The sequence below is a fragment of the Pelobates fuscus genome, chromosome 4, assembly GCF_036172605.1.
Source record: "Pelobates fuscus isolate aPelFus1 chromosome 4, aPelFus1.pri, whole genome shotgun sequence".
Classification (NCBI taxonomy): Eukaryota; Metazoa; Chordata; class Amphibia; order Anura; family Pelobatidae; genus Pelobates; species Pelobates fuscus.
This window is the reverse complement of record NC_086320.1, coordinates 352,442,492-352,514,580: the sequence shown is the minus strand read 5'-3', so window position 1 is coordinate 352,514,580 and position 72,089 is coordinate 352,442,492. Positions and strand designations below refer to the sequence as shown.

The 72,089-nt window shown below is 43.4% G+C and overlaps 1 pseudogene; it reads left to right on the top strand.

The window, feature by feature from the left end:
- The first annotated feature begins 22,735 nt into the window (after window positions 1-22,735).
- On the top strand, window positions 22,736-63,118 carry LOC134609487 (patched domain-containing protein 3-like; annotated as a pseudogene).
- The last annotated feature ends 8,971 nt before the right edge of the window (window positions 63,119-72,089 follow it).

Sequence of the window (72,089 nt, the reverse complement as noted above, 5' to 3'; positions counted from 1 at the left end):
AGGACATTAGGTCTCCCCCCTTATTAGTATTTAGGGCCCCCACCTACAGCTCAGGGGTGGGGGCCGGGGGGAGGACAATAGGTCATCATTTTACTTTAGGGACCCCACCCGCTGCTCAGGGGTGGGGGCCGGGGGTGGGCAATAGGTGTCCCCCCATTATTTTTCATTTGGGCCCCCACCCACCGCTCAGGGGTGGGGGCAGGGGCTCAGGAGGGGGGACTTCTTTTTTTTTTTTTTTTTAAACAGTGAGCAGTCACAGGCTGCTCACTGTTTACTAGACATGCCCCTACACGCGATATAGCGAGTAGGGGCAAAATGTACTAATACTAAGTAATTTTTACTTAGTATTAGTAAATTTGGCTGAAAGACCAATTTAGGTGTTTCAGCCTTTTGGTAGATAACTAATACCGTGGGAATTAGGGAGTTATCTACTAAGCGGCTGCAATAGAACTCCCGAAGTGCCAAAGTCCCGAAATTCCAAAATGCCGAAGTTCCGAAATTCCGAAGTTCCGAAGTGCCGAAGTTGCCGAATTTCCGAAGTGCCGAAGTTCCAAAGTGCTGAAATGCCGAAGTTCCGAAGTTGCCGAATTCCCAAAGTGTCGAAGTGCTGAAGTTCCCGAAGTGTTGAAGTGCCGAATTGCCGAAGTCCCAAATTGCGAATATCCAGAATTTCGGAATGCCGAACCGAACCGAAACTTTTCCCCATGCACATGCCTAGTTTCCATGAGACCAGGGGGAAAAAAAACTAGTTAATGACAATTAAAAACTGTAAACATTAAAACATCTTTGTTATTGCAGCTATAATACACCAAGCTGTGTACCACAAAAATGTATGGCTTACCTAGGTTTATTTATATAATGACATTACCAGGCAAGCCTCACTTTTATGCTTTTGGTTACAGGTTATGGTAACATTTCCCATATACCAACATCTACCAAGTTAAACCTTCTCTCCACTCTCCCACACACAAGAGATTGGAAGATTGGAGGCCATTAGCCAGTCCTCCACTGAGACTACACACTTTATTGTTAATATTTTATATTACTATAGAATTAATGTGTTCAATCTTCCACAAAATTCATCTAGCAATAGTTATGGATATTCCCCACCATTTTTTTTTGGTGAGGGGATGGAGGGGGGGAGATTGGGGCTAATCCTTTACTACCACTTAGATGTGTGTTCTCTACAAATATTGATTAATCATACAAAGCAACATCAAATATTCCTGATCATATATTTATTTGGTTATTTCAGATTAGCCATTTTTTCAGCTCATCTGAAAACTAACAACAGTAAAGCTTAACTGAAGGTTTTTTTTTTTTGTCAATCTTTCTTTTATTGAGGCAGGGTTTAAATGGGATACAGAATGAAAAGAAGGAGACGCATAGCAGTGGTACATAGTGGGAGCATTGTGACACAATAGTACATCTCCTACGATTGGGAGCCTCATTTTTTAATTATTAAGTACGTTTTCCAAAGATGTAGGATCATGCAAATAGCAGTATTTATAAAGTTAGCTTCGAACCATACGGTGATACCGTCAGCAATAGAGTAAAGATAACCAGAGTAAAACTAATGAGTATCATCTGACGTACAGTCTATGCTTAACTTGGCAGGAAAATAACATAGAAATAAACAGGCTATGGGACACGCAACCTGGTCAACAGTTATTCTGAGCTAGATTCAGGCTAATCTGGCTTAGGACGTTGCTACACAATTTACATACATTGACGTTGTAGTAGAAGAGGCCTAGACCTTCAAGCTGGGCAAGTAGAGAACATTTAACAGAGGGAGCGGGCTAAATGCTAAAAGTATCATTGACATACGAATCTAGGTAAACTCAACCCCCCAAGGACCAAACCTCTGGAATAAAAGGGAATCATGACATGTCACACATGTCATGTGTCCCCAAGGGGCTAAAAGGTACACAATACGGTATGTATGATATACATGGTTTGGCAGCGTAGATTTCTAGCAATAACAGGCGATTAATTGTTTCGCTGGGACATGAGTTTAAGCAAGCTGAGAGTTTGCGCCAGGCTCAATAACAGGCATTTCTCGAGGATCAACAATAGGATAGTTACCCGAGCCCAAGTGTGTTATATGTTAAGAGACTGCAGAGTAACATGCATAGAGACAACAGTAATGGCAGTACCCTAGGCACTTATTATGAAGCAGCAGAATTAGTCAGGCTAGCTAGTATAGTATGAGGATCAGGTCAGACATCATGCTGTGTGTGTTACTGAGATTCAAAGAGGTTACCAATAGGTTAAACCTGCTTGTCTACCCCTGAGTCTGCTGAGTGAGGATAGTTAGGCTGATAGAGTTAAGTTGGGGTATATTTGCTAAGCTAGGTGTATATCACAGATGGTCTGCTACTCAGGTTAGTCCTTAAATTGTCCAGCAACAGGGGGCCAAGTCTGGGCCCAAAGTCCCGCTTGCATCCGGTACCTTTAGACCAGGATCTCAGTAGTGGCTATGCAGCTTCCGACAGCTGCTCGTCTTCTGCCTGAGGCCTTGATGGGCACTCGCGCCCATGTGCCATTGGACCCATCATCAGGAACGTGGGCCCAGGGTTCCGCCGGGCCCTAGCTTCTCCCTGGGTATATGGCAGGCTGTGGGGGGGGTACCTCCCGGTGAGCGCCCAGCTCAGATGAAGCGTGTGCGGGCCTCTCGGAAATGCAGTACCTTGAGCAGTGATTGTTGAGCTCCATGTGATGGGAGTATCTCCGGGTGTCCGGGCCCATAACTGGTGGTGTCCCATGTGCCAGAGCGGATGGTGGTTGCAGGTCGTCTTGCGTCCGAGGGTGCAGGCCTTGTGCTCGTGGGCTCCGCCATCTTGGGTGCGGGTCTCGGGCTGTGTGTCGATGCCCGTGCAGAGAGCTGGTAAGCGTGGCTTGAGTGGACCGGGATCACCCCCCCGGTCCATAGGGGGGGGGGGAACAGGGCCGGGTCCGCAGGTTTTCCCCACTTGTAGGGCTCCATCAGGCAGGATAGTGCTGCGGCGGCCGTCCGCATCACTCACCGCCAGTATAGGTCCGCCTGTTGCAGCGGGTCCCATCCTCCGAGGGACTAAAACTGTCGAGAGCAAGCCTCTCCTCGGCTCAGGCAGCCCTTTGCCAACGGGGGTCGCAGATGTCGTCGAAAAACTCTCCTTAAAGCACGGTTAGTGGGCTATTTGTGGCTCCATTTGCAGGAGCTGAGCTGGCCTGCGACCGCTCAGCTCGGCGGCCCGGCCCCGCCCCCAAGGTTTTTTTTTATATAATGCCACCTTATTTCACAGCACTTTACAATATAATAAATGATATCCTGCCATATCATTGACTATAAGGTTAGTTTATTTGACAATAGACTGTTTTACAATTCTTTTTATGGTTATTTCATAACAAAAGAATATGCCACCAATTGCTTGACTTTGTCTTCTTCAGTTACTTTATGAGTTTAAGTCAGACATTTACTTTTCTAACTTTTTCTTTTGCTGTTGGTAGTCTGACTAGCATTGCATAGCTAATGGATGGTACACCAGCACGCTACAACTGGGCCCAACACGACATAGCAACCAAGAACACAACGTAGTTTCCCATGGAGTGGTTTTATTCTAGTAGGAAGCTTTTTTTATGTTGGATGCTTTTTAAATACCTATTACTAAATATCAAAGTGAAATACCCCTCCCCCCCGCTTAAAAAAACAAACAGACAAACAAAAACAATAGTGTCACTCACTATAAATTCCCCTGACATGGTTGACAACGTCAATAGTAACCTTGAAGTCTTGTTTCATAAAATGGACATTATTTACTGACCAATATTTTGAAGATTTACCTCTGCAGCTACCACTGGTTACCCCACCTTTTCAAATCCCCCCCCTTGCATCATGCCTATCTATGCAGCCTATGAACAGAGATGGTAGATCCAGATGCCATTTTGGACCCAAGGTGTCCTTTTATCCCCTGAGAACATACAGTACTGTGTGCACTAAATTATGGTGGTGATTGGGCTTGACTTCTCATTACCTTAGAGAGACAGACATAATAAGGTAACTGTATCCATCACCTTGAGGAAATAAGCACCCCTAGTTTGATGATGTAATGGAGGATCCTATAGTGCTGCTGTATGCTTTTTCGCAGCCTCGTCACTTCTGCCTCTCCCACTGGTCCACTATGAATTATAGATATGTTTTGGGCATACAACTTAATACATATGAGCATGGCACTAGGCTTCTCATTATTGTGAGTATATGCAAATGACTCAGAGACCTCCAACTACCGTATTTCTCATTAAGTCCAGATAATCTCCCTATCTTGTCTACCTTTAGATGTGTGTTCCCCTATACTGGCATACACATTCTTGTACACTCTTGGTAGCTCCCTAGCTATTACCATTAACGGGTACCTGTCATGACAAATACAACTTAATCTTAAATGATCCAGAATCATATTCCATGTACATATTATGTAGCAGAATTGCTAGCAAATGTCTAGATTTCTCTAAAATCAGGGACATTATATTCACCCATTAATTACAAATAATTTCAACCTGAACTAGGTGGTAAAATAAGAGGAATAAAAGATCTAGAATCTAGGAAAAGGGGCAAGGTGAGACTTATGGGAAAGAAGAGTGACAAGGGCAAAGAGAGAAAGACAAAAAAAAAACCTAAAATAAACAAATAAAAAACATTAAATAAAAAAAAATTAAATTAAAAAAATAGGAATAAAAATTTTGAAATAGTAAAAAGTGAATATGGAGGCGTTGGTTAAACACAACTTTTTAGCATGTTGACCCAATATGACAAACAGGTGGCAGTCAAATGGGGGCCTGCACAGTATGTCATGTATAGCTCTAATTTAATATTTTTGGATAAGCATGTTAAGGTTTTCATTATTGATTTTCTATTATGTGTATTTTCTAGGTGTCAGTATATATAATGCAGTTACTTATCAAAACCTGATCTTTTACATCAAATCAAACATTAGAATAGCAATATTAAATGTAAAAAAAAAACGAAACCCAAATCTTATAACTAATGATATTAAATAAATAATAATTATATTATATTCCTATATATTCTTAAAATACTTTTTAGATAAAGAAAACTTAATAGTGACATTCTAGAATCCAACGTAACCCAGATGTACTAAAACATATTTAAGCTTAATGTTTCTAAATCACAATTGCAATAAAAAAAATTTAATACATGTTAACATTTTAGCAATTTTCTCATATTCATGCTAAAATATTTAAAACTATAAAATATATGTCTAAAAATATTACTTATGGCATTTTAAAGTAAATTCTATAGCAGTATGGTGTCTACCTGTTTCGTTGATGTCTTTGAACAAAATATTCTACTCCTACATTGTCATTGTATTTTATAGATCATTGGATTATATAATTATGTTAAAGATTAAAGCAATCAAGTCATGATATGAGGTCAATTCATTTGGATCAAGATCAAAAGGCCATTAACTTCAGAAATTGGCAATAAAAATGTACTACTCCTTTACAGCTTAAATATGTAATAAAAACAAGTCCTTAACTATTCTTGTAACTCCCTTTCACAAAGTGACAACAAATAATGCATCACTATAGCAAAAAGCACTGCTATTTGTTTATATGGGTGAGATTTCTGGCGCTTGTCTGGTACAAGTATGGCAACTTGAACTTCCCAATCCAGTCTCTTCTTCCTGTTTGTGGGTAGATACAATATGGAACAAGGGGGTGTAGGGAAGCAGCACTTTTAACCCCTTAAGGACCAAACTTCTGGAATAAAAGGGAATCATGACGTGTCACACACGTCATGTGTCCTTAAGGGGTTAAGGGGTTAAAGTATCCTTAAACCTAAATAGGAATGCAGTAATATGAAAAATACCAATTACCAGTGAGTTAGCTAAGAGAAATTACAATCGTCTCCAGATATGTGCGCTTGGATGGTACAATCCTCGCCTATGGATATGCTCCAAGGCCAGAAGATAGAATGTGTTCCAAAGCCAGAAGATAGCTTTTGGTGCTAAGTGTTGGGAGTGTTCTTCTCTAGTGCACAGTATAGTCGCAGTAGGAGTTCACCGGTATATGGATTAGAAATTAAACTGAATTCAGTGCTCTCTTTATTAGTGCAAAAAAAAAAAGGATAAGAAAAGGAGGTAAACTCACAAACTCAAAAAAATTAAACTCAAGGTAAACTCAAAAAAAATGTGAACCCTCCAGATAAAAACTTCAGAAATAAAATCAGGAAGATCTAAATAGAATTAAAAAATAATAATAAAACCAAAAATATAGTATAAAACACCAATAAAACACTTGTTTATGTGTTTTATGCTATAGGTTTTGCTTTATTATTTGTTTTCAATAAAACTAGCTTTTTTATCCAGTTTGGTTTATCCAGGGTTTATGTAAGAGCCTGTGGTCATGCCTGCTACTTTTTGTGTTACTTTTTTAAGCATTTGTTCTTATTTCTGCATCTTGTTATTTTCTTCTCATCTATCCAGTATTTGTCTATTAATGCTTACCTGGACTTTATTATGATGTGTCTTTGGGTTCCTAACGGCATGCACATGACAATTGTTTGAGAATCGTTAATTAGCTCAATGCAGTAACATTCTAAAGAGTCAAGCACCCCCCTCCTGCACTGCCACTACCTGTAGCACAACAGAGTGGACTACAACAGACAATGATGCCTTACCTGCTCCTCTGCCTTGTATCGAATTAGAGCTCCAAGTGGCAAAGTCTTAAGAGGCTTAAAGTGAACAGATTACAAAGGACAAAAATTATTCCAAGTGCAGTTTTTTCAGCAGCTGTATATAGACATCATAAAGAAATAAATATATATATATTGCAATATACCCTGTATATTGACAACTAAACATTGTGATCTATGGGATTGGAACAGGTTGGTGTTTGCCTGGCAACATCCATAAAGAGCAGGCCCATCTGTAAATAGGTGCCCACTCACTAAAGGGGAATGTCAGTTGGGTGTCAAGGCACACTAGACTGACTGACAGCCTCAGTTCTGGCCCCCCACGCAGCATTGTGTTGTGTTAGATTATTATTATTTATTATTTACCGTCTATCAAACAAGGCTACCACTGGTTGCAATCATGTACCCACATGATAAATCTGATGAGTTACAAGGTAAAGAAATAATTATTGACTTGTGCAAAACTTTTGTTCATATGAATCAATTTGTACAATAAAAAAATCCAAAAACAAAAACATTCAGATATGTTCCACATTCAGTCAACATTCACTAATTTTAGTGTTCAGTAACTTTTGAGCATGTGGTTGTAAATGTTAAGCATTCAGTCCAACTGATCCCTGGTTTGTATATTATTTATGTGTTTTTTTTGTTTGTTTGTTTTTTGTCAATCTTTGTTTTATTGGATGGTTGATGACATACAAATAATAGTAAAACACCAGAAATATGCATTTAGTACAGTGAAGTGTTACACAGTTAAAGTTATAAGCAATTCTGGGTGATAGAGCCATCTCTTTTTTCTTTTTTTTTAAGTGAGAAAGGTAGCCCAAGAGAAATAACAGGCCAAACATGCAGGCATAGGTTGGACTAGGATTACGACCATACGAATGAATAAGAAAAAAAGTGCCAGGCTAGAGAATTACTAAGAGATTGAACATGAGATATCAAATTATACTATTCAGGATACTGAAAAACCCCTGGAACAAAGAGAAAAGAAACATCTAGCATCTCAGCTGTACATATATAAAAGAAGAGGTAATGATACTGCCTAGGTTGCTCAGGCTATGCCTATAGTGAGCCAAGCTAGAGAGGCAGTTTCGGTGCTGGGGGAAAGATACGTTCACCCAATGCCACGTATGGGCCACATGTCCAGCTTCTTGTCACGGGCCGGACCCTCTGCTGTAGATCGCACAGCGAGTTGAGCTCTCCGCCAGATTTGCTGCCCCCTTGCGTAGTCATCAGATGGGCTATACTAAGCTGAAATCCCAGCTGGCAAGTCGGCTGGAAATCACATTTCATCGGGTTCACACAACTTTGGCCACAGGCCCTGATGGGAGCTGCTACTTTAAGTCTATAGAACCTGAATGCCTTCTGTGGCTTTGAGTCCACCATGGGTGCATGGACTGTGGCATGGAGTTATTTCCAAATGGGCCTCCGGCCCGGGTGAAGAACCGGTGGCTGAGTAGACATTGTGGGTGGGTCATACAGCAGAATGGGTAAGTGCTGGTCTGCTTTGGATGCGGCTCCAAAATGCTTGGCAGATTGCTACAAGCCTTGCTTCAAAGGCCTACTTCCAATGCTGGATCTCTGGGCTTAACAAGCTTTGTGGGGATCTTGGTTGCACCACGTGGTGTAAGATTCTGCTGCTTAGTGTGTTAGCTTCGTGGGGATATCCCCCGCAGTTCCAAAGGGGTGGGGTTAATGGAGCCTCGAGTGTTTCGCACCGGGTTAACGAGTTAACGCTTGGTGTCAGGAAATCGTCCGCCTTTCCTAACTGTCTGCATTTATAACTTGGTAGGCTGCAGTCACGGATGTCAGGAGGCCACAATAATAAACATGGTTTTACTCTGTCGGTGCACCCAGAAACAGGCTGAATGTGGTACGGCAGTAAGTGGGGATTGTTGAGTTGTTCCAGCAAGTATTTGTGTAGTTTTAGCCCCTGTACAGCTCATTTAGCAAGAGCTAAAGAGAAGCACGTCCGGCCATCTTAGGTGCCTGACCCCGCCACCCTATTTATTTATTTGATTTAGTGGCTGTCCCCTAAACATTAATCAAACCAGCACATCCATTGTCCAGTCTAATTGCTTTGTATTTCTATCAAGTTACGGCAAGTTGGATTTACGGAATTCAGACGACCCTACCAATCGGTCGAATTTCGGACGAATTGCAGTTCATTTGAAAAAAATGTCTTCTGAATACCATGCAAAATGGTGTGTCCAGCATGAATGGAAATATTTCTGTGAATCTCTGGAAGGACATAGTATATATGAATTCACAGACGTAGAATATCTACATATTTTTATTCTCTATTATCTAGAATACTGTTCAGTTTACATTTTTCTTTATATTTTTAATTTCGTGTAATTGTTTTTAATATTCACTTGTACAGGGTGGGTCAAAATTCAGAGTAGGATTTCACAGGTAAATAACAGAATAATCTGTTAGTAATTCAATATTTTATACACCCAGGTTATAAAGAATGTATCATTACAGATTAAAATAATGCAACCTGTTAACAACGCAGATTATAAAATGAGACTGGAGTCTTTAACCAGATATGAATATCTAAGAGATAAACAGCAACTGCATATGGTGTAATACAGTTCAAGCTTATAAAGAAAGAGGTAGTGAGTGGGAAAGCACTCACAACGTGGGAATTATATTATAACTGAGTCTTGGGAGATTCATCATGGCTAATTTCATGAAGGAACAATAAATTAGCAAGAGAAAACATTGAATTTATTCATCAACTCATCATGTCTGATGAAGATTATTTTCCTTTAAATGGCTTTATAAACAAGCAAAACTGTTGTTTCTGTGCTCCAGAATATCCAAGGATTAATCATCAGCGCCAATTGCACCCTACCAAATGCACCGTCTGGTGCGGGTGACCTCGCAGGATGTTATCGGCAGAAATTTGAGTGCTAGAGCTTCAAACATTAACTAATGTTATCAACATTGCAGTCAAAAGAGCTCAACTTGCAAAGGTGACACATGGAGTTCATTTAAAGATTTCATCTTCTGTACCTAGTCAAACAAATATTTAAAGGTTAAAGGGATTGTAACGGATCGCCTGGCACCCCGACTGGGTACCTCCGTTAAAGGATGCTCCTAGCGCTCCTGAGGACTTCAAGCACTGCAGCAGACACCACATTCACTGAATCTGAGAAGCATATGAATCCTCTCAAGCCTCTGAATGCTGTAGACAGTTGAATAGGAACCATACGAATAGGTTTTCAATCCTAGCAGTCAAACTGGAACAGCATACAATAAATCCTCCCCCAATAATGAGACGACACTTCACTTTGAGGGTTAAACAGGAACTCTGGACTGGCACATCCAGCCTGGCTTTTATTACAAGTGTACACATACAGGCCACACCCAGGGGGAGGCATAAAATAACCAATAGTATCACGGGTGCAACCCACACATCCCCTCCCCTTAGTGTGACACATAATCCCATTATTCATACAGTTTAAAATATACTTTTTACACAATATTTGTAACTTCTAAAATATACATGTCACAAACATAAAACATAAATTTTCTTACTCAGCATACTTCAATTAGGAACACTCTCAAAAATCATCCCAATCCCTCCAGTAGATAGTTAGCTGGAGGTCCCTTTATGACCGACCGCAAGCACATTTTCCTGCCCAAAACAGTTCCATGGATTTGGGCTGTGCGGTCGGTCAATTTCTGGCATAAAAACGGCTAAGTCCCGTTCGAAGTGCCACCGGTACTTCGACTTTAGTCGAAGTGGAGTCGATGGTAAGGGTCGGCGGTGTTCGACGTTAAAATGGCCGCCGCCACGTGGTCCTTTGTCCGATGCCGGCCACTTCGACGACTTCGACAACTTCGGTTACTTCGGTAACTTCGGCACTTTGACAACTTCGACAGCTTTGACAGCTTCGAAGTGCTCATTTAAAGTACCAATCTTTCCCCAAAGTATTTAAAGGGCTAGGAACAGTATTATACCATTCACATGCCCAAAAGTAGTTCTTAAAGGGTCAGTACATTATGGTAGCAGTCCATAAGCCCCAATTCAGTCCCTTAAAGGGCAATATCTCCCAGGGACCATAATCACTGGGCAGGAGGCTAGCAACCAGGCTTCTCCAGTTCTCAGTGGCGAGGTTGGTTCCGCCACAGGGATTCTATAGTGTAAGGAATGCAAATCTGTATTCCTTACACTATAATTCCCTCTAGCTCCCTCCCCCACCCCCCCTCCCTCGCACCACTGCTGCAATGCTTAACTATGTGGATTTAACGGACGCTGGATTTCCTCATGCAGAGCGTGAGGACGTCCAATGTCAGTTAAGCAACCAAAAGTCACCTAGCAAGCCTGATTGACAGGCACTAGAGGCAGTCTTAGATCTGCAAATTAATCACTGCCGTTTATCAAAAACTGCAATTATTTACATTGCAGGACTAAGTGGGACTAGAACACTGCACCCACACCACTACAATGAGCTTAAGTGGTCTGGGTGCCTATAGTGTCCCTTTAAGCATTCATTGTATGGAATATCATTGAAATTGGTTAATTGATCAAAAAAACGCATGGACTCCTGCAAGCCTACTCTGAATTGTGGCCCACTGACCGAGTACATCCCCCAAGTCTGCTTCCTAGCTGCCACAGGGGACTCAGGAGTGCTTCAACGCCAGTTGCCGAAGTTTGACTGGGGTATCTCTTGAACTCTTCCACCCAACTTCTTTCAGACAGGTATTGTTCCCCTCTGCCTATTCTTCCGCAGCTCCCTTCTTCCAGGCAGGTATCCACCTCTACCTGCACTGTAAAAGCTTTTGTCTTTATAAAGACATTTGTGGCCCCAAGGCTTAGCTCTCTTTTTTATTTGCCTCTGGCCTAGCGGGATCGTGCAGCCAACATTCTGTTACTAGGAACCCTAAAAACCCACACAGGACACACAGTTAAAAAATGAACTAACATTCAAAACTTTAGTTTAAATCAAGACTATCCCATTTGCACATGACATTTACTCAATAAAAATGCAAATAATCAAATCATATGTGGAAACACACAGAAACTCACAATAACACCATAACATATTTATTAATGGGTAGGCGCGCCTCTTAATGGATGACACAAAATATTTCTCCTGCCTGCAGAAACCATAATATGCTAATCTACCTGAATATGTAAACTAGCAAGACTTGCTATTCAGGTAGTGCATATAGCTGTTGCTACCAAGAGATGGCATAACACAGGCTCTATACCCAAATCCCCCTAATGAGATGCATGGTGGGGCTGGAAGGGGATGCACAGCGACATAGAGGGGCTGGGGGAGAAAGAGACAAGGTGCTGGAGGGAAAAGACCCACAAATGGGGCTATGGAGAGAAAGAGACACACAGAGGGACTGGGAAAAGGAGGCAAAGAGCCAAAGAGGGGCTGGGGAAGGGGCAAAAGAGACAGACATGGACTTTGGGGGGATACACCCAGTGGGGCTGGGACACACACAAAGAGATACAGAGAGGCTTTAACTAAACCCCATTTGATTTTAGTCGTGTGGAGATTTAATCAACTAAAATCTACTGGAGATTTAGTGGACTAAAATTAGACTAAAACTAAAACAATTCAGATGACTAAAATACGACTAAAACTAAAATGTTTTTTAGTCAAAAGACCTTGACTAAAACTAATTTGAAACTTGCTGCCAAAATTAACACTGGGGTCTTGTGTCCAACATAAGGAGTGTTCACGGTTTATCCTTCTTTACCACTTCACATTAATTTGCCATTTTTGCCAAACTCATAAATTTCTGATTTTTGAAGACTGATTATTTTCTAGACATGTGCAATTCGTTTCGGTCTGAATATGTATTCGGACGAATTTCGGACAATTCGGACATTCGGGTACTTCCGAATGTCCGAATTGCCGAATTGCCGAGGTCCCGAAGTTCCGAAATTACCGAATTTTCAAAGTGCCGAAGTGCTGAAGTGATGAAGTTGCCGAAGTTCCGAAGTGTCAAAGTGCCGAAGTTCCGAAGCACGGTATTGCCTAAGTACTAATATACTTACCCAGTGAAAGAAGAAGAATGTTACATTGTAAATAATTTTAAATAAAAAGTATACAAACATAGCCAAGGATTCAGCTGTAAGCATTTGCAACACTTACAACAATCAAGTAACATACATTCATATAAAATGTAAGTTACTTGGCCAGTCAATGTAATGACCGGAATGAATAAGTAGATAACTCCCTAATTCCCACGGTATTAGGGAACTATCTACTAAAAGGCTGAAAGACCTAAATTGGTCTTTCAGCCAAATTTACTAATACTAAGTAAAGATTACTTAGTATTAGTAAATGATGCCCCTACTCGCTATACCGCGAGTAGGGGCATGTCTATTAAACAGTGAGCAACCTGTGGCTGCTCACTGTAAAAAAAAAAAGTTCCCCCCTCCTGAGCCCCTGGCCCCCACCCCTGAGCGGTGGGTGGGGGCCCTAAATTGAAATAAGAGGGGGGGACCTAGTGTCCTCCCCCTGGCCCCCACTCCTCAGCGGCAGGTGGGGGCCCTAAATACTAATAAGGGGGCACCTAAGGTCCTCCCCCATGGCCCCCACCCCTGAGCGGCGGGTGGGGGCCCTAAACCCCCCCAGGTGACTAGGGGTCCCCAAACCCCTAGTCACCCCCTCCCCCCCAATAAAAATGATCCCCCTACCTACTTTCCTCACGCTAAAAACTAATGAGGGGGGGGACCTTTAACTAAGTACCTGTAAAAAAAATAAAACTTACCATTCAATGTTTTCTTTCTTCTAAAATCTTATTTTTTCAGCCCCAAAAAAGGGCAAATAAAAAAACATAATAACCGACGCAATTATAAAAAAAAAAAAAACGAGCGCCAAAAAAACATTCCTTCTTCACCCGGCGAGGGCTCCGCGCAGACTGAGCTCTGTAGGGCGGGGGAAGGCTTATAAATCCTTGCTCCGCCCTGCAATTAGGCTCAGAGCACTCTGATTGGTGGGTTTAAGCCATCCAATCAGAGTGCTCTGACAGGTAAATGAAGAGACTGACAGGTAAGTCTCTACATTTACCTGTCACAGCACTCAGATTGGTTGGTTTGAAATCCACCAATGAGAGTGCTCTGTGTCATTTTACACAGCGTGGGAAAGTTCTTTGGAATTTTCCCACGCTGTGTAATTTGACTCATAACTCTCTGATTGGTGGATTAAGTAACCAAGCAGAGAGTTATGAGTCAAATTACACAGCGAGTGGGGGCTCGGGAGGGGGGACCCTATTTTTTGTTTTTTTTCTTAAACAGTGAGCAGTCACAGGCTGCTCACTGTTTACTAGACATGCCCCTACTCGCGGTATAGCGAGTAGGGGCAAAATTTACTAATACTTAGTCATTTTTACTTAGTATTAGTAAATTTGGCTGAAAGACCAATTTAGGTCTTTCAGCCTTTTGGTAGATAACTCCCTAATACCGTGGGAATTAGGGAGTTATCTACCAAGCAGGTGCAAGAGAAGTCCTGAAATTCCGAAATGCCGAAGTTCCGAAGTGTCGAAGTGTCGAAGTGCCGAAGTGACGAAGTTCCGAAGTGCCGAAGTTCCGAAGTTTGAAGTGCCGAATTGCGAAAATCCCGAATTTCGGAATGCCGAACCGAACCGAAATTTTTTCCCATGCACATGCCTATTATTTTCCACTATATGTCTTCCTCTCTACAATGATTCCATGGGCATATATCCTATTCACATAATTGTGATGGGAATAAACTTTGAATTACAATTATTAACACCATCCCTAAATCTAGGGCGAATCCTAGTCTGACCTCTAGCATAATATTATCTGTCTCTAACATATATCCTGTTTTTCACAAACTTTAACTCTTTCTCATTTTTCTAGATTCTTATTTTTCTGAGTTATCATCAAAGTCCTTAGTCCCCATTATTGGGTTTAACATTTCTTGGATGCATCTTACATCTTTATCTAAGGAGTCCAGATCTTCTGTTTTAAGCATATTAGTGATATTCATTAAAAGAGTACTCCAACTGGAAAAATTGTAAATTAGTAGTTACAGTCCCAAAGAAAACATGCATGTAATAAAGGGTATTATGAAGTTTTGGTTTGCAGTTAATATTTATTTATTTATAAAACTATTTTACCAGGAAGGATACATTGAGATTTCTCTCTCTTTCAAGTATGTCCCGAGCCCGATCACTGCATTTGTTACAATAGGGTAAAATATAAATGTTCCCCCAAAAATACTATATATATATATACATACACACACACACAGACACACACACACATATATATATACATTTAACCCAGAATAGGTAAGAAATATAGTCTACCATGATTACAAGTGCATTCTGTATTGCGGTATGTTGCCATGTATCTCTTAAAGGATTTTAGATTGAATGAAAATTTGACTGTGTCTGTGAGGTTATTCCATAATTGCGGTGCTCTGTAGAAGAATGGAACTACTTTATTTTTGTATTGCGGTATGCTAAATATCGTGCAAGTACTGGATCGAAGGTTATGGGAGGTGGGAACAGCCGGGGAGAGTATTCTACTCAGATTGGGGTGGGACCTTTACAGAAAATATTCTAGCGATTCTAGCGATAGCCAGTTTAGCTCTTTTATCATGTCACAATGGTGGGTCACAATGGTGGGACATTGTAGCACAAAGCAGCAGAACAAGTTATACAACATGTTACGTTTATAAAGATGGGTTTGTGGTGCAGGTGCACACACTACATCCCCATATTTAATGACTGGCTTTAGCATCTGTTTCCTTACTATAAGACTTAGGCAGGATTTGTTTCTGTACAGCACACCTAGTTTTGGATAAAGTTTTGAAGAGAGTTTTTACAATGTGAAGGCCAAATGATAGATTGGGGTCTAGCAACATACATAGATATTTAAAAGAACAGACTGCAATCAGTGTGCTATTTGAATTTGTTGTAAAACACAGTTGAGAATTTTGTAATTTAGTTAATTTAGGTACTATTCCAAAGATCATTGTGTCAGTGTTTAGGAAGAGTTTGTTATCCGCGATCCACTTTTCTAACTCTGTGAACTGGTTTGGAGCACCGCCCAAGATCGGGTTTGCTAGCGTAGGTTACAGTGTCATCTGCACACATGTGTACAGTTGAGGCTTTACAAATGTTAGACAAGTCATTTATGAATAATGTAAATAGGAGGGGGCCGAGTATAAGGCCTTGGGGTACTCCACATATGACCGGGAGAGGGATGGAGGCGCTATCAGAAATGGACACATTTTGCGACCGATCAGATACATATGATCGAAACCAGGTTAGCGGACGATCACCAATGCCTGAGTTTTTACATTGTTGCAATAAAATGCCATGGTCTGCTGTGTCAAAGTCCTTGACAAATTCAAGGAAAATAGCTCCAGTTAAGTCTCCTTGTTCCATGTCAGCTTGGATGTCATTGCAAACTTTTAAGAGGGCAGTCGTAATTGAGTGATTTGGACCAAAGCCTGATTAATCAGGGGCCAATAGTTTGATTGTTAATAATAATCACACCGTTTCATGTGAATACGTTTTTCCATGACTTTTGATAATACGTGGAGCAATGATATCGGACGATAGCTAGATACCAAAGTATTGTCACCACTTTTATGGATAGGTATTAATCTTGCAGTCTTCCAAAGATTGGGTTTGTGGATTTCAGGGATTCATTGATTAGAATAGTGACAGTTTTAGCAATTGCTGGCGCACTGAGCTTCAGGAACATTGCTGGGATTTGATCAGGTCCACACTGATTTTTCATTTTTAGATTATTAAGATGTTTATTAATAAAACTAACAGGCACAGGTCTAAGATTTCATTTCTCTATATGAGGTGTTTGCAAATTTACCGGGCCTTATCTGCAGTTGTAGTCTGACAACGTCATTCGTTATCTAAGCAATCAGGGTGGTGGCACATCCAACAAAATCATTTTTAAAGGCTTTTAAAATCTATGGGGTGTTGCAGGGTTTAGTTGTCCATTTTGACAGTGGAGGGTTGGGAATGGATTGTAGGGATGTGTATGTTGCTTATGATTTTCCAAAATCTTTCTGGGTTTGATAGGTTATTGATCAAATTTTCACTGAAATATTGGGCCTTTGCCATTTTTGTTTGTTTTGTGCAAGCATTTCGCCATTGTTTGTAGGCACAGTGATGGAGTTCATGGAGCCAGTATGCTTGAACTTTGACCACAAAGAATCTCTAAACTGGTACATTTGAATGAGGTCAGTTGTAACCCAGGGCAGCGGGGCATGCAAATTCCAAACTCGCAAGAGGTCAGGCTGAAAAAATTCAATTGCACCGTCTAGATTTGGGATTAGACATAATCTGTGCCATGCTAGGTTCTTGAGATCATTTAGAAAGGATTCAAAATTAAATTGAGTGGCGTTTATTTGCGTATGCAGTACAGTAGACAGTTGTCACTGAAACTGTTAGGGAGAACGCCCGCCTCCTGGATACTATGAGGACAAGTGGTGAGAATCCAATCTAGCAAAGTATGGTTAGTGCTTTTCATATTAATGGAAGTCGGGAAAGAAATGAATTGTGTTAGCTTCAAAGTCTTAAACAGCCAGCATAATTTATTATTTTTATGATGCAGCCAATCAACATTAAAATCTCCAAAAAACAACAGTTTACTCTTTTGTGTTTGAGCTACAGTTTCACTAAGGAATTGGGTTATATAGGATAGTGAATGCACTGTAGGGCTAGGTAGGCTGTAGATTCCAGCAACAATGATCAGTTAACTGAACGGGATCTCAATTGTACTAGAAAGGAAATCGAAAGGTTACAGGGGAAGCTATAGTTTTTTTTAAAAAAGGGGAGAACTTTATGGACTTGTCAACATAAATAGCAATGCATCCTCCTCTCTTTTCTCTATAATTTCTGAAGCATGAGTACCCATGCATTGCCAAGGCAGAGTCAGATATTTTTGTTGTTAACATGATTCTGAGAGCACAATGATTTTTGGTTTGTAATAGGAGCACCAAGCTTGTACTGCATCCAGTTTAGGGAGGAAGTTGTGAATGTTGCAGTGCACAAAGGAGAGGCCTTTTTTTTTAGCAGGGAGACTAGGAATGGAATTAGCTTGGGCACCAGAGTTAGACTCCACATCATTTGCAAGGGCAAGTAACATAAAAAATAGAAATGTATAAACGTTTTTTGTTTGGCAGTATAGTGATTGCGGGCTTTTATAACTTTGTGGGCTCGGTGCAGATAAGTTACAATAACAGAGCAGGTCATGGTGTATAATAATTTGTTTTCCAGTTCGAGGTGTGTGCTTATAGGGATAATGACGTGAACAGGATTGGAGTGAGAAAATAGTTTTTTGAATAATATCAGTATGGTAATATTTGGATTCATGTTAGTGGTATGAGGTGCGTAGATGAAAATTAGCAATTTAAAAAATAAAAGTATACATTATTAATTGTATATATAAGTAGAAGTAGGGAGAGTGGGAATAGATTGTAAGGTTTTAAGAATGTGCTGATTTAGTGTTTGCATCTGTCATTTTAGCACATTTAAAGTTACTGCAAGCCCTTCCTTCCTTCTGCTAGCACAATTGCCCTCGTCTTCACTAATAACCAATCAGAAACTTCAATTGGAGAAGCATTGCAGGCCGGCCATGTTTGTATTGTTGTACTATCACAAACTTCTTAATGAGTTGTATTACAGTCCACTGAGAATTAATTCAAGGGTAAGTGGTTTTGGAAAGCCCTTGCCATTGAGCTTAGCTCCAGGGAATCTCAAGTGATTTATGTGTTATGTGTAATGCATCATTCAGATGTGCTGCTCCTGTATATTTTTCATTATCAAAATGTGGGGTTTTATATAACCACAGTTAGAGTGTTCTTATCCTTAAGGAATATCACAAGAGATACCACCTCCCATTTAAACTAACTTTATAAAATGTATAAAAAAATGTACATACTTAACGTGACCATCAAGCATATAAAGCCCAAGAAGAGCACGTCGCTTTATTATCATGTGTTTTTCCATATACAGCCTTATTGTGGGAGTGAGGTACTTTTCTACTAATTAGAAAATACCTTTACTACAGTATTGATGAATCGGGTAAGTAGCATCATGTTTTTAAATAGCCATCTCAGATAATAGTAAAGGCTAATTGAATTTTTTTGGCCGTTGCCAACTGCCATGCTGGCATATTATTTATTATTTCGGTTAGTTACTATGACCATATATTCTTTATAAGTCTGTTTATTTTTATTTCCCACCATAAAATTATATTCCACCAATAAGCCAACTTCATGTCTGCTTGAGTTACTTGTTTTGTTGTTTATTTTTGTTTAAGACACATAATCTAAAATAAAACAGTCTACTTGTATAACAAAGTTAGCTGTTAATGTGGAAAGGAGAATGGCTGGCTGTCACACGGACTGCATTGAGAGACCACTATCTCGTGGGTTCTGCCAACTTGGGAAGCTCATTGATAGATACCCCTGGTGGTTTCTGTTGACTCCTTTTGTTATGTCTGCTGGGTTAGGACATGGTTTTTAATTTTTTTTTTTTTTAATTCTTTATTTTTGAAGTGCGCACAGTGATAACAATTGCTTATGAGGTACCCCAAAGGCAATCCTCTAGCACGTTAGGCACAATTTGAACATAGGGGTAGACATGAGATCTTGCACACAATTTTTTTAAGTAAGGAGATAAACAGTAATGATGGACTTTGCTTAGAGAGTTTGAAATACACAACAAATAAAAACAACGTTTTGGTTTTCTACATAGTGGGTGAATATGCTGTGTCAGATGTTAAGCAGAAACGTTTAAAATTATTCTTATTCTAAATTAAGCGGACAGGTTACATATCGAACAACTTAGTTTAAGACTCCGCTGGAAGTTAAATCTGAAGCGGGGTGTTCCTATCCCTGATTGAGTCACATAGGTTGAATTACCAGGAGCTTCCTGTGGTGTTTAACAGTAATCTGCCCTGTCTGGTTAGTTGAAGGCGATTAAGTGATTTGAGACATAAGCGTTTACGCATTTCAATGCTGAACTATGGAACTCAATCTATGCTGGAGTAATGCATGTAATAGCTGTCAGCTAGGGTGAGTGACTTAAGAGTGACCGTGAGGCTGAAATTAAATGCAGTACCGATAAAGTATTGTCCAAATTAACTGTGCCGGGCTGCCTAAATATAAGTATGCAAGCATGTACCAGACAGTTTGCTTCAGTCCCTCTAAAATATCGCTACTACTAGCAAGTAATCCAAACCAAACATGTCTGTTCAACATGTCCTATATAGGCAACAGGCAGAGAGCGTAACTGAGACACATTATAGGGTTATAACACCCCAGAAACCCATGGAGGAACAATCAGTTGGTAAAATGATGGACACATACAATTGCACAAAATTAACAGATCTGGATAGGCACGCCATAGATTGAATAAAGCATTGAGATGTCACTGTTAGATAGTACAGGTTACACAATATAACGTAAAGAGGAACATGCAGGTCTATGAGTGTTACTTGTGTTATGCTAGGTAGCTGCAGTGTGTGGAGGTACATGTGTTCACTAAGCAGTTTGAACTATCAGTGTAGGTGCTGAAATGTGTCTGCATGGGCTATATGATCGTTTTATAATCTTGGGCGTCAGGTCTGCAGGAGCAGTGTGCCTGCTCTTTTTAATCTTGTGCCGGTGAGACTGTGCGTGCAGGTAAGTATGTAGGGGTTCGGTGGGGCAGTCCAACGTGTTGTGCTGGGGGGTATACCCCAGTTCATCCGATACCCTGGTTCGGAAGCCGGCATGTCCACGAGAGGCAGAGTCCAGGCAAGTCCTCCTCATAGCCCCGAGCCGATGCAGATTCCTGCTGATGGAGGTAGCAAGATGTTTCCCGCTCGTAGGAGGCAGCGGTTTCTCCTGGATGGGGTCGGTTGCGGGTCCGGTTAGGATGGCGTCCTCCGCGGTGACAATTATGCCGTGTCGGAGGTCTCGGTTTCTGATTTTCCTCACCGGTGTGCTTCCGCTTGAGTAGGCCCTCCATGTACAGCTGTGTGTCCGTGTGATGAAAAATGTCCATATGGGTCCCGCTCTTTTTCCGCCTCGCTGTTCTCCTTTCGCTACAGGTAAGCTCTATCAGTAGCTTCGTAGGGATGGCAGTTGCCTGGTCCCAGGAGCTGTCTGTCCTGGTGGCTAGATGCTGCGGCAAGGCTCCCTCTGTGCGCGGCCTTACTTTGCTCATTAGGTTAGCACGTGGTTGGTCTACGGCGGCCATCTTGAGGGGAGCTGCCCGGGAACCGCTCCACAGCAGGGCGGCTGTTCGGACCCAGCTCAGAGTAGTAGGAGCTGCTTGTGGGGACCGGGATAACCCCCACCGGTCCAGAGGGGGGGGGGACAGCGAGTCGCCGGTCGGAGACCTGGGAGAGCGGCCGTCTCGTCCCAGCTCAAGCTACATCAGGCCTCAGGCTGTTGTCGGGTTACTTCAAGTCCAAACAGGTCGTGTGTGGTATCCCCGTGTGCATCAGCAGCTGGGGAGCAATGTGGTTGCCAATGTGTGTCAGTGGCTGCTTTTGGCTTTCAGTTGGCACCGATTTTCTGAGTTCGGATGCGGGAGCTCAGACAGAGTGTGTCTGATCCGATCAGCAGTCAGGCTCCGCCCCGGTTTTTAGTTTTTACAACAAAAAGTAACTAGCAACATAGAAGATCAGTTTACACGAATTGGGGGTCCTGCTAAAACCAAGCATTCTTCAGTCAATGACACTGGTAATTTTCTGCTCAGTGGCTTTATGCACAGTGATATTTTGTTTCCTTGACTGCAGTCAGGTCATTTAACAATTGCAAAAGTGATAATAAGAGCTGCACCCATTCCAAGCAGCCACCAGGTGCCCTGGAGCAGGATCAGCAATCCCACAATGATAACCTAACACAAGAAAGTCTCCAGGCACTCAAGGTGTTTTTAAAAATACAATGTACAGGTCAAGAAACAAAGAGCGATTGTACAATAGTTCATAGGTTAAGCAGATGCACTGCGTATCTTTGTTACACATACAACATTGTAACAAGTGTGCTTGAAACATTTTCTGTTCTTCGTTAAACATAATGCGCTTCTGCGCTTCTTAAACAACGGTCTCTTTAGGAAAGCTTATGGCCTCCAAGACTAACCCTTACCTCACATACCTGTCTCTTGCCCTCTCCTAAAGGGCAGCCCACCTTATTTGATTGTAAATTCCTGTCCTAATGTGTTTTACACCCCACCTCCTATAGAATGTAAGCTCGTTTGAGCAGGGTCCTCTTCAACCTATTGTTCATGTAAGTTTATTTGTAATTGTCCTATTTATAGTTAAATCCCCCTCTCATAATATTGTAAAGCGCTACGGAATCTGTTGGCGCTATATAAATGGCAATAATAAATAAATAAATAAATAAACGGTATGATTTAGGGGAGTGGGTCAGTTGGAGCCTCCTGTTGGATGTTTGCTGTACATCCCCTCTTCTAAGTAGAATATTCATGAGAGGTAGTTTAAGTTGCGGTGTTTGGTAAGAAGAAAATCGAAGGAGTGGGGGCTGGAGGTTAGGAGCAGGGTGCCACGGTAGGGCCTAGGTCACGATTATGGGCCTTTATCTAAATTTTTACATACCGGTAATTAACCTTACCATTAAGCATATAACGCCAAAGAAGAGCACAACACTTTATTATCATGTGTTTTTCCATATGCAACCTTTTTGTAAGAGTGGGGTACTTTTCTACTAATTGAATTGTGTTCTCTACAGTATTATTTAATACTTGGGGTAGAAACAACAAATATTTCTGACGTAAATGGCTTCATATTTTTATTTAGTCATCTCAGCTAATAGTAAAGGTTAATCAAAGTTTTTCTGGCCACTGCCATGATGACATATTATTTATTTTGGTTAGTTTCTTTGACGATAAACTTCTTTATAAGTCTGTTTATCTTTATTTCATGTCATAAATTCATATGCCGCCAATCAGTCAACTTTATGTCGCTTGAGTTGCTTGTTTAATTCAAAACACATAATCTAAAATAAAACAGTCTACTTGTATAACGAAGCTGGTAATGTGGAATGGAGAATGGCTGGCTGTCACACAGACTGTATTGAGAGACCACTCTCTCGTGGGTTCTACCAACTTGGGAAGCTCATTGCTAGATACCCCTGGTGGTTTCTGTTGACTCCTTTTGTTATGTCTGCTGGGCTAGGAGCTGGTTTTTATTTTTTACCACAAAGAGAAACTAGCAATATAGAAGATCAGTTTACACCCATTGGGGGTCCTGCTAAATCAGAGCAAGATTTTATAAAAAGGCATTTTCCAGTCAATGACACTGGCCAATTTTCAGCTCAGCGGCTTTATACAGAGGGATCTTTTGTCTCCTTGATTGCAGTCACCTTATCTAATAATATCATGAATGCAAACACATTTGTTGAACTCCTGATGTTGGATGAGAAGGTGAGAACTTTGGCTATTACAATGCCAGAGGCAGGACATGATATTAACATCAAATTTCACCAGCTGTGTGCAGAGGTCTATGGCGATCAATGTCTCCCATCTAACCCGCTGTTAGCTGCAGTACAAGATAAGCCCAACAAGATAGAGACCATCAACGTGACCTATCCAATGTTCCAGAATACGACATTTCTGGGGACGTATCTTGGAGGAGTAACACTGGGCCCAGAACACATTGTACAGAGAGCCATTGCAATGAGATTAGTTTATTGCCTGAGAGAGGACAGTGATCTAGACAGAGATAACAGCTTGCTATGGATTGACCACTTCATCACATCCATTCCTAATGAACTAAAAGCATTAAATCTAAAAGATGTGCAGGTAAGGTTATTTTTGGATTTTTTTGTGGAAATAAGAATTTAGAAACACCATTACCTTAAAGAACAACTGTCACAAAGATACTGTTTTTCATATATTAATATCTGTAATGGAGTTTTGAAAGGAAATATGATTTTTTTTCAATTAAGTATATGTAAAAATATGATAAAAACTGTATTCTTATCTTTCGTATAGGACAGGATCATTTAGCCATATTATACATGTACTGTGTTTGAAAAACCAACAGTTAATCTCTATAGTCTTCCCTGCTCCACCCTCTGCACAGATATAGCTAGACAGAGGTAGGAATGAGTTTTTTTTTTTTTGTAAATATATTTTTTATTGAAGTATATCATTATGTTAGTGGGTTCCGTCAATGTGAGACTCACAGGTCTCTCAACTTTTTTGGAGATATATGGATACGCAGAACCAGTTAGTGAAATGTACGTATACAGGTAAGCAATAATAAAAATGAGCCGAGTGGCTCTAAACCAGTGTATGGCATGAGTTATATATACCCCCGCTATAGTTGTCAATAGAATGCTGGGTAAAGGTAAGTCATGTCCCGTCTGATTTAACCAGGTGCGTTACACTCAATGTCATTCACTTAGATCGGGCATCACAATGTTGAAGGACTCGCAGGTCCCCATTAACTGGTGATGTGTACTTCACGTAGTACAGGCTTGTGTGTTTGCTGTAGGCATTTTATGTCTCTGACTTAGTATCTGGTGGTGTTTTAGGCTCCGCTATGATTTATATGGTGCTGGTGGTGTTCGTTATATTAGTGGGTCGTAGCATGTGTGTGTTAGGGTTTGTAAAACTCTCCTCCATCCTGAGTCGTCAGGTTTCTCGTATAGCCCTTTATCCGGAGTGTACGTGATATTAGTCTCATCGGGCCAATGTGTTCCCCGTTATCGTTATAAATGTGATTCATGTCTGTGTAGGGGTACGTCCAAGTGTTGTATGTGGGGTTTCCTTCCATGGAGTGGGTGGTTGTGTCTCCAGTCAGGTCGAGCCTTAGTTCGTCTGGGGTAATTACAGGTCTTCTTCTCATGGTCCCTATGGGTGTGGTCTCTAAGTGTTAGTGGAAATGCAAGTGGCTTCATGAGTGACTTCGTTTCGGGTACAACTTCCCTGCGTTAGGTGTATGCGGTCGGGTGGGTTCTGGTGGTATTGTCTCCTTAGTAGTTGGGGAAGGGAAGGAAGAAGGGGGGGGGTCAGGATGGTCGTCTGTCGGTTGTCTTCTGTTGTCTAGGGTGTCTAGTCTCCGTGTCCTATCCAGTGGTGGTAAGGTGTATGTCAGGATTGGTTCTGAGTTCCAGTTGGAACCTCACCTTTGCTGTCTCACCTTTGCTGTCTCATATGTCTGTGTATGTCGTTGGGGCAGTGTTTGTTGTCATAGTCAGTTCCTCTATTGTCCGTAGCTCCTCCATTTGGTTAAACCATGACAGCAGCGGATTTTTTGTATTTAGAATGGGGAACTGGTGTGTGATGTAAGAGCATCGCCACCGGTTCCAGGGGGGGTGACACATCCGTGAACTTCCCTAGCATCTTCAAACCAATATGTGAGCGCTATAAAAAAACATACAGATATTATGGCAGCACTTAAAATACGATACACAAAAAATGTGCAAAGAAAGACAATAGTTACCAAAACAGCGCGCTAAAATAATCTGCAAATATAAAAAACACAAATAATAGTGCAGACTATCTGAATACACTCTTATACACTTTGAGAAATCTTTAGGAAAAAAACTCACATGTCCCAGAGCCCTATCACCCCTGGCTCTGGGTTTGTAAGGCTCTTTTGGAGAGGGGATATCCCACACTGCTGAATTCTCCAAAGGATATGTTCACTGTCGATCCTTGTTATGCTGTGTGTAAAAACAGAAGGGGAGGACCTCCAATTGAATAGTATCTCAGGTAAGTTTATTACATAGAAAAGTTAAAACCCTTACTTGGGATGTGGTGGGTATAGACTCGCAGAGTCACCCACATAAAAGCATGAACAAATATTGTAAAAACGCTTCCTGATTGCAGTCCGATCACGTGACCGCTTCCGGGTCCGCCCCTCCAGTGACGTTCGTGTGACGCGTTTCGCCCGCCTCCACAGGCTTCCTCCGACGACGTCAGAGAGTTCCAGACAGTCTTTTAAGTCCATAGAGCCTCCCCCTTCTCCTCCCATTGGCCAGGGGGCGTGATTTTCGGTCCTGTTCACTGGGCAATCAATTTTACATATGCGGACTTAAAATTATTCTAACTAACTGAACTCCTTTTATCAACCGAAGAAAAAAGGGGTTGATTATATTTAAACACACAGTCAAAAAAACAACATCTGGTTATTGGAATACAATACTATTATTCATCAATTCACCAATAGGAATTTAAAAGGACTCCTCACTGTTGGTATATATTTATAACTTCTCAGGAAGTATGGTTTTAAAAGGAGGGTCCTATCGTATTTTATCTTTATGCTCCTATGCACAGTGAGCATCATATGGAATTAATCAGATTTAAATGAATATTTGCACAAGGACAATTGCTCTTAAACAAAAACATAAACATAGAAAAATATAGCATCCTCTTCATTTCAAGAACAACAGGCCCTGGCTGAACTAAGAGAGAATACGGAGGTCATAATCAAACCAGCCGACAAGGGGGGGGGGGGCATCGTCCTTATGGATAGGGAGTATTATGTAGAGGAGTCATTAAGACAGCTAAACGATGGGATTACATATAGAAAACTAAAAGGTGATCCTACTAAAGAGAAAAAAGACATGTTTTTGGACTTTTTGAAAAAAGGTCTATCAATGGAGGTTATCTCCAAAACAGAATATGACTATCTAGCTGTGATACACCCAAGGATACCTGTATATTATTTTTTGCCAAAAATCCATAAGCATGAGACTAGACCACCAGGGAGACCCATTATCTCCGGGATAGGTTCGGTGTCAGCCCCCTTGTCGGAATATATCGATCTGTGTCTACAGCCTTTGGTTAAGAAAACTAAGGCTTATTTGCGGGACACTAGTCAGATTCTGCAAATACTGGAGGAAGTTGAGTGGAAGGATGGGGACATCCTCGTAACTGTGGATGTGTCGTCACTTTACTTAATTATTCCACACTCAAAGGGTATAGAGGCCGTTGAATTTTTCTTGTCCTCATCTAGCTTATCTCCGGACCACCAAGCCTTTATATTGGAAGGTATCCACCTTATCCTGACTAATAATTATTTTAATTTTTGGGATTCGTTTTATCTACAGATCCTTGGGACGGCGATGGGGACTAGGTTCGCACCCAGCTATGCGAACCTATTTATGTCCTATTGGGAGGAATCCTTTATATATGGGGACCATGGCTGGGTGCAGAACCTGGTCACCTATCGCCGTTACATTGACGATCTGTTTTGGATCTGGAGAGGCACTACGGAAGATCTGACTACCTTTTAGGCCTACCTTAATTCGAACTCCTGGGGAATCCAACTCACCATGGACCACAGTGATAGCCAGGTGAATTTTTTGGACTTACGTATTTTTATTTCTCAACATCAAATACATACAGAGACCTTCTTTAAGAAGGTAGACGTTAATAGCTTTATTTTTTACGACAGCTGCCATTATGGCCCCTGATTGAATAATATTCCCAAGGAGCAGATGCTAAGACTCAAGAGGAACTGCACGAGTGAGGAAACATGTGAGGTCCAGATTAATCAACTAATGGATCAACTTACAGTTAAACATTATCCTAAGACCTTACTAGACAAAGCTCATAAAGAAATAGGTAAGATTAACAGGAAGGAGCTACTTGGTAAAAACAATAAAAAGACAAGGAATAAAGGGGAGAATAAGAATAATGAAGTCTCCCTGATTCTCAACTACTCAGGGAAAAACAGGGAAATAAAAAATATAATCAATAAATATTGGTTCGTCTTAAAGGAAGACCCCCTGTTAGAAAAAATAGTCTCAAAGAACTCCAAGATTGTGTACAGAGGAGTACCGAGTATTAAGAGTCATCTAGTAAAGAGTAGCCTGAAACAAGAAAGCTCAAGCAGGAACTTCCTTAATCAGGATGTGGTTTTTTTTCAATGTGGGTATTGCTTGGCCTGCAGGACCACGGCAGCCCCTAAGTGTGTGAAAAAGGAACTGATGGGTGGGAATACGGAACAAGCATATTGTGTCAAACAGTTTATCACTTGCCACACTACCTATTGTATATATGTCGGAAAGACCACCAGACAAGTGCATATTCGCATTGAGGAACATATACGTGATATAAAAAAAGGCTTTAAAGAACACCCCCTTTCTTCCCACTTTATTCAGAAACATCAGGGTGATGTCACTAAATTAAAATTCATTGGGATAGAAAGAGTGAGTAGAGACTGGAGGGGTGAAAACCTGGATAATAAATTGGCAAAACAAGAAATGAGGTGGGTGTTCAAATTAAAATCGTTGTTCCCTAGGGGTTTGAATGGGGAATTTGAAGTTTGTCATTTTTTATGAAGCAATTATCCTTTATAAATTGATCTCTGCATTCCCCCCCTTTAATCTGCTTTACAATCTTTCTCCTTTTTTGAGCAGGTTTCTCAGATAAATATATACTGAATAAGAACTAAAAAAAAATTTCTATTGTCTGCTTTTTTGGGGTTTATCACAATAGTGAATGGAGTAAACGCTATCCCTTTAAGTTTAGGAGCAACTCACTTTATTTAATCTTATACGACATTCATTTGGTATGTGAATTTGTAGTTTGCCTTCCTTGTGAGGCAACCATCTTTTATGAATTGATCTCTGTATCTCTCCCTTTAAATTACTTTGCAATTTTTCTCCTGTTTTGAAGCAGGTTCCAAAGATAGATGTGTGCTCAATAAGAACTATATCAGTTGGTTTTAATACCATTGTAATAGCAAATGAAGAGGATGCTATATTTTTCTATGTTTATGTTTATGTTTTTGTTTAAGAGCAATTGTCCTTGTGCAAATATTCATTTAAATCTGATTAATTCCATATGATGCTCACTGTGCATAGGAGCATAAAGATAAAATACGATAGGACCCTCCTTTTAAAACTATACTTCCTGAGAAGTTATAAATATATACCAACAGTGAGGAGTCCTTTTAAATTCCTATTGGTGAATTGATGAATAATAGTATTGTATTCCAATAACCAGATGTTGTTTTTTTGACTGTGTGTTTAAATATAATCAACCCCTTTTTTCTTCGGTTGATAAAAGGAGTTCAGTTAGTTAGAATAATTTTAAGTCCACATATGTAAAATTGATTGCCCAGTGAACAGGACCGAAAATCACGCCCCCTGGCCAATGGGAGGAGAAGGGGGAGGCTCTATGGACTTAAAAGACTGTCTGGAACTCTCTGACGTCGTCGGAGGAAGCCTGTGGAGGCGGGCGAAACGCGTCACACGAACGTCACTGGAGGGGCGGACCCGGAAGCGGTCACGTGATCGGACTGCAATCAGGAAGCGTTTTTACAATATTTGTTCATGCTTTTATGTGGGTGACTCTGCGAGTCTATACCCACCACATCCCAAGTAAGGGTTTTAACTTTTCTATGTAATAAACTTACCTGAGATACTATTTAATTGGAGGTCCCCCCCTTCTGTTTTTACACACAGCATAACAAGGATCGACAGTGAACATATCCTTTGGAGAATTCAGCAGTGTGGGGATATCCCCTCTCCAAAAGAGCCTTACAAACCCAGAGCCAGGGGTGATAGGGCTCTGGGACATGTGAGTTTTTTTCCTAAAGATTTCTCTAAGTGTATAAGAGTGTATTCAGATAGTCTGCACTATTATTTGTGTTTTTTATATTTGCAGATTATTTTAGCGCGCTGTTTTGGTAACTATTCCCTAGCATCTTGTATATCCCCTGCCAGTATGGTGTGATCAGCACACAGTCCCACCAGATATGTTTCAGTGTGCCTTCCTCTTGTTCGCATCTCCAGCACAGACTGGAGAGGTTTGGGTTTACTTGGTGTAGGAGTACCAATGTGTCAGGAGCTTGTAGGCTGTTTCCTGCGTTTTACTGTGTGTGGAGCAGTGGTGTGTGAGGTAGCATATGGATTCCCATTCCGCTTCCGTGAACGAGTTACCTAGGGCTGCCTCCCATTTTCCCATGAAACAGGGTGTCTCAGTTGGGAGTTCTGATTGTAGCATGGAGTATAAGAAGGATACTCCGTGTGGGAGTGGGTCTGGGTGTTTGCTGACCCTCTCTATTGTGGTGTGTTCTCTGGGGAGCGCTGGTCCCTGTGGTAAGGTGTGTATGAAGTTAGTGAGCTGGACGTATCGAAAGTGGTGCATGAAGGTTGGGGACACTTCCTCTAGCATGTCGGTTAGTGTTTTGCAGACCCCTCCCTCGAGGGTGTGATGCAGGCGTGGGGATGTGTCCGGGATGATGTCTTCGAGGGCTCGTGGGTCTAGTCCGGGGGGACAGTCCTCATTATGCTTCAGTGGCATGAGGGGGGAGGGGTATGGCGACATGTTCCCCTTCTGCTTGACCTTCCGCCAAACTCTCAGGGTGAGGTTTTTTTTTTTTAACATATACTTCTTTTAGAAAAAAATCTATTTCTTTTCAGAAGTTGGTGGAATGATTTTTATAATAAAACATAGTTTTGAGGTAACAGTTGTCCTTTAAAAAAATAAATAAATATGGTACATGCACGGAATATTTGCACAACTTTGCTAGAGTACATATTTGCACAACTTTGCTAGAGTAAATATTTTAAATTTTACAATGATCATTGATGATGTACTTCTGTAATGTCAAATTAACAAATAGTGCAAATTAACAAATATTAATGTCAAATTAATATAGAGGTTCATAATGAATTATAAATGTTTGTTAACAATTTTTTTTAAATGACATTTACATAGAAGTAACCAACAAAAATCACCATCGCCGAAAAATATGCAACAAAAGTGATCAAATACAAACTGATTTAGTAAGCTGTCTTCTAGTGGGAAGATAGTTTGCTTACTATTAAATTAGTATGGATTTATTAAACTAAATTAATAGTATTTTACGCTGTGTTCCTGCTTACCTCATTCTTTTAGTTTGTCTAAAAATGCATTTAGTTCCAAAAAAAGGATTAGATTTTTTTGAGGACTTCATACATTTTTGTATCACTTTAGAAACATTTGTTGCATTTATTATTTTAAATTTTATGTTCATATTTCCGGCTAATCCGTGGCAGCATAACATTAGGGTTAGCTCCCCCAACTTGGCTATTTAGGACAGGAAATAAATTATAAATAGGACATACCCTCTCTAAGTCTCTAGTCTTTTTTCCTGTCCTCTTGGTTGTGGACAAGGCATCAGTTCAAAACATTACCTATATACATTTTTATTTTAGTTTAACTCGGCTAATTTTTATTTAGCAAAACCCAGGAGAGTTAAGCTTTTCTCTCTTGTAAGCCCCCAGTATGTAGCCCGTTTAAGAAACAGCTCCTGAGGGAAAGAATATCCTTAGTTACAGAAACCCCGTAAAATCCAGTGCATTAAGTAGTACACATTCAGCATTGGAAATTAAATATTTGCTGTGATCTTATGGGTAGCATTGTTTTAAGTGATACCTAAGCAATTTGGGAACATAATTCTGCTATGATCCTTTGGGTAGCGGTATAAAATGTGGAGCATTTTGGAGTGTATTTATAAGATATTTAGAAGAATATTTTTTTTTCTTAAATTTAGCTTGGTTCATGTTAAAAACGATGTAGAAATGTACTCTTTTTAATTCTAGATACATTCCAATATTTAATTTATATGGGGGACCTTATTTTATCATTATTACATTCTAGTTACCCGTATATACTCGAGTATAAGCCGACCCGAATATAAGCCGAGGCCCCTAATTTTACCCCAAAAAACTGGGAAAACTTATTGACTCGAGTATAAGACTAGGGTGGGAAATGCAGCAGCTGCTGGTAAATTTCTAAATAAAATTAGATCCTTAAAAAATTATATTAATTGAATATTTATTTACAGTGTGTGTATATAATGAATGCAGTGTGTGTATGAGAATGCAGTGTGTGTGTATGAGAATGCAGTGTGTGTATGAGAATGCAGTGTGTATATGAGTGCAGTGTGTGTATATGAATGCAGTGTGTGTATATGAATGCAGTGTGTGTGTATGAGAATGCTGTGTGTATGAGAATGCTGTGTGTATGAGTGCAGTGTGTGTGTATGAGAATGCTGTGTATGAGTGCAGTGTGTGTATGAATGCTGTGTGTGTGTGTATGAATGCTGTGTGTGTGTGTATGAATGCTGTGTGTATGAGTGCAGTGTGTATGAGTGCTGTGTGTGTGTATGAGTGCAGTGTGTGTGTATGAATGCAGTGTGTGTGTATGAGTGCAGTGTGTGTATGTGTGTGTGTAATGCAGAGTGTGATGCAGAGCCTTGGTGGGGGGTGGGCATTTTTTATTTTTTTATTATTATTTTAATATTTTTTTTTGTTTCATTACATTTTTTTATTTTATTATTTTTTATTTTATTATTTTTATTTTATTATTTTTTTATTTTTATTTTTTTTATTATTATTAATATATATATATATTTTTGTCCCCCCTCCCTGCTTGCTAGCTGGCCAGGGAGGGGGGCTCTCCTTTCCTGGTGGTCCAGTGGATGGGCACTGTGTAGAAGGGGGCTGTGGGGGCTGCAGAGAGATGTTACTTACCTTTCCTGCAGCTCCTGTCAGCTCTCTCCTCCTCCGCCGGTCCGTTCAGCATCTCGGTCAGCTCCCAGTGTAAATCTCGCGAGAGCCGCGGCTCTCGCAAGATTTACACTGGGAGCTGACCGAGATGCTGAACGGACCGGCGGAGGAGGAGAGAGCTGACAGGAGCTGCAGGAAAGGTAAGTAACATCTCTCTGCAGCCCCCACAGCCCCCATTGTCTGTATTATGGCAATGCAAATTGCCATAATACAGACTGACTCGAGTATAAGCCGAGTTGGGGTTTTTCAGCACAAAAAATGTGCTGAAAAACTCGGCTTATACTCGAGTATATACGGTAATTACCTATCTTTCCTGCTTCCAGCTTTATGTTCTGCCGCATTTCACACCAGTTCGTCATCCTGTTTGGCGAACTTTTATGATTTCTACTTCCGTTTGGCAGGATTCACCTTGCTCCTTTGCGCATTCGGTTTCCAAATGCGAATTCGATTCTCTGAATTCAAAGATGCAAATTTAATAGGAATGAATAATTAAAATACAATGAATATTGGGGTCCGAATGGATGTGCATTCGATAGCTATTCGTGTTTCTTAAAGCTCAAATTTTAATGCAATTATTTAATTTAGATTCTGGTGTCCTTTATTCCCTCCTGAGCATGTGCATTAGCACAAATCTGTTGTGTAAGTTTCTAGAGGGCCTAAATTTGCAGATAAGCCTATTTATACAAAGTGGGCAGAGCCTACAGTGGAGTACACTAAGAAAATGGAAACAAAAAGCCTCCCACCTTCCGGACAACCTTTTGGAACTACGCGCAGTTACTTTTCAAAAAGTTCTGAGGGGGAAATGGGTGAAGATTAGAATAGACACACGGACTGCCTGTAACATATTCTTCCTCACCTTGCGATCAGCGGCCGTGCGTCTGCATGACTAACTGTCAGGGTGGCGGTCCGATGCCCGGGACCCAGGACCGGGATCCAGTATGCCTGATGTTCAGAGTAGGAGTCACTGTATGGAGGTGGATTAGCAGGGTCTGGTGCAGGGTAACCGCACGCCCCCTGGTGTTGAGCACCAGCGTTTGTGCAGCCACATACCAAGACCCTGAATCAGCTTAAGCGGATACCAGGAACTAGGAGCATGGAAATTAGCAGACCTCTGAAACAGAGTGAATGATGGAAAACAAACGGGTGTGGCAACATAAAACAAACATTTAAATGAAACCTGGGGACTGGGAATCCCAGGGATGGATTACAGGAATGAACCCATAAATCCCAGCATAAAGAAAACCAGACATAGAATAGAAAACCAAAAACCAAGAAAAACTAAACAAGAATTGTAACAAGAGTACTGGATACTAGAAGCCAAGGCCAGACATCTCCACAGAACAGAGCAGGACGTGACAATAACACTTGCGACATGTTAATGGACGTCAGCCAATTATACCCCCACGGCCAATTATACCCCCACGTCTGCTCACGTGAATAACAACGTTGGCGGGCACATGACATCACACACGCACCGCGCGCGCACGTTTTGGGGTCAAAGAGCGATCCCGGCCAATTGGAAAGATAAAGCAGGTATAAAAACCTTTCCTCATTGCCCTGTCGTGGTTTCCCTAGTGGTTATCCGAGAGCGCATTCCTTATTCAAGTTTCTTCTGGTTTTTTTTACTTTGATCTTGACTTAGCTGTATTTCTGGTATCCCTGACCTCTGGCTTTCCTTTATTGATGTGTCCCTATCTATGTCCCCTAACCTCAGCTAGCACCATGACTATTCTTTGGTACATTAGTCCGGCCATTTTAAGGCCCGGTAATATGTTACCTATTAGTCATCTGTGTAACACAATTCTACGTGCTGGGTCATATAGTAATCATGACTCTGCCCTATATAAACAAACAAGGAGGTATCTGAAGTAAAGCCATCCTTCTGGAGCTAGAACCCATTATGTTATGGGCCCAGAAGATGATATTGGGGCTGGTAGCTGTGTATGTTCCAACCGAAGAAAATTTGAGGGCAGTTTCCTCAGTCGTCATTATCTAGATCCCAACGAAATGGCAATTGAATCCTCAGATCTTCCTCCAAATGATATATAATGTTAGAGCACTCCAGAGGTGGATCTAATGATAACTACATCAAATTCTCAACTTCCAATTTTCTTCTCCTGAACCTTCCATTCCAAGTCTTTGGTCACAGATGCCCTGTACAACAGGTGGTCTTTCAGTCTAGCTTATGTCTTTCCTCCATTTGCTCTCATCTGGAAAACCTTAAAGAAAATCAAGCTGAAACATCTTCAGGTTATAGCGACAATCCCATTCTGGCCTCACAGACCTTGGTTTCCACTACTCAAGTCCCTGGCAATCGCTCCACCCATGGGAACTTCCAAAGATCCAGAACCTTCTAATTCAATGGCCAACAGTACGCATATCTCCAAACAACCTTCATTTGACGCAGTGGAAACTAAATGGAGGAGCCTGGCTATTAAGGGTTTCTTCCTGTCAGTAATTAACACCTTGTTGAAATCTAGAAGAAAATCTACCTCTTCTACATATTTTCACATCTGGACTCTATTTTTAGAATGGCTAAAGAGTACAAGATTCTTGTTTTTCTCCTATAGTCTCCAATATTCTGAACTTCTTTAAAACAGATTTGGATAAATGTCTCATCTAAGTTCCTTACATTTACAGATTTCAGCCTTATCTGCCCTTTCTGGAACTAGGTGGGCATTGCATAGCATGGTAACCCGTTTTCTTACAGCCATCAAGAAAGTGAAGCCTCCTATTAGATTCCTTTCTCCACCTTGGGATCTACCTTTGGTTTTAAAGACTTTGTCTCTTCCACCATTTGAAATTTTACAAGAAACTACGGATCAACTGCTTACCCTTAAATGCCTCCTTATTTTTGAAGTCACATCAGGCAGAAGGGTTTCTAAAATTCAAGCCTTTTCTCCTGAAGAGCACTATACTGTGTCTTATCTGGATAGAGTGGTCCTGCATTTTCTGCTACAGGCGATTTCAAACTTCCAAAGTGATAGAACAATAGTATACACACTAAGAACAAAATAATTAATCTGCTAAATTGAAGGGGTCCCAGGTGTACCTCACTAACACCCAAAATAGTAAACAGTGAAACATAAAAGTGGGAACCACATCCAATTAGCATACAAAATTGAACTACAACCTGGAGAATAAAAAAGAGAGCTGAACTATTCTATATAAGAATAATAGTGAATCTAGAATAATACAAAAATACAAATCATAGCGTAACACAGTATAATAATAGTGAGAAATGTGGTGCAAGTAGCAAACTCACAAACAAAAGTAGAAATCAGGCCTCTCACCCCCCTGGGGTATATGTGAAAATGTAAACTTAAAATAGTAGATTCAAGTAATATGGATGTCTTCAAAGGAATGGATAAAAATAACCATACATGGGGAAGTATGTAAGAAAAATACAAAATATATTTATTTGATTGCACTTACAAACACAAACAGAAAGATGTAAACAGGCATATCTCCACTCCAAGTGGAACTAAACCGCAGCGTGGTGGAAACTGGCAACTGGGAAAAATTCCAACTTTGGCCGCAGGAAAAAAGAAGTACATAAAATATAAAAAATAAATAAAACAAGACAAGAGTCCAATATCCAACGCGTTTCGTCCAAATAATATCGGGGACTTCTTCAGGGTTATATGTTGTATCTTTTGATAGAAGAGCTTCTTATACCCGTAATAATTCCTCTTAATGTCGTTCACCAGCGGCGTGCGTTCCAGGCTGGTGTGCGGCCCCCAAAAGAAATGCCACCATTACTGACGCACTGCCAAAGCGGTCATGCTGGAGAATGTTGCAGGCAGCAGAACGTTCTCAACGGTGTCTCCATACTCTGTCACGTCTGTCACATGTGCTCAGTGTGAACCTGCTTTCATCTGTGAAGAGCACAGGGCGCCAGTGGCGAATTTGCCAATCTTGGTGTTCTCTGGCAAATGCCAAACGTCCTGCACGTTGTTGGGCTGTAAGCACAAGCCCCACCTGTGGACGTCAGGCCCTCATACCACCCTCATGGAGTCTGTTTCTGACCGTTTGAGCAGACACATGCACCTTTGTGGCCAGCTGGAGGTCATTTTGCATGGCTCTGGCAGTGCTACTCCTATTCCTCCTTGCACAAAGGCAGAGGTAGCGGTCCTGCTGCTGGGTTATTGCCCTCCTATGGCCTCCTCCACGTCTCCTGATGTACTGGCCGGTCTCCTGGTAGCGCCTCCATGCTCTGGACACTACGCTGACAGACACAGCAAACCTTCTTGCCACAGCTCGCATTGATGTCCCATCCTGGATGAGCTGCACTACCTAAGCCACTTGTGTGGGTTGTAGACTCCGTCTCATGCTACCACTAGAAGGAAAGCACCAGCATTCAAAAGTGACCAAAACATCGGCCAGGAAGCATAGGAACTGAGAAGTGGTCTGTGGTCACCACCTGCAGAATCACTCCTCTATTGGGGGTTGTAACGGACCGTTTTGCTCAAAAGGGGATAAAACCCAGTTTAGGCGATAATCCCCTTTAGATAGACCAGCAGCTACTATAAGCACCAATTCCCCGAACTCCCAAACTGCATGGATTCACCAACTCTCGAACAGCAGACACACGAACCCTGGACGCAGCCGAACAGGAAAAGCAATACGAACAGCTTACACTCCTGGCAGTCGGCATACAGTCCCCTTTCCCCCAAGAAAGAGACAACACTCCAGCTTCAGGGTTAAACAGCAACTCCTTTACTCAGGGCTACCTGCCCAGTATTTATGCAGGTCTCCCACCTGGTGGACACTCCCCTAGGGGACCAAATGGAAGACTGTAACAAAGGACAGACATAAACCAATTACAGACACACAGCAGTAAACATTCCCACAATGCATCATGGCTTCCTCCCTTCTGCCCTGGAGATAATTGTAGAAGTAATCTAATTATCTCCCAGGACAAAGACAAGACTCCCTTACACATGTGGGGACCTACATACAGTATCATGCTTAAAAATATATAACGTTACTTTTAATACATTACACACAGGCATGTAACATATCCCCAGATAGCTCAGGTCTGGGTGCACATTATTAGGTGAATGGCACCCAGACCACACGAATACAGTTTAATCGCCATGGAGCCAAAGTCTTTAATCACACGAATAGGCTCCATGGCATAGCTATCTGGGTTACCGCAGTTCACATAGAAATACCGAATTCCGGTGTTCGGTTAATCCTGTACGATTAGGAACCAGGCGACGGACGGCTCAGCGGTGTTCGTGCAATTAAGTGTCCGTTTATAGTTCCATAGAATCCTCGCCGAACACCGCTGGTCTTTGTCACAATTAAAATGGCCGCTGCCTCGTGGTCAGCAAACGAACAAAGGCCACCCAGCGTTCATCAATTAAGCTGCGGTTAACCGCAGCTTCTGGGCGGTTAATTGACGGCACACTCCATCTCCTAGGTGGTCCCTCGTACGGTAGTTTGTTCGGTAGATGAAATCTACCGAACACCCCGGCAGAAAAGGCACGAATAAGCAGGGAAAATAAGATTTTTAACGTCTGGTCCATAGTCCAAAGGAAGCAGGCGAGCAACCAGGCTTCTCCAGTTCACAGTGGCGAAGTTGGTTTCGCCACAGGGGTGTTTTGCTAATTGCCTATAATTTCCACCTGTTGTCTATCCCATTTGCACAACAGCATGTGAAACTGATTGTCACTCAGTGTTGCTTCCTAAGTGGACAGTTTGATTTCACAGAAGTGTGATTGACTTGGAGTTACATTGTGTTGTTTAACCCCTTAAGGGCCAAACTTCTGGAATAAAAGGGAATCATGATATGTCAGGCACGTCATGTGTCCTTAAGGGGTTAAGTGAGCAGTGTATATAAGTGAGCAGTGTATATACATATACTTTACTTGTATGATTATTGTTGATACTATGTAAATGAATGCATTACATCTATATTGATTTTTTTATTTATGGATTATACTATTACTGGTGTATATAGATTGACATAATTTTTTAGATACATTGAACATGTAAAGTTAATTTTTTTATATATTGATAATAGGAGTGCGGGTATTCAGCATATAACTGTGACGAATACCACTTATAGTGGGTTAGATGCCTTTAGCACCCTTTCTTTATATACATGCTGTACCATAATTGTAGATTATGCTAACATAGTGTACAGATAATCTTAATTTTAATAATGACAGGAGGAACTTTCTTTACTTTATGCCTCCAGCAGCACAAGTCAATCAATCAAAAGAAAACGTTTTAACCAATCAGAGTCCAGCACATCCAGTATATAAGTCCCTGACAGGCTCTCCATTTCCTCTTTCTTTGATGTATCCATGCCTGGAGAAAACTTCCGATGCTGTGTTGAAGAAACTTGAACAATAGAAACTTGGTAACTTGCGGTATAAACTGTGAATACTCGGGAACCGATCTCCGCTTTGCAATGCGATGTTAAACTGAAAAAAATAGAAACAAGTGAAAGGTTTTGTAATACAACTATTGTCCACATACCACATCTGCTCTAAACTGTCCACATTAAATACTGTATAACGTTTTTATTTCTTGAATAATGTAACCCTGAGCATAACGTGTGATACAACTGTGATCTGAGAGTGTTGTGTCGACTAGCTACCATCATGTGAGTTAAGCGTCCCTTGGTTCCGTTTTTACTTCTATCCTATAGCATGTGTCCCTAGAGTAACTACTTACCAATGGATAACCTAACACCCCCCAAGAGTATAGGGCGGGAGAGAAAAGAGTGGAGGGAAAATACTCGCCTCCTGTCATTATTAAAATTAAGATTATCTGTACACTACGTTAGCATAATCTACAATTTTATTACATGACAGGAGGCTTCCTATTTTGCATTTTTAACGCTGTGGTAAAAACGAAAAGGACGCGTGCGACGATTGGCGAAAATAAAACACCCTGAAGGTATTTTCCCTTGTCCAATCCGCAGTACGTAAAATATCAGTCAAAGAGGCTCCCGTCAAAAAGGCCCTAGATGCCGCCGCCCCCCTTTCGAATGGGCCCCAAAGCTAGTGTCAATTCCGGCTAATGATAGTAACCATCTTATCCACCTGGCTATTGTAGTTGTAGTAACCGGTTTGTGAGGTTTGGTGTACGAGATTAACAATTGTCCGGATCCGGAAGGCCAAAGGGGCGCTGTAACCTCTACATATCGGAGCAGGGTATCGACGACACAAAGACGAGGAACCGTCGGAAAAAAGGGATAGGACACGGACTTTGAATCCGTCTTCGTCCTGCGTGAAATCAAAAATGTAACACCGACAGGGGTTATAGAGAAACCGTCTACGTCAAATGCACGAACATCCGAAACCCGACGAAAGAATACTAAGCATAACAACAAGGTGAGCTTGGCGGTCAATTGTCTGAGTGACAGGGGCGTGTTATCAGGCTATTCCCGGATGAAACGAATAACCACGTCTACATCCCATAGACGTTGATACTTCGGAGCTGATGGTCTGGCTAATTTGATGCCCCGTAATAGCCTACACACCGATGCTTCTTGGCCCACTGGGGTACCGTTGATAGGGATATGCGCCGCCGAGATAGCGGAGTGAGTAACATTAATAGATCGGTACGATTTTCCTGTGGAGAACAAGTAGGAAAGGAAATTTAGTATGGCTGAGACAGGTGCTGTAAAGGGATCAAGGCACCGTCCCAGACACCAGCGGTCCCATACATTCCATGCTGCCATTTAGCTATGTCTTGTACCAGTGCCCATGAGTCCCATAGGAGATCTTTAGTCGCTTGCGATAGATCTGAGACTGCCCAAGATCCCCTGAAAGAGTCCAGACTACCAATTCTAGACGGTCCTGCACTATTAATGGGTGAGGCTCCGCACTCGGGTTCGTGAGAATCGTTGGAAACGTTGGCAGTACTAGTGGATGGTCCTGTGACAATGCTAGTAGGTCTGGGAACCAAGCTTGGCTTCTCCACAGAGGTGCTACTAATATTAACAATGTTTTGGACATACGTATTTTGTGAAGTACCCTTGCCAACATCGAAAACGGTGGGAAAGCGTATGCTCCTAACGAGGACCAGTGTTGCAGGAATGCGTCTACCGCCTCGCTCTGCGGATCCGGTAGCCAGCTGTAATACCTTGGTAGTTGCGCATTCGTGCGTGATGCGAAAAGGTCTATGTGAAGCGGTCCCCTGAGTGTTCGCACCATGTCGAAGATCGTTGTATCCAGTTGCCAATCGCTGTTGTCCCGCCAATGACGGGAGAACCAGTCCGCGGTGAGGTTGTTGAGACCCGGTAAGTACTCCGCTCTGACCGTTATATTGCGTGGAAGATATATGTCCTTGGTAGCCTCTGTCAAGGCCCGTGACCTGGCTCCCCCCAGGTGATTCATGTACTGGACCGCAGATATGTTGTCCATGCGTAGAAGTATGCAACAATCGGACATGTTTTTGGCTAGGCTGCGGAAAGCAAAGGAACCGGCTATCAGTTCCAGACAATTTATGTGAAGTTGTTTTTCTTCTTCTGACCATGGTCCCCCCGTGGACGCGTGTGCGCAGTGGGCTCCCCAGCCCCATAGGCTGGCGTCCGATTCCACGACAAAGTCCGGGTTCGGGCCGAAGATGGCTCTGCCGTTCCAAGCTTCCATGTGGAGGAGCCACCAACGAAGTTCCGTCCGTACCTTCGCAGTTATTCCGATTTCCTTGTTGTACGAGTGTCCCCGCCTTAGATGGTGAGCTTTCAACCTTTGCATGGCCCGATAGTGAAGGGGTCCCGGGAAGATAGCTTGTATGAAGGATGACAGCAGACCTACTATCCTGGTCAGGAGTCTCAGAGGGACCGTGTCTCTTCACAGAAAACGTCTTATCTCCTTCCGAATGTTCACGATCTTCGATTTGGGAAGGCGCAGCGTGCATGACACTGAATCTATCTCGAATCCGAGAAACTGAACAGTTCTTGATGGGGAGAGCGACGACTTCTCTTTGTTCACTATGAAGCCTAAGGAGTCCAGAAAGTGCACTATAGATTTCGTCTGAGATCGAAGTCTGGATTCGCTTTCGCAGAATATCAGAATGTCGTCCAGGTATATTAGGCAGCGGGTACCCAATGTCCGTAAGTGTGCCACTGCCGGCTTGAGTATTTTTGTGAAGCACCAAGGTGCGGAACTGAGTCCGAACGGGAGACACATGAATTGACATGTGCGACCTCTCCAGTGGAAACGAAGGAATGGCCGACTGGACTGGGCTATCGGGACCGATAGATAGGCGTCCTTTAAATCCAAGCGGGTCGTGTTCCAATAGTAGGTCTCTGAGGAGATGAATGCCCTCCATTTTGAAGTGTCTGTAGGCTACGTAGGCTACGAATGCGTTCAGGTCTCGCAGGTTGATGACGGGTCGGTAGTATCCCGTCTTATTCTGGACAACAAATATATTGCTGATGAAACCCGCGTCGTCCGGAGCGAATTCGACCGCTCCCTTGAGGAACAAGCTTCGAATCTCTTTGTCTATGAGTTTGGCATGTTCTGCTGACGTTCTTATCGGTTGTGGGTGACGTGCCTGGGTCGGAGTGTCCGTAAAATCTATCTCATAACCCTTGATCGTTCGGAGGATCCAAGCGTCAGAGGAAATCTTTTCCCAATTCTGTGAAAAGAGAGACAGTCTGCCAGCAGTTAAATGAGATTGGCAATATATTGGTCTTTGAGTGCTCACCTGTGTTGATGCGTCCGCGGGCGCGTGCCCCTCTGGGACGGAAGGAACCTCTAGTGAACGGTGGTCTCGATGGGAAGAAAGCTTGCGACGTTTGATTCCTGGGGCCTGTCGGCCAGAAGCGGCTGGTGGCTCGGCCCCGTTGGCGACCAGCCCTGCCGAAAACCCCTCTGTATGTTGTGGGTTTGCGGAAAACTTGTTTGATCGAAGTTTGTGCTTTGCTTAATGTAGTGAACAGATTAACATGTTTCTTCAATTCACCTATGAACGACTCCCCAAACAATTGGCCGATGGCTTGTGGACCCAACTACTTTTTTCCCAGCTGCAGAAGTTTGGAGTCCATTTTGAGCAGAGCAGCCTTGCGTCTCTCCGTACATAGGGCTGCGTTAGTATTGCCCAACATGCAGATCGCTCGTTGAGCCCATTCCCGGATGTCGTGGGCATCTAGAGCACTGCCTCCCGTGAGGGCGTCATCGGCAAGGTATAAGATCTTTGCTAGTGGGCCCAGCATGTCCAAAAGCTTATCCTGTGAAGCCTTGAGGCCCTTCTCGATGCCCTTGCGCGGATCACGGCCCGCTCGTGACATGAACAAGACTACCGTAGCATCAAATTCCGGGGTATGAGCAATCATGTCCGGAAGTATTGGCCTCGGACACTCGGCTTTGAGTCGTGCACGCACTTCTCTTTCCATTGGCTGTCGTAGCCAAAAGTGGATGAATTGGGCCAGGTGGTCCGGGAGAGCCCACTCCGATGACCTTGGGTGGCGGATTGTGCGAAGGTCGAACATCGGCATGCCCTGGGGGTCCAGGAAAGCGCCCTCTTTTGATCCGTCCGCCCGGATGCGGGGTTTCCTATGTCCATGACGGGTGTCCCGGTCCTCGTCTAGGTCAGACCCCGGGTCATCTCGGTGTGTGTCCAACCAGTCTTCCTCTTCGGACGGTGAATCCTCCACCTTCCATTCATCCATAACCTCCAGTGCGGGAGGTGGATTATGTTCCTCCTCATCGGAGGACGACAGTGGGAGGGTAGAAGGGTCCTGGCGTTCCGTCTGGCGGCTCCTCTTCAACGGGGCCTTGCCCTTCGATTTTCGCGGGGCTGGGCCACTGCCCTTCCAATGCCTCTTGGATGAGACAAGGTCTCCTGAAGACCGTTCCAGGTCTTTAGTATCAGGGTCCTCGCTTGAATTATTTGGCTATAGCCTTCTCCATTGAGGCCGCCACCGCGGAGTTGATCATCGACTGAATGTCGGGTTGTGTTGGTTGAGAAGATTCACTCATATTGATTCAGTCTGTCTGTGGAAAACAGGACAGGGTCAGTTACCGAAATACTGGAGCAGTAAGCGGTAATAAATTATTGTGGCTTCCCACTTACGACTGGGGTTCCCCAGTGTATATATAATGGACCCAGACGGTTCGCAGACCGGTCCTGTATGTATTGCACCGTTGGCTGTAATCATGGGCTAGTGAGGGGGTCACCCTCCGTGAGACCGGGATGAGCGGTCATAAATTAACAGGTGAGATTCGGTCAGGCTGTGTCGCCTAGTAATAATGCTCTGGGACGTGTCCCAATAATGATAGCCCAATGGGAACCTATTACCGTAGGTTCCGCCTCCGTTGTTTGGAGGATTTTACGGGTCACCCGAGTCGTAAAGTGGAGGGTGCCGGTATGAGTATCTGCAGGATACTATTAGGGGGGTCACCCCAAATATTTTTACAGCTTGGTGCAGCTCAAGCACTTGCCTGGGGTTCACCCAGCGCAGGGGGGTCACCCCTTTAATAACAATAACCAGTGCTTATGGGGGGGTCACCCCACTCAGAGGGGTCATCTCTGGAGAGTACACTTTATGCTGATAATCAGAGAGTGTCTCTTTAAATATTGTATATAATTCTTCCGCAGATTACAGCTGTAATATTCATGAATTCCACAGGGCTGACTGTCCCTTTAATATGTAGTCCAACATTTCTTTCACCAATAAGAAGAGATGCCTTTAATGAAAAATGGTTGAGGGTAGTGTGAGTGGAAGGCCGACCGTTTGAATGACGGTCTGCCAGTACCTAAGATGGCCGACCTGGATCTCGCGGTCTTCCGTGGGATCCAAGATGGTCGCCGTTCGCGCCAAAAATGCTGAGCGGTCCGCGGTGCTAGCCGCGATCGCGGCCGTCAGCAAAAAGCTACAGAAAAAACCCGATCCTCCTCGTTCCCACCCCCCACACGAATCCCCCCCGAGGTAACCCCTGCACTTGAAGATGAGCGCGGTCGCGGCAGCTACCCGCGATCGCTTAGGGAAAGATAGATACCCAGCAGGGGAAGAGTGATGGCAGGGAGAGGGGAGACAGGGAGATGGGAAACCAGGGAGGTTAAAGAGCAAGTTGGTGAAACCCAGTTAAAGCAACATAAACTACAATGTAAAATACGTCTGACAAATTCTAGTAATTCAATAACTATGGTTTCAATAAAATAAAATAACAGAAAATAGTACTCTGACCTGTGCCTTGGCTGGAGCAGCAAAGAAAGAGGAAATGGAGAGCCTGTAAGGGACTTATATACTGGATGTGCTGGACTCTGATTGGTTAAAACTTTTTCTTTTGATTGATTGAGTTGTGCTGCTGGAGGCATAAAGTAAAGAAAGTTTATGCAAAATAGGAAGCCTCCTGTCATGTAATAAAATGTGTTACCCCTACATGCGTGGACTGTAAAATATAAGACCTGTCAGAGCCGATCCTGGGTGGATGCGGACTGTCCAGGTGCCCTATAGATAGGCTCCACCCACCCAGGTATAGCCAACTGAACTCATTTGGCCATGCCCCCACCCCCACTGGGTCTAACAAGAGAGGTGGGATCTACCTGAGTGGTTGGAGCTGAGCCCTGCACGCCCTGCCTATCTGCAGAGCACCTGTTCCACAACCTCCCCAGGAACAGCTCTTGGACTAGTAAAATTTCTGTATAATCTATGCCTTTGCTAATACAGTATATCAAATATGATATCAATTTCATATTTTGGATAAGATTTTCAAATTATTTAATATTCTTTGGATAAACTATAAAAATTATTTCTTCAAAATATTAAAATATAAAATATATATATATAAATAAATACACTGTCAAAATATTATAAAAATAATTTTTCAAAATATAAAATCAATTTTAAAAGTGAAATTGTGAGCTGAAAAATTAAATCAATATATGCTACAGTGTATAATGCAAAAATAGGCAAATAACCCTTTATATACATTTGTTTATTTTTTTTAAACCAGGTTTCCTATTTCACCTCAGTGTCCAGGCAGCAAGAATTTGAAGGCTCCACAACATCCGTGATCTCTTTATATTCCATCACATATTTTGTCACTATAACGTTTTAGATTATATCATGCCTCAGGTAACTATAGTTTTCTGAAAGCATATTCCATTAATAAGCTTTAGAGAGTGCAAATTGTTGTCTTGTGAGACTGTGGTTTTTGTTATTTTTTATTTCACTGATTATGTGTAACTACAGAAGAAACAAATGAGTTTAGTTATTTCTCCAGCTTGCAGTTTCTTGGGTTTTAAAAATGACTATATGGCCAAAATAGGAACATGCAAAATTCATTGTATCAAACTGAAATTTTAACAGATTCTTTTTTTTTTATTGGGTCTCTGGGGCGTTGCTCCCTTTTGCAGATCACTAGTCACATGAGACAAGTATTTTGTGACTTTTAACTTTTTGTTTTATATGTAGGGGGCACAGCAAAAAAGTTAAAACAAAAAGGGATAAAAAAAACCTTAACGGAAAACTAAAGAGTATTCAGGTCTCCCCCTACTCCTCCCCCCGATAGACAGTAAAAGTGTTTGTTTGGTTTTTTTTTTAAATAAAGCTTTACTTACTTTTCTCTAGTTCTAGGGCTCTCTCTTTGCTGCTTACCTCTCCTCCTCCTATGGTGTGGTCCAATACAATGCTCCTCATAGAAGAGCACTGGGTACCTCATATACATCCTAACATCTGTGCACCATACCAAAAAATAATTTTTTTTTACTTGTCCTCCAGCCCAAATTTACTAGCCCTCTCATGCTGAATGACCCCCCATACCCGTACTTACTATTTTATATTGAGACTTACCTACAATGTCAATTAAGAAATGGGTAAATCCTCTTGCCAGCCTTGGGAGCAACAAAGACCTGAGTCGTACCAAGGTTATTTGACACCCGAGAAGGGATTTTTGTGTGTATCAGTCTACTCCTGTTGTGTTTCTCTGCACCATCCATATCATCTTGTGTGTATCTCCTAACTCCTCTTGTGTGTGTCTTCTATCCCCCTCTTAACACTTTGTACATCTCTTAACCCACTCTTATACATAGTGTGTCTTAACTCCCCCATATCCTTTGTTACTCCTAATTCCCTTCTTACCCCCTGCATGTTTTAACCCTCTCTTTCCCCTTAATTGTCTCTCAACCACATCCTTAATTCTTTTATGTGTCACTAACATGGAAAGCAGTTTAGGAGCTAGAACCCAATAGCAGCAAACAAGCACTACTTTAGGGAAAGCTAGAAGTAAGGGTAGGATCCTAGGAGACTGTGGTGGCATTGCAGCTTTATCAAGTAAACAAAATCCAAGAGAGGTGTTCAAGAGGAGCAGAAAAAAATTGTGATATGGTCCAATGTCAGGGTAGGCAGAAAAAAAGTAAAAAATGGGTAAACCAAGCCAAGTTCAAGTAGCCGGAAGATCCATTAATGCTGGGAGCAGGGTAGGACCAGGTATGCATTGCAGGAACAAGTGCAGGATCTGGTTCTGGGTCAGGAACAGGAGCTGTGGACCAGTTAGCCTTAGCCAAAGGTTCAGAATAACCAGACAGTGGACTGAGCCTGCTCAGAGGGGCTTCCTGTTCATGAGGACAGCATATTCCTGGAGGTGGGAGTTCTGAGTAGCACACAGCAAGTGGCCAGATTGGCTGTATATAAGGCTCAGTTCCCACCTCCTCCACTCCAGTTCCCTGTCTGATCAAACAGAGGAATATAAAGATCTTCAAGCAGTGAACTTCAAGGCATTGAGAAAATTAGATTTCATTAATAGCCTGCCTTAAGTGAGTTCATCTAAGAGACTGTCTGTCAGCCTTGCATGCATGCTCACCAGGCCGGCATAACTCCCCTATCCTGATAGGCCTGTCCCATTTCAGAGCAGCTGAGCGCTTCATCAACATCCCTCTTGTGGCACCACCACCACCAGTTCTGCATCCACACTTACCAATGTTGGGATGTATGAAGAAGGCAAACAGACTCCTTGCCCTCCATTTGTATTTTCTTGTAAGAAATGTATGCCTTTTGTCCTCAACTGAATGGTTTAAAAACACCTTTAACACACTGTATATTGTTTGATGTCTCCTTTTTATAGACTTGACTGTGTAAGAAGCAAAGTATGGGTTGCTGCATTTGGAGTAATTTCATCAGGGTTAGCCGTTCTGAGCAGTTTTGGCTTGCTCTTACTGTGTGGTGTCCCCTTTGTGATCACAGTAGCCAATGCCCCATTCCTTATTCTAGGTAAGTGCATGACATCATGATTAAGAAATGCATAGAGAGTACCATTAAGGAGATGCTGCCCCTTTAAATCTGTTTATTCTTAATATTTGTGACTGTGAAAGCCAAAATGCATCTCAGATTGCATGTGCCATTATACAAAAGAAACATGTTTATACAATTATAATTATTCCTAATCACAATAATACCATATTGCTTTAGGTATGGGAGATGGAAGTTCAGTCAGCTCATATTACCAGCCAATAAGAAAAATTCACAGGCACTCCAAATGTGAAAGCCGCAGGCAGATTTATTGCAACAAAATGCACAGCAACGTGTCGACCTAACAAGAGGTCTTTGTCAAGCTTGTTAGGTCGAAACGTTGCTGTGCATTTTGTTGCAATAAATCTGCCTACGGCTTTCACATTTGGAGTTCCTGTGAATTTTTCTTATTGCCTTATCGTGTTGGGATTGCTGGTCCTGTTCCAGAGCACCCGTGGCCGTTGGGAGTGAGTGCGGTTCCTGCAACCAACCTTTGCCATATTACCAGCCAGGCATAAGTTCTTCGTCTTTTTGGGGGTTAATTTGCCCTAATATGCCTCATGAATCTGCAACTGAAGTGTAAAGTTATACCTTTACCATATGTATCATATTTTTAAAAATGTATTTTTTTTTGTCTAGGGGTTGGAGTGGATGATATGTTCATAATGATTTCCAGTTGGAGTCAGACAAACGTTAAGAGTACACTTGAAGAAAGAATGGGGAACACATATGCAGAAGCAGCAGTCTCCATAACTATAACTACTTTAACTGATGTTCTTGCTTTCTACATAGGAATTATGACAACATTTGGATCGGTCCAGTCTTTTTGTATTTATACTGGAACTGGAAAACAGAGAACAAAAAGTTCAGTGTCTCTGGGTGTACACCTGTGCCGACAACCCCGGATAACCCGAGGAAGTAATGCCGAGTGTCTACTCAGAGACTGGTGTACCAATTAGAGACTCCAGATGTCTCAAGAAGGGGCATAACCCCATATATACAAAATCAAACAACAAAAAGGACAGATGTGGTCAGATTCAAGAAATCAAATGAAACTAACCGCATCTCTGGAAATAACTATAGCGGCAGTGTCTAGGATTGTAATGCTGGCTGTCGGTAACAGGTGTAGCTGTGAACCGCTAAGGGTGTCACTATAGACCCATGAGCAGAAAAAATGCTACTAAATACCAAAATGAAGTATATACAAAAAGTTACTGCTAAATGCAAAAAATAAATAAAGTATATACAGTGGTACTAGGATTCCACGCCTGTCAATAGAAGGATATGTATAGGTAGGGATATAATGAGCCAAATGGCAACAGCAACTCACCCCTAATTATCAGCTTTAATATAGTGCACTATAAGGAGATGAGAAAAATCCCCAAGTCCCAACCATAAATACCTCCTATAGAGATAGTAGTATATACAGGGTAAACAGAGGCTCCAAATGAGGCTAGTACAGGGGTGAAGGGAGATTGAGGAGGGTATGCAGTGTTAATAGCAGTCAAATTCGGACTGCTAGTTTTAAATTTAAACAACCTCTCTCCCTGTAAATCCTGTACAAAAAGGATTATAGGTCCCCAAATCACAACCATAAATACCTCTTACAAAAAAATACTAATGATAGATACAGAGTAGACAGAGGCTCCAATTGGAGCTAGTACAGAGGTAAAGGGAGATTGAGGACGGTAGACAGTCATAATAACAGTCAAATTCCTGACGAAGGTGCTCCTTTTTAGCACCGAAACGTACGTTGGGCAATTTGTTTTTTCCTCATATCACGGATATGAGCACTGGGCACTGGTGGTTTTAGCACCATGTTAATCACTTAATGTATATTTGATTTACTCTTTCTTTTCTATGCCTGTCTAGCTAGATTAACAGGGAGAGAGGCTTTATAAATTAAACCAGCAGTCCGAATTTGACTGTTATTATGACTGTCTACCGTCCTCAATCTCCCTTTACCTCTGTACTAGCTCCAATTGGAGCCTCTGTCTACTCTGTATCTATCATTAGTATTTTTTTGTAAGAGGTATTTATGGTTGCGATTTGGGGACCTATAATCCTTTTTGTACAGGATTTACAGGGAGAGAGGTTGTTTAAATTTAAAACTAGCAGTCCGAATTTGACTGCTATTAACACTGCATACCCTCCTCAATCTCCCTTCACCCCTGTACTAGCCTCATTTGGAGCCTCTGTTTACCCTGTATCTACTACTATCTCTATAGGAGGTATTTATGGTTGGGACTTGGGGATTTTTCTCATCTCCTTATAGTGCACTATATTAAAGCTGATAATTAGGGGTGAGTTGCTGTTGCCATTTGGCTCATTATATCCCTACCTATACATATCCTTCTATTGACAGGCGTGGAATCCTAGTACCACTGTATATACTTTATTTATTTTTTGCATTTAGCAGTAACTTTTTGTATATACTTCATTTTGGTATTTAGTAGCATTTTTTCTGCTCATGGGTCTATAGTGACACCCTTAGCGGTTCACAGCTACACCTGTTACCTATCATTAGTATTTTTTTGTAAGAGGTATTTATGGTTGTGATTTGGGGACCTATAATCCTTTTTGTACAGGATTTACAGGGAGAGAGGTTGTTTAAATTTAAAACTAGCAGTCCGAATTTGACTGCTATTAACACTGCATACCCTCCTCAATCTCCCTTCACCCCTGTACTAGCCTCATTTGGAGCCTCTGTTTACCCTGTATCTACTACTATCTCTATAGGAGGTATTTATGGTTGGGACTTGGGGATTTTTCTCATCTCCTTATAGTGCACTATATTAAAGCTGATAATTAGGGGTGAGTTGCTGTTGCCATTTGGCTCATTATATCCCTACCTATACATATCCTTCTATTGACAGGCGTGGAATCCTAGTACCACTGTATATACTTTATTTATTTTTTGCATTTAGCAGTAACTTTTTGTATATACTTCATTTTGGTATTTAGTAGCATTTTTTCTGCTCATGGGTCTATAGTGACACCCTTAGCGGTTCACAGCTACACCTGTTACCGACAGCCAGCATTACAATCCTAGACACTGCCGCTATAGTTATTTCCAGAGATGCGGTTAGTTTCATTTGATTTCTTGAATCTGACCACATCTGTCCTTTTTGTTGTTTGTATTTATACTGGAACTGCCATATTATTTTGCTTTATCTATAATATCACATGTTTTGGGGCATTTTTGGCTATCAGTGGCAGGCGAGAAGAAAGCAATAGACATTGGTTAGCTTGCACAAAGGTAGAAAAAAGTGTGAACAATGAAAGTTCTGTTCTATACAGAGCATGCTGTGTTGGGGGAGCATATGACCAAACCACGGGTAAAGAGATAGAACATCCGCTGCCTCTGGGGCGGTCACCAGTGAGGGTAGACGCGATGCTCCCTTGGCTAAACAACTACGGTAAGTGGGAGGATGCCCGTTTATTGTTTGAGGGATTTACAAAGGGTTTCATCATTCCCTTCCGGGAACGGGTTGTGGTTTCCCGTTTCCGTAATCTGCGCTCAGTGGGCGAACATCATGATGTAGTATGTGAGAAATTGCTTCATGAGGTTCGCCTGGGCCGGATGGCGGGACCGTATAGGGAGCCACCGCTGCCGGATCTTAGGGTTTCCCCTTTAGGCGTAGTGCCAAAGAAGGAGGCGGGAAAATTTCGCCTTATCCACCATTTGTCATACCCGAAAGGGTCATCAGTCAATGATGACATTGACGGGGCTCTCTGTTCTGTTTGGTAGCGCTCTCCTTGTGGGGCCAGGTCTTACGTGATAGGAGAATGGTTTTCTTTACAGACAATATGGCTGTTGTGGAGGCTGTGAACAATCTTTCGGCGTCATCGGTCCCAGGGGTGCGTCTACTTCGTCGGTTTGTTTTGTATTGCATGCAGTTGAATATTGTTTTTCGTGTACGTCATGTTCCTGGATTCTTGAACGTAATTGCTGATGCACCTTCTCGCTTTCAGTGGGAAACATTTCGGGTGGAGGCTCCGAACGCACAAAGGGAGGGTCTGCCATGTCCGGATCACATGTGGCGGCTCGGGACCTCTTGCTTGGAAGACTGATCAGGGATTCGTTGGCTCCGGGCACGTTGGCGGCGTATAGTAAAGTGTGGAAAAGGTGGGACGAAGCATTAGGCTGTACGGGGGACATGGTATCCGCAAAGGTACGTCTCGATACCCTATTATGGTTGCTTTGCCGGCTGTTCGCAGCAGGGGCTTCTCCGGCAGTGGTCGGCCGGAACCTGGCAGCATTGGCGTTCCTCTTCAAGCTCCGTGGGTGGGAGGATTCGACGAAGTCCTTTATTGTGCGGCAGGCAGTAAAGGGTTACCGCAAAGGGAAGTTATCACCTGACACTAGGAGGCCGGTGTCTTTTATGTTGCTTCAACAACTATTGGGAGCCCTGCCGAGTTTATGTTTCTCTTTGTTCGAGGTCTTGTTATTTAAGGTGGCTTTTGTATGGGCATTTTTGGGGGCTTTTCGGGTGAGTGAGATTGTAAGTGGCTAAGAGGTATGACTCTCCCGTTTTGTCACGGCGGCGGGGGATGGATTAGGTTAATTGGGGGTAGGTCGGTTTTTGGTAAGTGGGATAGGTCAGGAGGAATACTTACCTTTAGATTTGGTGGTAGGTTCGAGCTCGGCGGTAGCTACGAACCTGGGGGTGTAGGGGTGTCTCGGTATGCCCCTACACTGGAAATGGATGCCCTTGGTGGCTGGGATAATGGTGTAGGGGTGTCTTGGTATGCCCCTACAGTGGAAAGGGATGCCCTTGATGGCTATGATAATGGTGTAGGGGTGTCTTGGTATGCCCCTACAATTGGAAATGGATGCCCTGGGTGGCTATGTTAATGTTTATGTTATTTATGCTATGTTACACTGTTATATGGATGTATTCTGTAAATATGTTTGAGGTCATTGTCTGGGTATTTAGTTATGTTAATTGGGGTGATGTCTTTTCAAGCGTTGTTGACAATGACCTTTTAAATTTATTTTTTATTATTTATATATATTTAATAAAGCCGTGGAATATTTTGCCAATTAATTTATGTGTCTGTGATTATTGAAGGTTCTAATTGGTTTATAACAGGAATAGGCCAAAAAGACGACAATGCACATGTCATGTAATATCCCAGTACACGCTGTACATTACTAGGGGCTCTGTAATATCCCAGTACACACTGCACATTACTGGGGGCTCTGTAATATCCCAGTACACACTGCACATTACTGAGGGCTCTGTAATATCCCAGTACACACTGCACATTACTGAGGGATCTGTAATATCCAAGTACACAAGGCACATTACAGGGGGGCTCTGTAATATCCCAGTACACACTGCACATTACTGGGGGCTCTGTAATATCCCAGTACACATTGCACATTACTGAGGGCTCTGTAATATGCCAATACACACTGCACATTACTGGGGGCTCTGTAATATCCCAGCACACACTGGCACTGCACATTACTGGGGGCTCTGTAATATCCCAGTACACGCTGCACATTACTGAGGGCTCTGTAATATGCCAATACACACTGCACATTACTGGGGGCTCTGTAATATCCCAGCACATACTGGCACTGCACATTACTGGGGGATCTGTAATATCCCAGTACACACTGCACATTACTGAGGGATCTGTAATATCCCAGTACACACTGCACATTACTGGGGGCTCTGTAATATCCCAGTACACACTGCACATTACTGGGGGCTCTGTAATATCCCAGTACACACTGCACATTACTGGGGGGCTCTGTAATATCCCAGTACACACTGCAGATTACTGGGGGCTGTGTAATATCCCAGTACATACTGCACATTACTGAGGGCTCTGTAATATGCCAATACACACTGCACATTACTGGGGGCTCTGTAATATCCCAGTACACACTGCACATTACTGAGGGCTCTGTAATATCCCAGTACACACTGGCACTGCACATTACTGGGGGCTCTGTAATATCCCAGCACACACTGGCACTGCACATTACTGGGGGCTCTGTAATATCCCAGTACACACTGCACATTACTGGGGGCTCTGTAATATCCCAGTACACACTGCATATTACTGGGGGCTCTGTAATATCCCAGTACAAACTGCACATTACTGGGGGCTCTGTAATATCCCAGCACACACAGGCACTGCACATTACTGGGGGCTCTGTAATATCCAAGTACACACTGCACATTACTGCGGGCTCTGTAATATCCCAATACACACTGCACATTACTGGGGGCTCTGTAATATCCCAGCACACACTGCACATTACTGGGGGCTCTGTAATATCCCAGTACACACTGCACATTACTGAGGGCTCTGTAATATGCCAATACACACTGCACATTACTGGGGGCTCTGTAATATCCCAGCACACACTGGCACTGCATATTACTGGGGGCTCTGTAATATCCCAGTACACACTGCACATTACTGGGGGCTCTGTAATATCCCAGTACACACTGCATAGTACTGGGGGCTCTGTAATATCCCAGTACACACTGCACATTACTGGGGGCTCTGTAATATGCCAATACACACTGCACATTACTGTGGGCTCTGTAATATCCCAGCACACACAGGCACTGCACATTACTGGGGGCTCTGTAATATCCCAGTACACACTGCACATTACTGGGGCTCTGTAATATCCCAGTACACACTGCACATTACTGGGGGCTCTGTAATATCCCAGTACACACTGCACATTGCTGGGGGCTCTGTAATATCCCAGCACACACTGGCACTCAGGGGAGGGCTGGCATCCTTAGGCCTGGGGGGCAAAACCAGTCAAGTGGCCCATTGCGCCACCAAATCAGTTCACCATCCATGCCCACCTTTTTCTGGTTTTATAACGAATATTGATGTTATGCTAATCAGTAGCTCTTTGCCATACCCGCTCCTTCACGGCTCTGACTTTCAATGTTGTCAGAGCACAGGCTGAGAATCTCTGAGCCTGTGCTCTGACTCACTAACTGAGCGCCGGAACCACGAGGGAGAGGATATGATCTGACTGCACCTACTGCTGGTGAGCACCAGTGGACCACCAGCGAATCGTTTAAATTAAATATGCTGGTGTACCCAACTTGTGAGCTGTGTTGGCCGCCGGGCGCCTCTGTTGTCATGGCACCCTGCGTGACCGCACAGCTTGCCCACCCCAACGGCTGGCCCTGCTGACACACACTGATGTTACTACTTAGACATCCCTCAATATTAATACAGAGATGAGAGTAAACACCAATAAACTGTGGAAACAGAGCTGATCCCCCCAAATTTATAAAGGTTTGCTTAGAGCATTTATTCAAGATTAAATCATGCCTCCTCCTCTCTCCCCCATGCGCTGCTCTGTAGGCTGGGAGGAAGTGAAGAGTAATCACAGTCTCCCAGCACAACGCCACCTGTGGCTGCATGGGGAACAGCTGTTTAATGTAATGCTTGCAGGACGGCCAGCTGCCGCAGAACCTCTTTGTTTCCGTCTCTGCAAAGGGCTCTAGGCACTGCTTGTTGTGAGTGTGAGCCACTGTAAATTAGGGGCAGAGGGCACTTGCACTGCGGTCAAGACGGGTCTGGGCAGGAGGAGAGTGCAGTGCAATCAGTGCACTCCCCTCATGTGGGTCACCAGTAGACTGGTGCACCTGCCCAGGATCAGAGCCGGTGCAAGGATTTTTGCCTCCCTAGACAAAATATAAATTTGCCGCCCCCCCCCCTATGTGACATCACAATGCCCCACCCATATGATCTGCCATATGAACTAACGCCAGTGCTGCACACAGTGTGTGTTTACATTAAAAAGCCTGCAGGGACCAGCTATAGACACCAGAACCACTTCATTAAGCTATAGTGTCCCTTTAATGTGAGGTAAATTATAGATTAGTGTCACTAATAATATACTAGATTGCCTACTTACAATTAGATGAGGATGATGATGGGCTGCAGTTTGGCTCCACTGGTCTGGCGTTGAACAGGACCTCTGGAGGCTGTTTGCAACTGTGGTCACAAAATTCAACGTTCTGGTAGAATTGGAAGCAGCTCCATTTTTTGGGGGCCTCTTACACAGCTCCAGGTCTGGGCCCCAGTGCCTGACGGTGAGTATGCCCATAAGGCCCACTCATAAGTCCACTTATATGTTCCACCCACCCATGAGCTCGCTCACACGGAGTGGAGTGTGTAGGGGATGTGTTATGTGTTATCTAATATGTGTGCTTATGGTATGTAGTGCATAGGGATACCAGTTTGTGCAGGTGATGCAGTGTTTGTGTGTAGTGGAAGCAGTGTGTATTTGTGTATAAGGGATGTATTATGTGTTTCTGGTTGTTTGTGAGGGATGCATTGTGTGAATCTGTGTTTGTATGCATAAGGGATGCAAGGTGTGTGTGTGTCTGTATGTGTGTGCATTGAGTGTAAGAGATGCATTGTGTTTCTGTGTGTATGTAAGAAAAACAGTGTGTGTGTTTGCATGTGTGTGTAAGGGTTTGCATTGTATGTTTCTGTGTATGTGTGCAAATGATGCATTGTCTTTGTGTGTAAGGGTTGCATTGTGTGTGTGTAATGGATGCATTATGTGTGTGTGTAATGGATGCATTGTGTGTTTCTCTGTGTGTAAGGGAAGCATGTTCAGTTTCTGTGTATGTATAGGGATGCATTGTGTGTTTCTGTGTATGTATAGGGATGCATTGTGTGTTTCTGTGTATGTATAGGGGTGCATTGTGTGTTTCTGTGTATATATAGGGATGCATTGTGTGTGTGTGTGTGTGTGCGCGTAGTGTCAAAGAGCTCCCTGTCTTGCCCCCTGTCCTATAGAGCTGTCCCTTCTGTCCCTTAGAGCTCTCCCCTGCCCCTTAGTGGTCTCTCCTCTCCCCCACCCTCCCCTAGCGGTCTCTTCTCACACTCACCCACCCTCCCTGTGCTCTTCTCATCCCCCCTCCACCCTCCCTGTGTTCTTCTCACTCCTCCCTCTGTGTGTTCTCACCCCCCCTGTGTTCTTCTTACCCCCTCCTCCCTGTGTTCTTCTTACTCCCCCCCTTGTTCTTCTTACCCCCTTCTTCTTATTACTCCCCCCTTCTTCTTACCCCCTTCTTCTTCTTAACCCTCCTACTTCTTCTTACCCCCTCTTCTTCTTCTTACCCCCTCCTTCTTCTTCTTACCCCTTCCTTCTTCTTCTTACCCCATTCTTCTTCTTACCCCCCTTCTTCTTCTTACCCCATTCTTCTTCTTACCCCCTTCTTCTTCTTACTCCCCCCTCTTCTTCTTACTCCCCCTTCTTCTTCTTACCCCCCTCTTATTCTTACCCCCTTCTTCTAATTACTCCCCACTCTTGTTCTTACTCCCCCCTTCTTCTTCTTACCCCCCTCTTTTTCTTATCTCCCCTCCTTCTTACTCCCCCCTCTTATTATCCCCCCTCCCCTCTTCTTACTCCCTCTCTTCCCTCTTCTTACTCCCCCTCCCCTCTTCTTACTCCCCCCTCCCCTCTTCTTACTCCCCCCTCCCCTCTTCTTACTCTCCCCCCTCCCCTCTTCTTACTCTCCACCCCCTCCCCTCTTCTTACTCTCCCCCCTCCCCTCTTCTTACTCTCCACCCCCCTCTTCTTACTCTCCCCCCTCCCCTCTTCTTACTCTCCACCCCTCCCCTCTTCTTACTCTCCACCCCCCCTCCCCTCTTCTTACTCTCCACCCCCCTCCCCTCTTCTTACTCTCCACCCCCCTCCCCTCTTCTTACTCTCCACCCCCCCTCCCCTCTTCTTACTCTCCCCCCTCCCCTCTTCTTACTCTCCCCCCCTCCCCTCTTCTTACTCTCCCCCCCCCCTCTTCTTACTCTCCACCCCCCCTCCCCTCTTCTTACTCTCCACCCCCCCCCTCTTCTTACTCTCCACCCCCCCTCCCCTCTTCTAACTCTCCCCCCTCCCCTCTTCTTACTCTCCCCCCTCCCCTCTTCTTACTCTCCCCCCCTCCCCTCTTCTTACTCTCCCCCTCCCCTCTTCTTACTCCCCCCCTCCCCTCTTCTTACTCTCCACCCCCCCTCCCCTCTTCTTACTCTCCACCCCCTCCCCTCTTCTTACTCTCCACCCCCCTCCCCTCTTCTTACTCTCCACCCCCCTCCCCTCTTCTTACTCTCCACCCCCCCTCCCCTCTTCTTACTCTCCCCCCTCCCCTCTTCTTACTCTCCCCCCCTCCCCTCTTCTTACTCTCCCCCTCCCCTCTTCTAACTCTCCCCCCTCCCCTCTTCTTACTCTCCCCCCTCCCCTCTTCTTACTCTCCCCCCTCCCCTCTTCTTACTCTCCCCCCTCCCCTCTTCTTACTCTCCCCCCCTCCCCTCTTCTTACTCTCCCCCCCTCCCCTCTTCTTACTCTCCACCCCCCCTCCCCTCTTCTTACTCTCCCCCCCTCCCCTCTTCTTACTCTCCCCCCTCCCCTCTTCTTACTCTCCCCCCCTCCCCTCTTCTAACTCTCCCCCCTCCCCTCTTCTTACTCTCCCCCCTCCCCTCTTCTTACTCTCCCCCCTCCCCTCTTCTTACTCTCCCCCCTCCCCTCTTCTTACTCTCCCCCCTCCCCTCTTCTTACTCTCCCCCCCCTCTTCTTACTCTCCCCCCTCCCCTCTTCTTACTCTCCCCCCTCCCCTCTTCTTACTCTCCCCCCTCCCCTCTTCTTACTCTCCCCCCTCCCCTCTTCTTACTCTCCCCCCTCCCCTCTTTTTACTCCCCCCCTCTTCTTACTCTCCCCCCTCCCCTCTTCTTACTCTCCCCCCTCCCCTCTTCTTACTCTCCCCCTCCCCTCTTCTTACTCTCCCCCCTTCCCTCTTCTTACTCTCCCCCCTCCCCTCTTCTTACTCTCCCCCCCTCCCCTCTTCTTACTCTCCCCCTCCCCTCTTTTTACTCTCCCCCCTCCCCTCTTCTTACTCTCACCCCCTCTTCTTACTCTCTCCCCCTCTTCTTACTCTCCCCCTCCCCTCTTTTTTACTCCCCCCTCCCCTCTTTTTTACTCCCCCCTTCTTTTTTACTCCCCCCCTCTTTTTTACTCCCCCCCTCCCCTCTTTTTTACTCCCCCCCTCCCCTCTTTTTTACTCCCCCCTCCCCTCTTTTTTACTCCCCCCCCTCTTTTTACTCTCCCCCTCCCCTCTTTTTACTCCCCCCCCCTCTTTTTACTCTCCCCCCCCTCCCCTCTTCTTACCCCCTCCCCTGTAGGTGGCCGAGCTGGTCTCCGGTCCGCGGTCCCGGCCGGAGTGATAGGAAGGTGCTCAGTGTGCACCTTCCTGTCAGTCCGGCCGGGTACAGGAAACAGAAACTCCTGTTCCGCGCGGAACAGGAGTTTCTGTTTCCTGTACCCGGCCGGACTGACAGGAAGTGCACACTCAGTGTGCACCTTCCCATCACTCCGTCCGGGACCGCGGACCGGAGTGCAGCTCGGCCACCTACAGGGGAGGGGAGGGAGGGAAAAGCAGCTGCAGCCGTCTGTGCGCTCTTTACAGAGCGCTCGGTGGCTGCAGCATTTAAAGGGCCGGCCCGCCGCGGCCAGTCCTAAAATAATTTCGGGCGGCCTGGGGGGCAATTGCCTCCCTGCCCCCCGGCCCAGCCCGCCCCTGCTGGCACTGCACATTACTGGGGGCTCCGTAATATCCCAGTACACACTGCACATTACTGGGGGCTCTGTAATATCCCAGTACACACTGCACATTACTGGGGGCTCTGTAATATCCCAGTACACACTGCACATTTCTGGGGGCTGTGTAATATCCCAGTACACGCTGCACATTACAGGGGGGCTCTGTAATATCCCAGTACACACTGCACATTATTGGGGGCTCTGTAATATCCCAGTACACACTGCACATTTCTGGGGGCTCTGTAATATCCCAGTACACACTGCACATTATTGGGGGCTCTGTAATATCCCAGTACACACTGCACATTACTGGGGCTCTGTAATATCCCAGTACAGTACACACTGCACAATACTGCGGGCTCTGTAATATCCCAGTACACACTGCACATTACTGGGGGCTCTGTAATATCCCAATACACACTGGCACTGCACATTACTGGGGGCTCTGTAATATCTCAGTACACACTGCACAATACTGGGGGCTCTGTAATATCCCAGTACACACTGCACATTACTGTGGGCTCTGTAATATCCCAGTACAGTACACACTGCACATTACTGGGGGGCACTGTAATATCCCAGTACACACTGCACATTACTGGGGGCTCTGTAATATCCCAGTACAGTACACACTGCACATTACTGGGGGCTCTGTAATATCCCAGTACACACTGGACATTACTGGGGGCTCTGTAATATCCAAGTACACACTGCAGATTACTGGGGGCTCTGTAAAATCCCAATACGCACTGCACATTACTGAGGGATCTGTAATATCCCAGTACACACTGCACATTACTGGGGGCTCTGTAATATCCCAATACACACTGCACATTACTGGGGGCTCTGTAATATCCCAATACACACTGCACATTACTGGGGGCTCTGTAATATCCCAGTACACACTGCACATTACTGGGGGCTCCGTAATATCCCAGTACACACTGCACATTACGGGGGGGTGGGGGCTCTGTAATGTCCCAGTACAGTACACACTTAGAGCTCTCCCCTGCCCCTTAGTGGTCTCTCCTCTCCCCCACCCTCCCCTAGCGGTCTCTTCTCACACTCACCCACCCTTTCTGTGCTCTTCTCATCCCCCCTCCACCCTCCCTGTGTTCTTCTCACTCCTCCCTCTGTTTGTTCTCACCCCCCCGTGTTCTTCTTACCCCCTCCTCCCTGTGTTCTTCTTACTCCCCCCCTTGTTCTTCTTACCCCCTTCTTCTTATTACTCCCCCCTTCTTCTTACCCCCTTCTTCTTCTTAACCCTCCTACTTCTTCTTACCCCCTCTTCTTCTTCTTACCCCCTCCTTCTTCTTCTTACCCCTTCCTTCTTCTTCTTACCCCATTCTTCTTCTTACCCCCCTTCTTCTTCTTACTCCCCCCTCTTCTTCTTACTCCCCCTTCTTCTTCTTACCCCCCTCTTATTCTTACCCCCTTCTTCTAATTACTCCCCACTCTTGTTCTTACTCCCCCCTTCTTCTTCTTACCCCCCTCTTTTTCTTATCTCCCCTCCTTCTTACTCCCCCCTCTTATTATCCCCCCTCCCCTCTTCTTACTCCCTCTCTTCCCTCTTCTTACTCCCCCCTCCCCTCTTCTTACTCCCCCCTCCCCTCTTCTTACTCTCCACCCCCCCTCCCCTCTTCTTACTCTCCACCCCTCCCCTCTTCTTACTCTCCACCCCCCCTCTTCTTACTCTCCCCCCTCCCCTCTTCTTACTCTCCACCCCCCCTCCCCTCTTCTTACTCTCCACCCCTCCCCTCTTCTTACTCTCCACCCCCCCTCCCCTCTTCTTACTCTCCACCCCCCTCCCCTCTTCTTACTCTCCACCCCCCCCTCTTCTTACTCTCCACCCCCCCTCCCCTCTTCTTACTCTCCCCCCTCCCCTCTTCTTACTCTCCCCCCCTCCCCTCTTCTTACTCTCCCCCCCTCCTCTCTTCTAACTCTCCCCCCTCCCCTCTTCTTACTCTCCCCCCTCCCCTCTTCTTACTCTCCCCCCCTCCCCTCTTCTTACTCTCCCCCTCCCCTCTTCTTACTCTCCCCCTCCCCTCTTCTTACTCTCCCCCCTCCCCTCTTCTTACTCTCCCCCCTCCCCTCTTCTTACTCTCCCCCCTCCCCTCTTCTTACTCTCCCCCCCTCCCCTCTTCTTACTCTCCCCCCTCCCCTCTTCTTACTCTCCCCCCTCCCCTCTTTTTACTCTCCCCCCTTCCCTCTTCTTACTCTCCCCCCTCCCCTCTTCTTACTCTCCCCCCTTCCCTCTTCTTACTCTCCCCCCTCCCCTCTTCTTACTCTCACCCCTCCCCTCTTTTTACTCTCCCCCCTCCCCTCTTCTTACTCTCACCCCCTCTTCTTACTCTCTCCCCCCTCTTCTTACTCTCCCCCTCCCCTCTTTTTTACTCCCCCCTCCCCTCTTTTTTTACTCCCCCCCTCTTTTTTACTCCCCCCCCTCTTTTTTACTCCCCCCTCCCCTCTTTTTTACCCCCCCCTCTTTTTACTCTCCCCCTCCCCTCTTTTTACTCCCCCCCCTCTTTTTACTCTCCCCCCCCCTCCCCTCTTCTTACCCCCTCCCCTGTAGGTGGCCGAGCTGGTCTCCGGTCCGCGGTCCCGGCCGGAGTGATAGGAAGGTGCTCAGTGTGCACCTTCCTGTCAGTCCGGCCGGGTACAGGAAACAGAAACTCCTGTTCCGCGCGGAACAGGAGTTTCTGTTTCCTGTACCCGGCCGGACTGACAGGAAGTGCACACTCAGTGTGCACCTTCCCATCACTCCGTCCGGGACCGCGGACCGGAGTGCAGCTCGGCCACCTACAGGGGAGGGGAGGGAGGGAAAAGCAGCTGCAGCCGTCTGTGCGCTCTTTACAGAGCGCTCGGTGGCTGCAGCATATAAAGGGCCGGCCCGCCGCGGCCAGTCCTAAAATAATTTCGGGCGGCCTGGGGGGCAATTGCCTCCCTGCCCCCCGGCCCAGCCCGCCCCTGCTGGCACTGCACATTACTGGGGGCTCCGTAATATCCCAGTACACACTGCACATTACTGGGGGCTCTGTAATATCCCAGTACACACTGCAGATTACTGGGGGCTCTGTAATATCCCAATACACACTGCACATTACTGAGGGATCTGTAATATCCCAGTACACGCTGTACATTACTGGGGGCTCTGTAATATCCTAATACACACTGCACATTACTGGGGGCTCTGTAATATCCCAGTACACACTGCAGATTACTGGGGGCTCTGTAATATCCCAGTACACACTGCACATTACTGGGGGCTCTGTAATATCCCACTACACACTGCACATTACTGGGGCGCTCTGGAATATCCCAATACACACTGTACATTACTGGGGGCTCTGTAATATCCCAGTACACACTGCACATAACTGGGGGCTCCATAATATCCCAGTACACACTGCACATTACTGAGGGATCTGTAATATCCCAGTACACACTGCACATTACTGGGGGCTCTGTAATATCCCAGTACACACTGCACATTACTGGGGGCTCTGTAATATCCCAGTACACACTGCACATTACTGGGGGCTCTGTAATATCCCAGTACACACTGCACATTACTGGGGGCTCTGTAATATCCCAGTACACACTGCACATTACTGGGGGCTCTGTAATATCCCAGTACACACTGCACATTACTGGGGGCTCTGTAATATCCCAGTACACACTGCACATTACTGAGGGATCTGTAATATCCCAGTACACGCTGTACATTACTGGGGCTCTGTAGTCCTACACTCTTAATTCCATATACTTACAGAACGTGTCATTCCCATCATATTTTAATTTAAGGTAACTTTTCATCCGGTGCATCTCATTTGGCTTGCAACTCTCATTAATCTCAGCCAGATTCAGGCTCATCATGATGACAGTGTAGATAACAGCAGGTGAGCGAGCCTTATAATGTAAAGAATATGTAGTAGTAATTATTTCTCTAACTTACCATGTGACAGCTGTATGTCTCTCCCCCCTGCAGTTTCCAGCAGCATGCCCATACAAGCCTCATTCCTACAAGCGCTCTGATTGGCTGCTCTGCAGCTTACTCTGAGCTCAGTCAGCAGGAGAGGGAGGAGCCAGCTACAAGACTGACAGGCTAGTCAGTAGTGTGGCCCTATCACAGCTGGATGGGCCTTGAGCTCCACCCACTCACATGTGCCCAATGGGGAATCATTGTATTGTCTGAGATTGTCAAGATGGATGATCTCAGCCAATGAGGTGGGGCGGCCATGTCGTGACTGACGTGCTGAGGGCTAAAATGTGATTTAAAACAAAAGTTTGCAGGGGCAGATATCCAAACGCTACAGAGCTTCTTTAAATATAGTTTTCGCCGGATAGTGATCTATGTGGGTAGTCTGTGCCATTTATAAGGGGAGATTTATAGGGATTTTTATCACTAGGGTTCCTGGTAGCCACTAGATGTATATGTTGAAATACTAGACAAGCCTCAGATAGCCCTGAGATGCTGAGTGTCTAGTAGCTATCAAGACAAAATAGGAAATTTGTGGTGAGGGCACACTCAATAAATATATGTATGTAGGTTAAATAAACCTATTTTACCATATCAAGCCTATGGTGATATATTGCACGTGTGTGTAAAACATACGCACGCAACAAGTTGTTGATTGGATTCTGAATTGTAGTGAATTACATGCCTGAATGGCAAAATCCAGGTTCAAATTGCTAATTTGGAAAAAAAATTATGCAGGGACATTGCAGAGCTTAGTGAATAACTCTTACATAATTGTCAGTTTGGACGAGGAATGAGGACACCCAGCATGTGTGTGATTTACATTATGATGAATTATATGTTTGGTTTTAGGAAAATAATTGCTCCTGCTTCTAATCATTTACTGGCCATTAAACTCGGAGTATGTTTAAATAATACATTTTAAATAATAAATGCTGAACAGACATGTTGTAAAAGAGCTCCTTGCCAACCTATCTGTATTGCTATTTTCGCTTTGTTTAGCCCTCTTACAGAGATTGGAGTGGTTCTACCTAATAGTTGACAACTGACTGACGAAGCTATTCACTGTATACAGTGATGCACAGTGCGTGGCGTGAACGAGAGAGGCGGCCGATCTCACTGCAAACTGAGCTCCTGTGACGACATTTTAGTGCCCTATTCATCCACCCCTTTGGATCTGTGGGGGTAATTCTGGTCCCCACATGGAGTGGTTTAAGAGATTACCTGAGTTTACTAGAGTGCCTATAGCCTAATCTGAAAGAACCTACCAAGATGGCCGCCGGCCGTGGGAACATGGCAGTGCAGAACCTTCAACAATGCAATGCTGGTTCTCTGCAGCAGGAAGTGAGTAACTCTGAACAGATGAAAGCTACCCAACAAGGATTCCACAACTTTTGTTTCACGTTGTCCCACAAAGAAAGTCCTACGGTTGAAATAGTTCCTGCTATCGAGGAGGTTCCGCGTTAGTAGTTATACCCCCAATGAAACATACATTGCATACATTTAATTTTGCATTTTTTTTTCATTTGTAATATTTCTAAAAACAGCTTGCGAGAACTACAGATCTCTTGTCTGCAGCATTTGCAAACCTTTGCTTTCTAAACCCGCCCAGACTTTCTGTGGCTGTCCAATCACATACTTCCAATGCAGCACAATGTAAAGTCTTTCCAAGGCAGGGGATCTGTGCAATTGCCTGCCTCTTGAATTTAGCTCCAATGAGCTAACCAAAGCAGGAAGTAACAGAACTGGTTTTCTGCAGTTCTCATTGAAAAATGCACTTTTTGTAAAATGAAAAAAAGAGGACATACTATTCGCACATAAAGCACTTCAACAAGCTGACGTGCTTTAGGGGTCTGGAGTTGTAATTTCCATTACCTTTGCACTTGGGGAGAACTGCAGGTTACCATCCTTTCCACTGACTGTGGCCTTGGCCTGGAATGGGGTTCTGTTTTGTGAAGTGTCACGGTCTGTTACCTTATTCCTTCGCGCCCACGTGGTGTAGGATCCGATGCTGGCTCCACTCGCGGTGTTCGGCATGTCCCACGCTGGAATCACGCTCATTTTCATGACGCGGCACATACGACCCTGTGTCAATAATACCGGCCCAGAACGTATTGGGGGCGTGGTCTTAAAGCAAAAGATGCTCTGTTATAAAAGGGGCGCCTTTTGCTTTGTTCCTTGCCCTATTGTGGTTCCTTGAGTTCCCCTTAGTGCTATTTAGTTATCTGTGTGTTTATATTGTATTTTCTGTGTACTGATTCAGTTTGGCTTTTGACTTTCCTGTTTTCTGGTTCCCTGACTCTGCTTGTATTTTGACCTCCTGATTTCTGGTATCCTGACTTCTGGCTATTATTTGACTGCTCTTTCTTACCTACGTTAAACCCGACCATTCTAAGGTTCGGTAATACGTGTTTGGGTTTTCTGTGGGTTTACATACTGCGTGTTGGGTTATCACACGTTCGTGATAGGAAGGCATGTACAGGGGGGTTTCGAGCTGCTTTCTCCACTGCTTTAGGTTTGCCACTGTTGTTGTAAAGGGATTTTTTTTCCAGACTTGTGATGACTTTCCCTTGCTTTCTGATGGTGAAACTGGAAAATGCATTGATTTGTATAATTACAATATGAAAATTAGGAAATTAAAAATACAGTTGCACCTGTATATCGCTGTTTTTTTCATAGTTTGGAAAGTTGTAAATGTGTTCTATATTTGAGGCATTATTATGTTTCTTGCTCTTTAAGGTATACATATTTGTTTATATTTATATATTTCACCACATTTTTTAGGACAAGTCACTAAGGCTAAATAAAGTAGTGTGTGTTAGTTCCATTGGGGACTGTGTGTTCTCTTTGGTTTCTTCAAGAATTCCAGTAACAGTGTTTTCTGACCTCTTGGCTGGTCCCCAGTTAAGCTTTGAAGACTGGGTCTAAAGTACTCCAGAATCCCCTGGTGGCAGTGAGGAAGCTGACTTGGTAAAGGTACTCGGTCAGAATATAGGAGCTCTGCTACAGGAGTGTCTCTTTAACCCCTTAGGGACTGATGGCGGTTCAGGATCGTCATCGGAAACATTCCCTTGAGGACCGGTGACGGTCCTGAACCATCATAACGGTATTAGGTACTTACCTGATCACTGCTGTTCCCCCGGCGGTGATCAGTGTTTCTCCCGGTCTGGGGGGGACTGCCTGTCTGCCCAGACAGTCTCCCCACGGCAAATTAGGATCCCGCAGCCGCAATAGGTGCCTGTGTATCTGCCTGCAGGGGTCTGTCTGTGCTGAAGGGGACTGACATGTGTAAAATAAAATAAAAAAGCAATCTGTGTAAAAAAAAAATCATTATATAAGATATATACATATTATATATAGATACAATACATGTATATATATTATTATAAAATATAAATAAGTAAATAAAAAAATGTATAAATAATTTCTAATTTTAAAAAAAATTATATATATATATATATGTGTGTAATTTTATTCTAACAGTATTTTAATATTAATATATATTTTTATATCAAAATATACTTAAAATGAAATGATATATATGTATATATAAATAAATAAAAATAATACGAAATATACATATGTCCATATACATAATCACATAAATAATTTCATAAATATACACGTGGACTTCAAATATATAAATATGTATATATATTTAAATTATATGTGCATATTTATGTAATACTTTTACATAATTATGTCATTTTATTGATTGCAATAGTCCAGAGAATTTAATTTGCTAGCACTGTGTTTAACCCTGGGGGGTGCTGTTTTTCTCGGGAGACTTCGCTGAGCACAAATATTAGTGTTTCAAATCAGTAAAACAAATCACAACGATGATATTGTCAGTGAAAGTGAAGTTTTTTTCATTTTTCACACACAAACGGCACTTTCACTGATGATATTATTGCTGTGTTTTACTGTTCTGAAACACTAATATTTGTGTTCAGCAAAGTCTCCCGAGTATAACAGTATCCCACATGTAGAGGTTTTATAGTGTTTTTGAAAGTTACAGGGTCAAATATAAGGCTTGATTTTACTTTTGGTTTTTTTTTCATTGAAATTTGCAGATATTGGTTATGTTGCCTTTGAGAGCTTATGGTAGCCCAGGAATGAGAATTACCCCCATGATGGCATACCATTTGCAAAAGAAGATTACCCAAGGTATTGTAAATGGGGTATGTACAGCCTTTTTTTAGCAGCCACTTAGTCACAAACACTGGCTAAAATTAGCGTTCATAATTGTTTTTTGCATTTTTAACACACAAACAAATATGAATGCTAACTGTGGCCAGTGTTTGTGACTAAGTTGCTACTAAAAAAGACTGGACAGACAGATTTGCTTGGCTCCAGAAGAGTTGCACAGGTTCTTAGGCCTTGAGAGATGAAAGGGCAAATTACAGAGATATGTGTGGGCAAAGACGGGATGTTGAAATCTCAGCATTCCTTGAATGGATTTATTCTCAGACTGAATTAGCAAACCCTCGAGACTCAGAGGGAATAGGCAGACTGACTGAATGGGAAGATTCCTAGGGTGAGTGGACAGATGTAAAGTGTCCCCGGGTAAATGGCCAGACAGACACGATGTGTGAAGGTTTATTAAGAGTACAACAGATTGTAATAGCATTTCAAACCAATGATCACAACAAAACACACTTTTGTTAATGTTTTCTCGTTTATTAATAAATAAAATAATTATTCTATCTTTTATATCTCCACAATTTATTTTTCTTTTGCAGGGAAACTTAATATAGCTATCAGGAACAACGCCCTCTCTCTTTCTTTTACATGGAGGCTTAGTACAGCTATCAGGAACGATGCACTCTCTTTTTATTTATTTTTTATTTTTTTTAAATTCTTTATTTTATGTAGTGCATTGTCAGGTTCACAAATAGACAGGACATGTTCAAATATAACATAATTTGTCATTAGGTAGCTTACTTTACATGTTGAGAGTACTGCACTATTTTTGGTATAAGAAACTATGAAAAAAATACCACATTACACAGTGCCTAGATGCTTAGCTCACAAACTTCGTCTGACAAATAGGTGTGGTCTGTTCTCTGGCAGAGATTATACTTAGTAAGTATGAAATTTGAGAAAACCACAATAGGGAACAAGATGTTTAACATGGAGCTCAGGTTAGCGAGGCAGGTGAGCCAGCCCTAGGCGTTCGTATTCTCTTTTTCTTTTACATGGAGACTTAGTACAGCTATCAGGAACTGTGGTGGAATCTCAGTAAAAATAAATTTACTAGGACAAGATTGCCACATGGTATGTGCACTTGCATATGTTGATGTACCAGTTAAGTCAGTTACACGTAGCTAAGATACAATCAGTAGTGTAAGGAGCAAGTGTAGAAATACAGGATATACGAGTATTTCCCCTCCTCCATTGTGCTGGGCAAGCCTTGTGGTCAAACATGATTTTAGTCTCTATTCGGTTGATTAGATAAGAGTATGTGTAGGTTGAACTGATTATGGGAGGAGCTACATGCCTATATAAGGGACCTACACTGTATGATCAGGACTCAGACATTGCTGTTTTTCTGTGACATTAGTTGTAATGGTCACTTATTGACAATATGGATCACAACTGTAGATAACTGAAATTGTTTATTAAATTGTTATAATTGAAATAAAGTAAAATTCAAGTTGAGCTGTCTCTTTAATTCCTTGTCAGAAAATTAAGCAGCAGCAGGATTTGCAGAGAAGATTAGGTTGAGGCAATTATTAGTCTGAACAGAGATGAGATTCCAATGTAGAATTGTTAAATGGCAGCAGAACAATTAGTTAGGTTGAAGCAAAAGAAGGTAAGCAGAGATGCAGGATAACAATACTCCTGTTTAGGCAGATGAGTTCTACTTAGCTTTGTAGGGGTGGTAATCCGGTTTGATGAGAGATGTTTCTCAGAGAGGATTAAAGTTGCTGCAGACAAAAGAGTATCCAAAGGCAAGTCCGTGGTCGAGGAGAGGAGAAGGCAGGTAAACGATAAACAGTCCGGGTCCGATACACAGTAGAGGTAAACACAGATACACTTAGCTTTGAAGTTTTCGCGGGAGGCTTTCAAATTGATCCAGCACTGAGGTGTTGCCGCGGTCTCCCTTTGTATCCTGGGAGTGACCGCGTCAGAGGAGGGGGAGTGGCCGCGCTCCGTCTACCCGAAAGTCCCCGGAGTACGGATGCCGGAAGGTCTGACAGAACCCCCCCCATAAGAAGCAGCCACCGGATGCTGTCAACGAGGTCTGGAAGGGTAGCGAGCATGGAACGCGTTGATGAGTCGACGAGCATGCACCGCGGAGGACGACACCCAGGAATCCTTGTCAACTCCGTAGCCTTTCCACCGGATAAGATACTGTAAGGAACCACGATGGATTCGCGAATCCAGGATCCTCTGGACCTCGTACTCTTCCTCACCTTGTACCAGAAGGGGATCAGGAGTGGTAAGAGCATCCCTTAGAAAAGGGTCGGAGCGGTGTGGTTTAAGCAGAGACACATGGAAGACAGGATGAAGTTTCATGGTAGGTGGAAGTTTCAATCTGACCACGTTTTCGTTGATAAGAGACAATATACGAAAAGGGCCAAGGAAGAGAGAACTCAGTTTCTTTGAGGGACGGTTTGTGACAATGTTCTTTGAAGAGAGCCATACGAGATCACCAACGTTGTAAGCAGGGGAAGGTCGTCTGCCAGTATCGAAAAACTTTTTCTGAGCAGATGATGCATTTTTGAGGTTATCACGCAACTTGAGGAAGAGGGCAGACATGAAAGCGTTGTGGTTGGAGACGTATGGATTAGAAGAAGGGAGTCCCTGATCAGGAATCGAAGAGGGATGGAATCCGTAATTTGAAAAGAATGGAGTCATTTTACTGCTAGCGTGTACAGAGTTGTTATATGAGAATTCTGCCATTGGTAACCATGTGATCCAATCGTCCTGTAAGTGAGAGCAATAACACCTCAAGTACTGTTCAACACACTGGTTAACTCTCTCTGTTTGTCCGTTGGTTTGGGGATGATAGGCTGAAGACAATTTACGTTGAATACTGAGAGAGGAACACATCTCATTCCAGAACTTGGAGGTGAACTGTGTTCCCCTGTCTGAAATGATTTCCTCAGGAAGTCCATGGAGTTTCACTATGTTGTCGATGAATATTTTTGCAAGCTCAGATGAAGAGGGTAATTTCCTTAAAGGAATAAAATGAGACATTTTGGTGAAACGGTCTACCACTACTAGAATGGTGTTATGATGTTGCGAAGGAGGGAGTTCCACCAAGAAATCCATTGAAATGGACTGCCAAGGTCTTTCTGGGATCGGTAGGCTTAATAGTTGACCGAATGGTGGATGATGGTCAGATTTTGATCTCAGACAGGTTGGACAGGTTTTGACATAAGATTCTATGGTTCTGTCCTGGCGAGGCCACCAGTAATATCTTTTGGACAGCTCCAGTGTTTTCCTTGTACCAGGATGACCAGCCAGAGGGGAATCATGTATTAAGGTGAGAATTTTATTCCTAAACAAGGGAGGAATGTATAACCTGTTTTTGAAGTAGTAGAGACCGTCCTTTTTTGATAGTTTCTTTTGTTTGGGAAGCTCAAGATCTTCTTCTTTAAGATGTTTAATATCATCTATTAATGACGAAATGATACCTATGATTTTAGGTGGGGGAGTTCCAATCACAGGAAGATCTTGTTGAATTCTGGACAGAGCATCTGCTTTTTTGTTTCTGGATCCAGGTCTGTAAATAATTTGAAAATTGAATCGGGCAAAGAAAAGATTCCATCTTACTTGTCTGGCAGAGAGAGTTTTGTTCGAATGAAGATATTCAAGGTTCCTGTGGTCAGTGTAAACAATTACAGGAGTGCGTGAGTCTTCAAGTATGTGTCGCCAGTTTTCGAATGCTGCTTTAATACTTAACAATTCTTTTTCTCCTATAGGATAATTTCGTTCAGCAGGAGACATAGATCGTGAGAAAAAAGCCACTGGATGGAGAGGATCTTGAGGCGATCGTTGCTGAGAAAGGACAGCCCCGATAGCTGCGTCAGAAGCATCTGTTTCCATGACGTAGAGAAAATCAGGATTAGGGAGTTGGAGAATGGGAGCACTTGTAAATCTCCGTTTTAATTCATCAAAGGCTGCTTGAGCCTCTTCGTTCCAAGCAAAGGAACGTTTACTGCTATTGAGCAGGTTAAGCGGATGAGCTACATTGGAGTAATTTTTAATGAACTTCCTGTAGAAGTTGGCAAATCCCAAAAAACGTTGTAAGTCCTTAATATTAGCAGGAGTAGACCAATTGACAATACAATCTATTTTTGAGGTATCCATACTTATGGAATGAGGGGAGATAACGTATCCCAAAAAAGTGATTTCATTGACTTCAAAAATACATTTTTCTGGTTTTGCATATAATTTGTGTGTTCTTAATCTGGATAATACCCATCTCACATGTTTTCTGTGTTCCTCAAGGTTGTTGGAGTAGATGAGAATATCATCTAAGTAGATGATGACACAAACATCTAGGAGATCTCTGAAGATATCGTTTATGAAATGCTGAAAGGTTGCAGGGGCGTTACAGAGCCCGAAGGGCATGACAAGATATTCGTAAAGGCCATATCGGGTCCTGAACGCCGTTTTCCATTCATCATTGGCCTTGATTCTAACAAGGTTATATGCCCCACGAAGGTCGAGTTTAGTGTAGATGGTAGCTGTTCTTAATCTTTCGATCAACTCATTGATCAGGGGAAGAGGGTAACGATTCTTGATAGTTATTTTATTTAATGACCTGTAGTCGATGATTGGGCGTATAGTCTGATCCTTGTTCCTTACGAAAAACATGCTGGAAGCGGCTGGTGAACAGGAAGGTCTAATGAACCCTTTACGGAGGTTCTCATCCAGGTATTCTTTGAGGGTTTTTAACTCTGATTCAGAGAGAGGGTAAATGTCCAAAAGGGATAGGAGCACCAGGAACAAGGTCAATCGGACAATCATAAGGTCGATGAGGAGGAAGTGTCTCCGCTTCCTTTTTACTGAATACATCGGCGAACTCAGAATAGATGGAAGGTATGGGGGTTTCTTTAGTAACTTGTAGAATGGGGATGTGTTGT